This window comes from Mauremys mutica, unplaced genomic scaffold, assembly GCF_020497125.1.
Source record: "Mauremys mutica isolate MM-2020 ecotype Southern unplaced genomic scaffold, ASM2049712v1 Super-Scaffold_100095, whole genome shotgun sequence".
Taxonomy (NCBI): domain Eukaryota; kingdom Metazoa; phylum Chordata; order Testudines; family Geoemydidae; genus Mauremys; species Mauremys mutica.
In genome coordinates, this window is record NW_025423264.1 from 567,200 (window position 1) to 637,901 (window position 70,702).

General features: G+C 51.1%; 7 non-coding genes and 1 pseudogene across 7 annotated transcripts; 3 read left to right on the forward strand and 5 right to left on the reverse strand.

The window, feature by feature from the left end:
- Positions 1–21,983: 21,983 nt before the first annotated feature.
- TRNAK-UUU lies at positions 21,984–22,056 on the reverse strand. Its single transcript has one exon. It is a non-coding gene; the product is annotated as a tRNA-Lys (tRNA).
- A 1,220-nt stretch (positions 22,057–23,276) lies between these two features.
- On the reverse strand, positions 23,277–23,348 carry TRNAA-UGC. Its single transcript has one exon. It is a non-coding gene; the product is annotated as a tRNA-Ala (tRNA).
- Positions 23,349–24,910: 1,562 nt separating this feature from the next.
- TRNAM-CAU lies at positions 24,911–24,984 on the reverse strand. Its single transcript has one exon. It is a non-coding gene; the product is annotated as a tRNA-Met (tRNA).
- Positions 24,985–35,992: 11,008 nt separating this feature from the next.
- Positions 35,993–36,065, forward strand: TRNAM-CAU. The gene has a single exon. It is a non-coding gene; the product is annotated as a tRNA-Met (tRNA).
- A 1,238-nt stretch (positions 36,066–37,303) lies between these two features.
- On the forward strand, positions 37,304–37,376 carry TRNAK-UUU. The gene has a single exon. It is a non-coding gene; the product is annotated as a tRNA-Lys (tRNA).
- A 16,776-nt stretch (positions 37,377–54,152) lies between these two features.
- On the forward strand, positions 54,153–54,226 carry TRNAN-GUU. The gene has a single exon. It is a non-coding gene; the product is annotated as a tRNA-Asn (tRNA).
- Positions 54,227–54,999: 773 nt separating this feature from the next.
- Positions 55,000–55,071, reverse strand: TRNAM-CAU. The gene has a single exon. It is a non-coding gene; the product is annotated as a tRNA-Met (tRNA).
- A 12,667-nt stretch (positions 55,072–67,738) lies between these two features.
- Positions 67,739–67,853, reverse strand: LOC123358702 (annotated as a pseudogene).
- Between the last annotated feature and the right edge of the window lie 2,849 nt (positions 67,854–70,702).

Here is a 70,702-nt window from a genome sequence, read left to right on the forward strand (position 1 = left end):
ATGGTCTTACAAGGGTGGCTGTGGAGTCTCTGTCCCTGGAAGATTTTAAGACCAGTGTGACGAAGTGGGGCTCTTCTTAATGTATCCTCTGAATACTGTGTGGGTGCCTCAGTTTCCCCTAGGCATTTCTTAAGTCTCCAGTGTGCATAAATGGCCGACACTTTGTATCCTAGCAACAAATGGCTGGGGCCCTTCCCCCCGCAAGGGGATGGCTAAAGGTGAACAGAGAGATTAGGTGACCTCCTGGCCCGGCAAAGAGACAAAGCCCAGAGGAGGAGGGGCTGGAGGGGGTTTCAGTTTGGGAGCTGGCTGGGGACGAGGAGTGAGGGCAGACCTGGGGCCCAGCGAGCCAGACTCCCACAATGGATCCGGCTGAGGGGGTCCAGTTCTCTGTATCTACAAGCTCAGTTTTAGACCGTGTTCCTGTCATCGAATAAACCTCTGTTTTACTGGCTGGCTAAGAGTCACGTCTGACTACGAAGTGGTGGGGCAGGACCCTGTGGCTTCCCCAGGACCCCACCTGGGCGGGCTCGCTGTGGGAAGCGCACAGAGGGGCATATGTTGAATGCTCCAAGGAGAGACCCAGGAGGTGAAGCCGTGGGAACTTCTTACCCTGGAGACAGTCTGCTCCAAGGGAGAGGAGGCTCCCCAAAGTCCTGACTGCCTTCGTGAGGAGCAGTTCCAGAGCATCGCCCGGGGACTCCGTGACAAGCAGGTAGGACAAAGCTCTGTCAGAGAGAATCTACACAGACTTGGCCCTGCCCCCGCAGAGAGAGCTGGACTTGATGACATCTTGAGCTCCTGCCCAGCCCTACATGTCTATGATGCTATGAAATAGATACGTATAAAACACAAAGTACTGAGTAAAACCCACAACATGTCAGGCAATTCAGAAAAAAAAACCACAGCATACAATGACAATACAAAGGAAAAGAAAACAACACAATGCTCACTAATACACCCTAGGACCAAATTACACAATGAAAAGAGCTCAACTCAAACCAGCACGACACAGGCACCAAACACACTGAGGCAAAACAAATGCACCATAAAACTATGCAACACAACATGGTGCAGTCACAAATGGCACCATGCAAAACAGCTCAGCATAGAACAGGGCACAGCACAAAACAGAAATATTTCAGTGTAGGCCTGGAAGGGATCTTGAGAGGGCGTCTACTCCAGCCTCCTGTGCTGAGGCAGGACCAAGTATCCCTAGACATTCCCAGACTGGTGTATCTCTAACCTGGTCTTAGAAACCTCCATGAAGGAAATGCCACAGCCTCCCTTGGAAGCCAATGCAAGGCAGACACAGCCCAAAACAAGCTGTACACACACACTGGGCTTGGGGTTAAGGGGAGAGGCAAGAATTCAAACAATCTGGGTTCAGTTCCCAGTTTTGCCCCAAATTCTCCATGGAAACATTGTGACTCTAGGGATGAAACAGTCACTCTATCCGGGGTCGTACCGTTGATGTTATTAGTATTACGAAGTGCATTTATACCCATAACAGCAGGACCATTAGGACCCGGCGATCATTTATATTTTGAACTACCAAAATATAAAAACAATAATTGGGCCCTGTCACCCGGTAAGGCTCCTGACCCTTGGGATGGACCCTTTGCTAATGGGGCATGGGCCCTAAAAGGCCACTATTGGATTTGTGACTCCAGATGGACAGTGGGGCAAATGAGATCAGCAGTTCTCCCTATGAGGAGGGGCTCTCATTAGCTGCTCTCCCCAGAGAGCTAAAGGAGGGAAGCTGCTCAAACGCTCTGTCCCTCTCTGCCCGGGATATTGGGGTTCAGCTTCCTGGGTCAGACGCTGCAGCCTCCATTGTGATCTGGGAGACCAGGCATGTATTGCAGCATCCCTGGGCAGAACCACTTTCCAGTGATCAAGAAAAGGATCAGACAGAGGAAAAGCTGGTTCTTGACTCCATATTCCCCCTGCTGGGGTGTGACTGCAGGGGGGTCAGTGTCCGAGGGAATCCCCCACAGTGACTCCTTTGGTTCTGCTCTTTTCTAGCCTTGTGTTCAGAGACTTTGTTATCCGATTGGGGTAGGGAGAAGGAAGGTTTAAAATCTCTCTCTGGGCTTAGCCTTGCAGGAGGAGCCAGGTCTACACTGTAATACAGAGATTGAGCATTTTCCCAGGATGGCAGAATCTAGGATGTCTGTCTGCAGGGAAAGGGCCTGGGGGAATCGTCCTGTGACATTAACTAAAGCCTGTTCTGTAACCCCCACAACTGCCCTTCTCACCCTCCCAGGCTGCAGAATGACGTCCGTGTTTCACTCCAGCTCATCCCATCCTGCCATGGGACAGGGGCGAGAAATGGCTGCAGAGGAGGCTGTTCAGGTAGGGATTATCAGGGGGTTGCTGGTGGGTTCCTGCAGGAGGGAGAGGGACAGCAAATACACTGGAGATGGGAAGATTTGCACAGTCTGGTTTGGAGCCGGGCAGGAAATGCACAGGGTGGGGAAGGGAGGAGGACAGCTTGTGACATTCCTGCTGGGGGGAGTTTAATGAATGGCCCAGATTCTAGGAACAGACCCATGAGATTAGGAGGTGGAAATACCCCAATTTGTGAAACACAAAATAACCCTCCTACATCGGGCTAGGAAAACTGACCAGACTCCCAGTGCTGGAGCCTGACCTGACTGACCAGCCGCTGTGAGATATGAAGGGGGCACCCACAAGTGAGGTTTAGGGGAGATTCCCCTCCCTTCATATCCAGCTCCTCACAATGGGGAGGGTGTTGGGCTTCCTACGAGGGAGCTCTCCCTGGTCCCTGCTAGGGGCTCCATCTCCTTTATCCGTCTGTGGCTAGTAGGAGTGTGATGGATCTGCTGGGAGAGAAAAGGGACTCTCTATTCATCCCCTTAACCTGGTGTTTCCAGGATGCTCTGAGTGGGGTGGAGGTGGGACTCTGACTGTGATCCACCCAGAGCTTGCATTTGATTGGCTTCTCTCCCCCACAAATAGTGGGGCTGTGAGTGAGGCAGCAGGTACTGAGTGTTGGACTCTTGCTCTTTCAGGGGCTAGTGACCTTCAAGTAGGTGGCTGTGTATTTCACCAGGGAAGAGTGGGCTCTGCTGGACTCTGCTCAGAGAGCCCTCTACAGAGACGTCATGCAGGAGAACTATGAGAATGTGACCTCGCTGGGTAAGGGTTCCTGTCCCCTCAGTTCTTGGAAGGGGAAATGAAGAGATACGGTTCACGCCAGCCCCACAATGCCACCTCTGCTCTGTCCTGTCTCTGCATCACCCCAATATGCCAATGACCCCCACACTGCCACAGACCCTCCCCTGCTGCAGAACACAGGAACAATATTGCACAGTGTCAAATATCTCCTGTTTGCAGAAGTAAACTTCTTTGAGATGGGGCGACTACATCTGAACGCAGTGTTATGCTCCTACAAAGCACACGGGATCTTTATAGAGGAAGGTAAACACGCACGCACACACACACACACACACACCCTCTGCCAGAGCAGTTCATAGTTACCAGTCTGTTGTAGCTTGAGTCAATCTAATGGCCAATTACACTGAGCACGAGTGTGGGGCTGGGCTCTTGTCGGTCGCAATCCAATGCTCCGGGAGTGTGGCAAGATGAACCCAAAGTCCCATGGCCAAGCACCCTGGTTCTTATAGGGTTTTTTCCTTTGTTGAAGTCTATGGATTTTGCTGTATCAGTTTGTGATCGGTTACTTCTTAACTGGTGTAAACATTCCAGTGCACCTCCGAGAGGGTCAGCCTGTCCTTTTGTTCTCATTTAATCAATTGTCCTCAGGGGTGCCAGCCTTGACCTCAGGGTCATCAATCTGCCCCTCATTATGGATGCGCGTTGTTGATTCTTTGATGTCATTTAAGTCTCTTGACTCCTTCTTCCTTGACTCTGGCTATAACAATGGCCTTTACACCTTCTCTTTTCCTGATGCATACATCCTCATTCACACAAACCCACTGAGAATACAAACAGTAGTGTTTTATATCGAGCAAAAAGGCATTGCAAATGAAACCTTGCCTTCAATGTTTCTCTAATCTACTTAACATAGACACAATAGTGAATCCTGTCTCTTACTTACTAAACCTTAAAACAAAGACATGTAGATTTAACTAGAGTGCGTAATTTGTAATACATAGAGGAAACCATAGTAGACAGTGTAACTTATCCTAAAACAAAAGGTGACCATAATCAGTCAGAAGGATTGTTCTGGTCTGTCATTCCTTTCTGCTATTCAAACAGGGTGGCTGACAGGATTAAATCAAATCATACATTAAATTCTCACAGTACATTATAAAATCCAGCTCCTACAGCCGTATTCGAGATGTGGGCGTACCATAGATTTGTATACAGGCAATATGATATTTTCTGTCTTTTCTATCCCTTGCTTAATGATTCCCAGCATTCCGTTCGCTTTTTGACTGGTGCTGCACATTGAGTGGATGTTTTAAGAGAACTATCCGTGACTCCAAGATCTCTCTCTTGAGTTGAAACAGCTAATTTAGACCTCATCATTTTATATGTCTAGTTGGGATTATGTTTTCCAATGGGCTGCACTATGTGCTGTCCTGACATCTAGTACTGCTGAGATCCTGCATTCAGTGATATCCCTGCCCTTCCTGTTCCCTTTCTCCACTGAACCCCACCAGCCCATGCTTCCTGTTCCCAGCTTCCCCAGGACTCTCTCATTGTCCCTGGACCTCTCCGTCAGCAAGAAGCAGTGGCAGGGAGACTTGCCCTCTCTCTGGAGTCTTGGATTTCTGGGACGTGGATTTACTTTCTCTGTGTTTTGGGAGCCTCTTTGAAATTGAGTGTCTGTGACATTAACCACAGTGCAACCTGGAGTGTTGAACATCTGTGTCCCCTCAGTTCCCCAGGCTGGGGTGACTTTTACACTGTTTTACTGTGAGAGCAGCCACTCCTGGGCAGTTATCACACATTCTCCAGCATGTAACTCGCTCCCAGCTACACAGTATTTAGTGCTGCTAGTCAGCGACCCAGGAGTTACAGTGCAGCACAGGAAAACCCCAGAAAAGTCTCTGTTCCCAGACTTCCCCCAGAAATGTGCATCTTTCCCTGTCCAGCACACTACTGAACAAGGCAAGCTCATATGAAGTCTGTCATTTCATCTGTGGAAAATGACATGCACCAGCCTTGTTATCCCATGTAGATGAGTGGACTCATCCCTGCGGCACCCCCTGCTGGTGACTTCTGGGAATTAGCTCATTCCAGCTCCGGTGCACCCTCTGCAGGCCAGTGATCCGCCTGTCCTCTGGCCCCCCATGTCCCTCCCTGGACCTGGTGCCCCTTTTACCTGGGGTGCTGCCCTTTGGCAGTAACCCCTCAGTCTTAGGGTCTCCCCTCCCCAGGGAACTCCGACCCTCTATGTTTATGTATTGGACTGTAATATAAAATCCAATCAAACAGTTCCCCTTTTCCCTCTAGTTATTCAATAGCTGCCCAGCCCAGGTGATGACTTTCTGCAGCTGGTACTAGCCCCTTGGGGCAGCCCTGGGCCCCGTTAATACAAATTCTACCAGAGTCCAGGTAACTGAAAGTCCTCTGAGAAAGTGCTGGGGACTGGCCAGAAAGTGACTCTACACAAACAGCCTCTCCTCCCATTAGCAACTGCCAGGAGCAAATCCAGCCATGGGAGAGCAAAGCCCCCAGGAATGGGACTGTCCCAGCCAGAGGGGCAGGGAGAGAGGACAGGGGAAGGAGAGACTGAAAGGGGCAGTGGGAGAAATGGGGGGGGAAGAGATTTCCAGCTCTCTAGTCCACCCAGACACATGTATTGCAGCATCCCTGGGCAGAACCACTTTCCAGTGAACAAGCAAAGGATCAGACAGAGGAAAAGCCAGTTCCTGACTCTATATTCCCCCTGCTGGGGTGTGACTGCCCTGGGGTCAGTGTCTGAGGGAATCCCCCACAGTGACTCCTTTGGTTCTGCTCTTTTCTAGCCTTGTGTTCAGAGACTTTGTTATGCGATCGGGGGAGGGAGAAGGGAGGTTAAAAATCTCTCTGTGGGCTTAGCCTGGCGGGAGGGGCCAGCTCCACACTGTAATACAGAGATTGAGCATTTTCCCAGGATGGCAGAGTCTAGGATGTCTGTCTGCAGGGAAAGGGCCTCGGAGAATCGTCCTGTGAAATTAACTAAAGCCTGTTCTGTAACCCCCACAACTGCCCTTCTCATCCTCCCAGGCTGCAGAATGACGTCCGTGTTTCACTCCAGCTCATCCCATCCTGCCATGGGACAGGGGAGAGAAATGGCTGCAGAAGAGGCTGTTCAGGTAGGGATTGTCGGGGGGTTGCTGGTGGGTTCCTGCAGGAGGGAGAGGGACAGCAAATACACCGGAGATGGGAAGATTTGCACAGTCTGGTTTGGAGCCGGGCAGGAAATGCACAAGGTGGGGAAGGGAGGAGGACAGCTTGTGACATTCCTGCTGGGGGGAGTTTAATGAGTGGCCCAGATTCTAGGAACAGACCCATGAGATTAGGAGGTGGAAATACCCCAATTTGTGAAACAGAAAATAATCCTCCTACATGGGGCTAGGAAAACTGACCAGACTCCCAGTGCTGGAGCCTGACCTGACTGACCAGCGGCTGCTGTGAGATATGAAGGGGGCACCCACTAGTGAGGTTTAGGGGAGATTCCCCTCCCTTCATATCCAGCTCCTCACAATGGGGAGGGTGTTGGGCTTCCTACGAGGGAGCTCTCCCTGGTCCCTGCTAGGGGCTCCATCTCCTTTATCCGTCTGTGGCTAGTAGGAGTGTGATGGATCTGCTGGGAGAGAAAAGGGACTCTCTATTCGTCCCCTTAACCTGGTGTTTCCAGGATGCTCTGAGTGGGGTGGAGGTGGGACTCTGACTGTGATCCACCCAGAGCTTGCATTTGATTGGCTTCTCTCCCCCACAAATAGTGGGGCTGTGAGTGAGGCAGCAGGTACTGAGTGTTGGACCCTTGCTCTTTCAGAGGCCAGTGACCTTTGAGGAGGTGGCTGTGTATTTCTCCAGGGAAGAGTGGGCTCTGCTGGACCCTGCTCAGAGAGCCCTCTACAGAGACGTCATGCAGGAGAACTATGAGAATGTGACCTTGCTGGGTAAGGGTTCCTGTCCCCTCAGTTCTTGGAAGGGGAAATGAAGAGATACAGTTCATGCCAGCCCCACAATGCTACCTCTACACTGTCCTGTCTCTGCATCACCCCAATATGCCAGTGACCCACACACTGCCACAGACCCTCCCCTGCTGCAGAACACAGGAACAATATTGCACAGTGTCAAATATCTCCTGTTTGCACAAGTAAACTTCTTTGAGATGGGGCGACCACATCTGCATGCAGTGTTATGCTCCTACAAAGCACACGGGATCTTTATAGAGGAAGGTAAACACGCACACGCACGCACACACACACACCCTCTGCCAGAGCAGTTCATAGTTACCAGTCTGTTGTAGCTCGAGTCAATCTAATGGCCAATTACACTGAGGACGAGTGTGGGGCTGGGCTTTTGTCGGTCGCAATCCAATGCTCCGGGAGTGTGGCAAGATGAACCCAAAGTCCCATGGCCAAGCACCCTGGTTCTTATACGGTTTTTTCCTTTGTTGAAGTCTATGGATTTTGCTGTATCAGTTAGTGATCGGTTACTTCTTAACTGTTGTAAACATTCCAGTGCACCTCCGAGAGGGTCAGCCTGTCCTTTTGTTCTGATTTAATCAATTGTCCTCAGGGGTGCCAGCCTTGACCTCAGGGTCATCAATCTGCCCTTCGTTATGGATGCACGTTGTTGATTCTTTGATGTCCTTTAAGTCTCTTGACTCCTTCTTCCTTGACTCTGGCTATAACAATGGCCTTTACACCTTCTCTTTTCCTGATGCATACATCCTCATTCACACAAACCCACTGAGAATACAAACAGTAGTGTTTTATATCGAGCAAAAAGGCATTGCAAATGAAACCTTGCCTTCAATGTTTCTCTAATCTACTTAACGTAGACACAATAGAGAATCCTGTCTCTTACTTACTAAACCTTAAAACAAAGACATGTAGATTTAACTAGAGTGCCTAATTTGTAATACATAGAGGAAACCATAGTAGACAGTGTAACTTATCCTAAAACAAAAGGTGACCATAATCAGTCAGAAGGATTGTTCTGGTCTGTCATTCCTTTCTGCTATTCAAACAGGGTGGCTGACAGGATGAAATCAAATCATACATTAAATTCTCACAGTACATTATAAAATCCAGCTCTTACAGCCGTATTCGAGATGGGGACGTACCGTAGATTTATATACAGGCAATATGATATTTTCTGTCTTTTCTATCCCTTGCTCAATGATTCCCAATGTTCCGTTCGCTTTTTGACTGGTGCTGCACATTGAGTGGATGTTTTCAGAGAACTATCCATGACTCCAAGATCTCTCTCTTGAGTGGAAACAGCTAATTTAGACCTCATCATTTTATATGTCTAGTTGGGATTATGTTTTCCAATGCGCTGCACTATGTGCTGTCCTGACATCTAGTACTGCTGAGATTCTGCATTCAGTACTATCCCTGCCCTTCCTGTTCCCTTTCTCCACTGAAGCCCACCAGCCCATGCTTCCTGTTCCCAGCTTCTCCAGGACTCTCTCATTGTCTCTGGACCTCTCCGTCAGCAAGAAGCAGTGGCAGGGAGATTTGCCCTCTCTCTGGAGTCTTGGATTTCTGGGACATGGATTTACTTTCTCTGTGTTTTGGGAGCCTCTTTGAAATTGAGTGTCTGTGACATTAACTACAGTGCAATCTGGAGTGTTGAACAGCTGTGTCCCCTCAGTTTCCCAAGCTGGGGTGACTTTTACACTGTTTTACTGTGAGAGCAGCCACTCCTGGGCAGTTATCACACAGTCTCCAGCATGTAACTCGCTCCCAGCTACACATTATTTAGTGCTGCTAGTCAGCGACCCAGGAGTTACAGTGCAGCACAGGAAAACCCCAGAAAAGTCTCTGTTCCCAGACTTCCCCCAGAAATGTGCATCTTTCCCTGTCCAGCACACTACTGAACAAGGCAAGCTCATATGAAGTCTGTCATTTCATCAGCGGAAACTGACATGCACCAGCCTTGTTATCCCATGTAGATGAGTGGACTCATCCCTGCGGCACCCTCTGCTGGTGACTTCTGGGAATTAGCTCATTCCAGCTCGGGCGCACCCTTTGCAGGCCGGAGATCCGCCTGTCCTCTGGCCCCCCGTGCCCCTCCCTGGACCTGGTGCCCCTTTTACCTGGGGTGCTGCCCTCTGGCAGTAACCCCTCAGTCTTAGGGTCTCCCCTCCCCAGGGAACTCCCACCCTCTATTCCCACCTCGGCTCAGTATAAGGCCAGTCATCGTCTAGCCCCACACCCTGGAGCAGGCTGCAGGATCAGCCACTCATCACTGGCAAGGAGGGTTTGGACCTGCTGCCTTTGCCTACCTCTGGGCTGCCCTGTGCAACCCCCCAGTACCTATTGCCTTCTGCTAGGCCGCAGCCTGGGGCTTTCCAGGCTGGAGCTCCCCAGCTCCTCTGCCTTTCCCCAGCCCTGCTTCACTCAGGTACCCTGTGTCCAGCTCCCTGCAGCCAGGCCCATCTCCCTCTACAAACAGAGAGAGACTCTATCTGCCCCTGGCTTCTCTGCCTTTATAGGGCAGCTGAGTCTGTTTGGGGCGTGGCCCCGGCTGCAGCCACTTCCCCCAATCAGCCCAGCCTAAAAGCTGCTTTCTCCAGCCACAGCCCCCTCCCAGGGCTGTTTTTAACCCTTCAGAGCAGGAGCGGGGGTCCACCCGGCTACATCCCAAATGCAGTTTCCAACACACTTTAATCCAAACATGCTAGTTGGATAAAACAATAAAACAAGATTGTTAATTACCAAAAAAAAAAAGATTTTAAGTGACTACAGGTAACGAGGCAATAAAGTCAGAATTATTTACAAAAGAAATGCAAGATAAACCGCAAATAAATTTGTTAGTCTCTAAGGTGCCACAAGTACTCCTGTTCTTTTTACAAACTAACATGTAAGTCAGGGGTAGGTAAACTACAGCCCGCAGGCCACATCCGGCCCGCAGGCCCAGCTTGCTCGGCCCCTGAGCTCCCGGATGGGGAGGATCCCCTCTCCCTCCCCTCCCCTGCTGTTCCCTCGCCCCTGCTGTCCCACTGTAGACTCAACATGCCGTGCCACCAGCGCTCTGGCCCACCACTCCTGGGCAGTGTTGCAGCGGTGGGGCTGCGAGCTCCTACTGCTCTGAGTGGCATGGTAAGGGGGCCGGTCAGCGCTCTCCTGAGGGACCTCGTATCTAGCTCCGGCGAGCCGCGTGGCTGTGGTAAGGGGGCCAGGGGGTTGGATAAGGGGCAGAGAGTCCTGGGGGGCAGTCAGGGGACAGGGAGCAGGGGACGATTGGGCGGGCGGTCAGGGGATGGGGAACTGGGGGGTTGGATAGGCGTAGGAGTCCCGGGCTCTGTCAGGGGGCGAGGTGTGGATATGGGTTCATATCCAGGACCCCACCCCCTACCCAACCCCGCTGCTACCTGTCCCTTGATTGCTCTGACCTCTATCCACCCCCCTGCCCACTGACAGACCCTTGGGACTCCCACACCTATCCAGCCCGCGTCCTCCCAGAACCTCCGCCCCATCCAACTGTCCCCTGACTGCCCCCTGGGACTCCCTGCCCCTTATCTAACCCCCCGGCCCCCTTACCATGCCGCTCAGAGCAGCGCGTCTGGCAGCCACGTGGGCCACGCAGAGCCAGACACACTGCCCCGCAGGAGCGCACTGCCCGCGTGGTGGCGTGGCTGTGGGGGAGGGGCTAGCCTCCCCAGCCGGGAGCTCAGGGACCGGGCAGGACGGTCCTGTCGGCTGGATGTGGCCCGTGGGCCGTAATTTGCCCATCCCTGATCAAGGGCATAAACCTATTGAGTCAGCAAGACATGCAGGGGTATGTCTGTGTGCTGAGACCTCCGAGGCTGTTCCATGCCATGTGCTGTGAAGCTTGTGTTTGGGACACAGGAAGTACAAGCCACATGGCAAAGGCAATATAAAGGGCAGCTGCATCATCTCCATTTTGTCTTCAATCCCTCTTCCTACCTCTGGAGCAACTTCTCTACAAATTGAAGCCTGGAACAAAGGACTGAAAGACCCATCGAACTTGTGGATGTGTTCAGACGGACTTTCAAGCCAGCAGCTCAGCAATACTGCTAATAACCTGATATATAGATTTCTGAATGCATCTCACTGCTTTTCCATTTAACAACTTTTTTTGTGTCATGTCCTGTCTTGTCTTTCCATGCTAAAGGATTGGCTGGCAGTGTGGTCTTTTGGGTAAGATCCAAACCTATAGTGATCTTGTAATGTGGCTGACCCTTTGGGGTCAGAAAAACATTTTATATATGAGCAGAGTTTTTAAATAACCTCTCACTGTACTGGACCTAGGTGCTGATTGGGAGTCGGAGAACTGGAATGCAATAAAGGGGGCCATGTGATTTCTTTTTTCAGCTTCTCGATAACCCGTGTGTGGGATCAGAAGCACAGTTTGTGACTGGTCGTTGAGTTTAACTTCAGTGTTAACCACCAGTTTTGGGAGCATCTGCTCTCCCTTTTTCATCCTGCCCTGACCCTGGCATTTTCAGTGTGGACTGCCCCAGGCACACCCGTCACACTAAGCACTGAAGTTAAATTAATAGAATGTTTTTTATGACAAAGTTATGAAATCAAGTGACCTCCTTTGTTTTCTTTCATCTGAGCAGGGTTTCCAATTTCCCAACCTGATGTGATCTCCCAGCTGGAACAAGGGGAAGAGCCATGGGTCCCAGACCTCCAGGGTTCAGAGGAAAGAGAGATCCTGAGAGCTCCCTGCACAGGTGAGGAAATATTAAACCAACTCAGAATCTGTAAGTGCCTGAAGGAAACATCTGGGATGCCCTACAATGCCCTTGGAAGGTCTCTCAATTCAATATTGTCCCTAGCAGGGGTCGTATCCTTAGGGTAAATATAGCTCATGGCTTCCTGTAGATCCTAGCAGACACCAGGCAGTAGCTTCCTCCCTTCCCCTGTGAATTTGGATGGGATGTGATGAATTGATCCCCTCCTCTCTCCTGTTTGGGGAAGAACTTGGGGGAGTTCAGTTCCTGATTTTTATTTGACCTCTCTCCAGTACTTGTATTGGTTTGGCCTTCCCCTTTCCATCCCTGTTTGAGGTTTCTGTCTCTATCACAGCAGGTGACGCAAGGGTATGTGAGAAAGAGGAGCAGAATTCTCAGCAGGAAAATGTTGAGCAAGTGGATAAACACAGAGCATTATCACAAAGATCGAAAAGGAATGTGTCCTGGAGTCATAAGCAGGAAAAATCCCATGACATTCAGCACAGACCAGAAGGAGAGCAGGGAAACCAGCCAGGGGAGAAATTGGATAAATGTATTTCCTGTCAGGAAACTCAAAAGGACCTCAAGGAAACCACAACACAACAGGAAATCCTCAGCAGAAAGAGAAAAAATACATGCAGTGAGTTTGGGGAAAACGTATGTGATTACTCCAGCCTTATAAAGCATCACAGAATCCACACAGGGAAGAGGCCCTATGAATGCAGTGAGTGTGGAAAATGCTTCACTAGCAGCTCAGGCCTTTATCAACATCAGAGAATCCACACAGGGGAGAGGCCCTATGAATGCAGTGAGTGTGGGAAAAGCTTCACTAGCAGCTCAAACCTTCTTGCCCATCAGAGAATCCACACAGGGGAGAGGCCCTATGAATGCAGTGAGTGTGGAAAATGCTTCACTGACAGCTCAGCCCTTTCTCAACATCAGATAATCCACAGAGGGGAGAGGCCCTATGAATGCAGTGAATGTGGGGGAAAATTCAATCGCAGCTCAGACCTTATTAGACATCAGAGAATCCACACAGGGAAGAGGCCCTATGAATGCAGCGAGTGTGGGAAAACCTTCAATCGCAGCTCAAACCTTCTTACCCATCAGAGAATCCACACAGGGGAGAGGCCCTATGAATGCAGTGAGTGTGGAAAATGCTTCACTAGCAGCTCAGGCCTTTATCAACATCAGAGAATCCACACAGGGGAGAGGCCCTATGAATGCAGTGAGTGTGAAAAATGCTTCACTAGCAGCTCAGGCCTTTATCAACATCAGAGAATCCACACAGGGGAGAGGCCCTATGAATGCAGTGAGTGTGAAAAATGCTTCACTGACAGCTCAGCCCTTTCTCAACATCAGAGAATCCACACAGGGGAGAGGCCCTATGAATGCAGTGAATGTGGGGGAAAATTCAATCGCAGCTCAGACCTTTTTAGACATCAGAGAATCCACACAGGGAAGAGGCCCTATGAATGCAGCGAGTGTGGGAAAACCTTCAATCGCAGCTCAAACCTTCTTACCCATCAGAGAATCCACACAGGGGAGAGGCCCTATGAATGCAGTGAGTGTGGGAAAACCTTCAGTCGCAGTTCACATCTTATTAGGCATCAGAGAATCCACACAGGGAAGAGGCCCTATGAATGCAGTGAGTGTGAGAAAAACTTCACTAGCAGCTCAAGCCTTTCTAAACGTCAGAGAATCCACACCGGTGGGAGACCTTATAAATGCAGTGAGTGCAGGAAAACCTTCTGTGGGCACTTAGCCCATGTTAGTCATCAGAGAATCTGCAAGGGAGAGCAACAACATAAACACCTCTAGGGCTATCAATACTTTTTTTCTCTAATAATTTTCCTGATTCCCACATAGTAACTTTTACAGCTGTTTGAACTGTTTGCAGCATGGTTATCCCTCAGTTTGATCAAATGAGTGGCCATTTTTGCCGTTTGCCCTGTTTTGAAGTGGACCCATTTGTCCTTTCTATCAACTCCATTATCCCATGAGTAATTCAAGTGTGTCCTTCCTATCAGGAACCAGGGAGCATCACATTTATACTATTCCTCCTATTTCAAAATTATTGTTAGTCACTAGTGATACAGATTGTATCATTGCCTGTTGTTCTCACATTGCTCTGGGTTGTGCTGAAGAGCAGATATAATGGGAATTTTTCAAATTATAGTTAAATGAAGAGGAGCAGGGGCAGGAAAAAAAAAGTGTAATTTCAGCCTCTGTGACACTGGAAAGAGATGGGGAGACGCAGAGATTCCCTCCTTCCCCATCACTGCAGAACTGTTACCTTTTGTCTGAGCCATGCAGAGGTTATCATCATCACATTCTATCCATCCACTTCTCAAAGTGTCCTGTGAGGAACAGTTCTCAGCTGTCTGTGCTTCGAGATGATGCTTTGACTTCTTTAATCTTATATCAGAGTTGCTCTGAGATGAAAGTGTCAAAGACCTGGAAGGGGAATTCAAATGGATCCCAAACACAGTGTGATCATTGGGAGTTTAAATCCCAGGTTCCATCTATTGGTAAAGCCACTTCTGGCAAGGTGAGTGGTTTTGTCCCTAATTATAGCAATGCTCGGATACTAAAATTTTGTAAATAACATAACTGGCTATTGAGACAGTGCTGAGTGAAGTATGTTTGAATGGATCAGAGGAGAATGTGATAGGAGAATCTCTTGTCCTGATTCTGAATAATCAGATGTAACCTGCTCTGGAATTTCACTTCACACTTTCATTGCCATGTATTCTAGCTCTCTGTGATGTGGGTTTCTATCTTTCCTGAAGGCTGTTTGGTCACTCAGTTGGATAGTAGTTCAGTTTGATAGGATGTAGCTCAGATTTATTGGAGAATTTAAGACAAATGACTATTTGCTAAAGTCATCATTTCTCACTTCAGCTTTGCTTTTTCCCCATCCCAGCATGATGTCATGGAGAAGGTTGAAGTGCAGTTCTGTCTGCATTAGAGAACTCTCCAATTTACTGGACAGGCTAACAAAGAAACAGCAGTGATTTAAAATCTCCACTCAGAAATGGTGAATAACAGCGAAACCCCAACTAACTGAAGGAAGTGCATATGATCACAGTGTAGTTCAATTGTTTAAGTCAATATTGTCCCAGATGATCGGGGGAGAAAATTCCATGGTAAGTGATTTTTGAACTAGGCACAATGCCCAGGTATTTGGTTCCAAAGCCTTTGTAACCCAGGCCCTACAGAAGATCTTTCCTAGCTAATCTTATTGTATCGGAGATGCTGCCCTTCATGATGCAGATGTTGAGGAAATAGAAGCAGAGTTTTGTTGAATTTATCCTTTGTAGGTGCTAAAAATGTATATCGATCAAATCAGTTCTGGAAATCTAATAGCTGCAGAAAAATAGCGATTTTTTAATAGAAACTCCAACTCTGGTCACTAATGAAGATTGTGATCCAGCCCTGTATCCAGTCCCTTGCCTGGAACTGTGCCACCAAATTAAAGAAAAGCTGGGCATGTTTTGGTAAGCCTCACTAACACTACTGAGATTTGGAGAGGTTTTGTAAAGGATTCTACTTTGGAGAAGTGTAAATTTATCCTGGCCAAGGATTTGGAAAGAGCTGGGGCTGAAAGAGTCCACATCCAGTTCTTGGTTTCCACCCCAGTAAAGGAAGCTATGGTGACCAGTGACCCAAGGAAAATTGTTTGTACAACTCCATTTCCTAGTTCAGTGTCACTGATTACAGTTCCAAAGGATGCCAGGTTACATTGAGAACAATCATCCTTCACCATTTGGATCCAAAGAGAGAGTGCTTCAAAGGACATTCCTTCCCCGTGGATCCCAAACTGGCTGCCTGATTGGGTAACAAGGATTTCAAGGCTGTAGAAATGATGGTAACCAATGAGGCAATGAATGTATCAGGCTCCAATTTCAGACTTCTGGATACTCGCATGTTGAGTTCTGATTCTATGGTTTTGTGTCTGATGCTATGGCTACACAATAAAGCTGATGTTGGTGCAGCTGCACCAATGTAGCTGTGCTGCTGTAGCGCTGCTATTACAGACGCTTTCAGCCAATGGGAGAGATTTCTCTCATCGGACTTGATTAGTCCAACCCTCGCAAGCGGCAGTGGCTCTTTTGGCAGGAGAAGTTCTGCTGCTGATGTATCGCTATCTACACAGGGGGTTAGGGCTGTGTAACTACATTGCTCAGCGGTGTGGATTTTTCACACATCGGAGTAATATAGTTAACCGATAAATGTCTGGTCTACACTAAAGACAGTTCTCTCTTGTGTTTTATGCATTTACATCACTTCTCTATCTTCTCTCACTTTGAAAGATTAAAAGTGTGACACGAGAGGTATTTTTCCTCATGATGCAAAGATTCCCACATAGGAGACCCCTTCCACCAACACATACTGCAAAAGATCCTGAGATATATGAACTCACAGAAGTGGTTGGGACAAACCACATCTTGAGCCAAGGTTCAGTTGTTGGCAATGGGCATTAGAAGAAAACTAACATATATGATAAGAATTTGTGATCTTTGAATATGTTTTTATCATCTATTAAAATGAGAATATTGGTGAAGTTATTGGTTAAAGAAGAAGAGACTAAATGTGTGATAATCAAGTATTTTGGAAAACTGAAAGTTGTTTTGTTAGTCGTACAGGAAATGGTGGCTAATCTTGAAAAGTTAATTTGATTTAATTTACCCCCTGTAGTATAAAGAGTTCTGGTAGAAAACCTCACTCCAAAGGTTGGGGTGGGAGAATGTGTGTGAGAAAGTGTGTATAAGAGAATATTGGCCCAGTATAGATTTTAGTATTTTGTGTTTTCAAATAGAATTTATTTTGTTTAGTTTCAGAGTCAATTTCTATTCAAAGGAAAGCTACTCGAGGTGACAAGTTGTATAAATTTTTACCAGCTTAGACTGTAAGGGTCACTGTCTTCCCCACTTCTCTAATTTGCAAAGGAAAGGCCTGACATCTGTCACAGGATGTGTCCAGCAGGTAGGACAGCTGCACTCATCAACCATCAATATAAAGAACAAGACTGAAATCCATTGCCTTTCAGGTCAATAAGCCATCTAAAGGCTGGTCGATGTAGAAAAGCTCTGTTGGCAGAGCCACATCTCTCAGGGGTGTGAAAAGTCCTCTCCGCTGAGAGAAGTCGTTAATGTGACCTGAGCCCCAGTGTAGACAGTGTTAGGTTGTCAGAAGAATATTTCCAGTGTTTGAAGTGTAGACACAGCCTTAACATCAATTCCAATTTTGACCCATCTCCCTATGTGTGAGAAAGTTACTCGTATGGAGGGCTGAGCCAGCTGTCCGATCACCCGGTTCCTCAACTGTAGCTACAGCTCTGAGTGCCCATGAATGCAAAGACTGAGAGAAATGGAGAGTTCCAGCCATTGTCATTTTAGTATCTTATTGTTCCTCTCTCTGTTTTTTGTGCTGGCATTTCTGTTCTATCAGGGGGTGACTGTATAGCTCAGTGCATCTGTGACAAAAGCTCATTGGTGCCAATTGGTAAAGGGGTCACTATTATTCACAAGCAACTCCTGTCTCAGACCTGACAAACTCGCCACAGCTAATACACTGCTTTTATGATATTTATTCAGGAAGCATAGCAGTGAGAGCTCTACTGAAAGCTTGTAAATTATTGATACTCCTACTCACTGCGAGAGGTGTGCCCAAGTCATAGTTAAGGGGTAATGTAAGTATATGGAAAATTATGCCCATATGGTATTGTTGTGAAAGTGAGTCACCCCAATCATAGGTCTTGTTGGCAACGGCCCATTCAAGTGGGAGGGAATTGGCACCTGTTCCTTGCTAGCCAGTTATGTGATGTGTTGCTCCATTGTCAGCCTTTGCACCAACCCAGAAAAGCCAATAGAAAACCATCAAAGACAAATTATAGTCATCGAAACGCTGTGGAAGTGACAAGGACAATATGAGAATGAGGAGATCGTCCTTTCTGTGAATATAAAGACAAAAGACTGATTCAGTTCATAACAGGGTGGAGAAAAACACTCTGGGTCCATTCACCAAGGAGATTCCTAATGACCAGTGGCACTTCATGAAAGGCAGGGCTGTGGTGCCTAGGGACTAGCAATCAGTGAAATTGACTGAAGTGGGAGGTGAGACTCTACTTAGATAGGAAAGGTAACTATTAAAAAGTGTAGGTTGCATTTTCTGATTTTGTTTAGTTGGTAACAGTTGGTTTCCACCACTCACATTTGTTTGTTTAAATCTCTATCAGTTAAATAAACTTCTGCTTGTTTGATAACTATACTCAAGTGCTGTGTGAGATACAGTAACAGTGGTCCACAGTAAAACTAGTAACCTGGGATATACCATTGCTTTGGGCAGAGAGGATATGGGATTTCTCTGAGTATCTGGTGATCCAGGCTGGACCCCAGAGGGGGACACATTGAAGGAACTCGGGGGTTAGGGTGGCTGCTGTAGCTCAGAGGAGGGTCCTTGAGTGCCTGTCGGGCTGGGTGAGTTGGTCACTAACATCCAGCTGCCAAATGCAAAACTCCCTCTTCCTAGTGGAAGGTGGCAACAAGGAAACTCTCAGCCCTCAGCTCCCTGAGAAGGGTCACAATATGTCTCTATGTTGATCCACCTGTCAAATTCACACAGGGAAAGCTCCCTATAGCATAAAACTCTGCCATATGAAATCATGGAACATGTGCTCTTCACTCTGTGAAAGCATGTAAAGAATCCAAGCGCTGGAGGGTAGGGTTTGGGTCCAGAGTGACCTAGACTAATTGGAGGATTGGGCCAAAAGAAATCTGAGGAGGTTCAACAAGGAGAAGTGCAGAGTCCTGCACTTAAGAAGGAAGAATCTAACGCAGTGCTACAGCCTGGGGACCGACTGGGTGAGCAGCAGTTCTTCAGAAAAGGACCTGGGGTTTACAGTGGATGAGAAGCTGGATATGAGTCAATAGTCCCCTTGTTGCCAAGAAGGCTAACAGCAGATTGGGCTGCATTAGTAGAAGCATTGCCAGGAGATTGAGGGAAGTGTGTTCATTTCAAACCTGCAGCTTATCCATTTCATTTAGTGACCCCTCCTAGTTCTTGTGTTATGAGAAGGAGTAAATAATACTCCCTTCCTTGGTCCTTTAAAAGATATTATGTGATCTCCTCCTCCTTGTGTCTCATGTCTTGGGACCAACATGGATACAACACCACCGCAAACAACAAGGTTCAAAGTCAATGCAGATGGGAGAAGCATCTTGTGTTTCATTCCTTATGGCCTAGTCCCATCGTGTGGCCATGTCCTGTCAAAAGCTTTGGTGTTTTGCACAGAAACATTATTTCCCCAGGAGAGACTCAGGAGTGAGGGCTGCATTCCTGTACCAAACAGTCACTAGAAGGGGGCAGACAAAGGCCTTTAGGATGAGGTGTCCGTCACCGTCGAAAAATCATCTCCCTCCTGTGGTTCCGTGGGCAGCAGGAGCAACCGCAGCTCGGTGGCCCCTGGCAGCAGCACTCCTGGGGTGGCCGGAGCAGCAGCAGGCCCCCTGGGGCTCCCCCCGCCGGGGCAGCAGCTGGAGTGGCAGCAGGATGGCAGGGCTTCTCCCCTGGTAGCTGGTGCTCATTATCCATCAAGTAAATCAAAACACTTCCACCTGCAAGTGGATTTAGCCCAGGACCCTCAGAGTCAGCAGCTCTTACACCCCCCACTGCGCTCTCTGGTCAGGTGTCCTAGCGCCGGAAGCCTCCTGTTTAGATCCTAAAATAGCATTTTTGCACCGGGGGGGGGGGGGGAGCTGAAATTTTGGACCGGACATTGTAGCTCCACCATTATTTTATTGAATTGCTTCAAAACAGCAAGTGTAGAAAGTGCCAGGCTCTCTGCCATGGGAACAGCTGCCCCTGCTCTCCAGGAGTCTGTGCGTTCCACCCAGCAACGTACAAACCTGCTCTACACTGAAGGGGGGTCAGACAGTGAAGGTAACACAAATCTTCCGACTATTAACCCAAGTCCCTTCCTTCCTTTAACCCAGGATGTGCCAGTCACCTGTGAGCCATGGTGTTATCTTCATCTTAAAATACCACTCAGGACATTGAACGGAGGAAGTGAAACCCCCTCCCCCGAATGGCTCCCTGTTGAGGCGTTGTACCGTACCTGCCCCTGGAGACTGTCTGGTTTTATATCCTTAGAGCTTTTTCTCTTCAAACCCCTTATCCCAATTTCTGGGCCACCGCCACATTTCAGAATTTAGAATTTACTTTCATCACCCTCATATGGCACTTTCCATGTGAATTAGACAAAGTGAGTGGGGGAAGCTCCATGGCTAATGAAAACCGATGCTTTAGGTGAGGCCTGAACTCATAACCCCAGCAGTGCGCCTCCCTCACTAGCCAGGTGTGCCCCTGTAGGTGCTTCATAGACAAGCTTGGGAACTGTAGGGTAGTTACCTGTGTCTGTGATTAACCACTTTGGTGACCTAATTGAGAGGTTGATGGTTCAAAGACAGAGGTAGGTTTTTTTTTAGTGATGAGACTCCAGTACATTTTAACAGGCAGTAAAACGCCTCGATTCTGGTCTAGCCTCATTGGGCAAGTGTAAGTAGTACTTTTACCAGCTGCCTTGGTGGTATAGTGGTGAGCATAGCTGCCTCCCAAGCTGTTGATGTGGGTTTGATTCCTACCCAATACAGGGATGTGATGTTTTCTCTGCTGGGAATTGGTTTAATTTCAGTCACATTGTATCAGTTTAGCAATGGAATGAGAGAATCAATGTGTTGCAGATCATTAAACACCCAGTGGAGGAAGAAAGGGGCAGGACTATACAATGAGCAGGTGAAGTCATCCTGGTATTACAATGTTTGGTTTATTTTTTATTTTTTTTCCCTTTACTTCCCTCTCCCTTTTAGACTCAGAGGCTTTAAGGTCAGAAGGGACCAGTGTGATCATCTAGTCCGACCTGCTGCACCTTGCAGGCCAAAAGACCCCACCCACCCACTCCTGTAATAGACCCGGGAGGGGAGGCAGCTCTGTGCACTGCCCCTACCCCAGGCAGCACATGGAGGCCCTCTGCTCCCCTCCCCATGGGTGTGCAGAGATGTGCCAGCAGCACTGAGGTGGCTCCCTGCCCACTCTGCCTCCGTCCCTCCATGCCACTCCCAGAAATGGCCGGCATGTCCCAGCATCCCCTGGGGTGGGGGGAGTGTCTCCATTCATTTATCTGCAAAAAGAACGAGGAGTACTTGTGGCACCTTAGAAACTAACAAATTTATTTGAGCATAAGCTTTCCTGGGCTAAAACCAACTTCATTGGATGCATGCAGTGGAAAATACAGCAGGAAGATATATATTCACACACACACACACACACAGAGAACATGAAAAATTGGGTGTTGCCATACACACTATAACGAGAGTGATCAGTTAAGGTGAGCTATTATCAGCAGGAGAAAAAAAAACCTTTTGTAGTGGCTTTCATGGCCTTTGAGAAAGCAAGACAGAGCCTTGGAAGACCCAGCAGGGTTTGTGGCACAGGAATTGTTCTCAGATTCCACTGAGACTTCAACTCAGATTGGAGGATTCAAAGTCCTGAGTGCTGCCCTTACACCATGGGACCAGCAGAGCACCTGTTGATTACTGTAGCCTTCCAGCAGGGAGGACTCTGTGGGCAGGGGCGGCTGTAGGCATTTTGCCGCCCCAAGCACGGCAGGCAGGTTGCCTTCGGCGGCTTGCCTGCGGGGGGGTCCGCCAAAGTCGCAGGCATGCTGCCGAAGGCAGCCTGCCTGCCGCCCTCGCGGTGACCGGCAGAGCACCCCCCGCGGCTTGCTGTCCCAAGCATGTGCTTGGCATGCTGGGGCCTGGAGCCGCCCCTGTCTGTGGGGACAATTTTTTCTGGCAGGGAGGACTCAGTGGGAACATGCCTCTCTGGCCAGCCCTGCATTTGCTCAAAAAGTCAGCACACAGCACTTTGCTGCAGGCCCAGAGGCCTTTCTTCCTCTAGACTGTGAGATCAGTGGACAGGTGAGGCAGTAGCACCTTCAGTCCCAGGCAGTAAAGTGCCCTTCCTAGGAAAGGCCATGTCCTGAAAAGGAAAAACTAAAGTCAAGGAGAGTCCTTCTAAAAATCCTTGGGGATGTCACAGGGGGAAAGTGTTTCTTTACCTGACCAGGGACTTTAACCCTGGACCCTCAGATTAAAAGTCTGATGCTCTGCCAACTGAGCTAGCCAGGCTTCACATTTTAAAGAGGCAAATTTCATGCAGAAGAGAAACTAGTCAAAAAAAATGAGGGCAGGAAACAATACAGAAAACCTGCTACTCTCGCTCTCTTAGCAGTCCTAGCCCCAGCCTGCTCCTCCATCTGGTGCCTTGAGGCCTTATTCTTTTTTTCGTTAAATATCAAATCCAGGAGAAAACACAGTTCTACAAAGCAAAACGAAATCACAAACAGAAATGTCATTGGAAATACAGAAATAAAAAAGGAAAATGCAATTCCCATCACTTTATCGTGTCTGGGCAATTCCTGTATCAAGAGCACCCACTAAGGTCCTTGTGTGCTTACGAGAAATCTGGAGGAACTCATACCACAACCTGAACATGAAACTCAACTGCTCCCAGGTGCTGCAGTAAAAACCTTTCCCTGCTGTGACGTTGCAGTCCATAGGATTTTATGAAAATATGCTAATGAGTGTGAATATAAAGTGACTGGACTATGCTTCATGCAAAAGGTCTCTTGTGAGGTATCATTACAAAGCTTATAATCTACTGTGTGTGTTCATCCTATTTGTATGAACCGATCATTCCTGTATCTGAAACTAGAAATATGAACTATAACTCTGAGGTCCTGTTGTAATGATGCGAAGTGTGGGCCATTAACAGTGGTTTGGACTCTTGATGGCTCCCATTGACCAGGACAATTGACTGTAGATGGCTCTGTCCTGCACTATCCATGAGTCAGGCCAGGAAGAATGAAGGCTTGGGGGGTCTCACAGGACATGTGACCATGTCACCTGGTACAGGAATCCATCTTAAACCTGGGGCTCTTCCCCAGGAGAGAGACAAAAGATTCCTGCCTTGTACCAAAGCTGTATAAGGGGGTGGAACTGAACAAACATGGCTGCAGTCATGAGACATCCCCTAGCTACCACCTGAGCTGGAACAAGGACTATACCAGGTGAAAAGATTGGGCCCAGACAAGAAATAAGTCTAGTTTTTGCCGATGGGACCTTTCCCTCCAGTGCTGGAGGATTCGCCCTTCTCATCTACCATTGTCCCAAGCAGCACAGCTGGTGGGAATCTTACATGTACAGAGAAGACTTAGGAGCAGAAACTCCACCCTGACCTTCCATGCAATTGGCACTTGCCCCTCACTGAGCAGGATTAAAATTCCTGCAGGGAGACTGGTGGGCCCCATCCCCTCTGGGGATGAGCAAAGCAGCAGGGTGAAAAGAATTGGAGATGCTGGGGAGTGAACCCAGGGCCTCATACATGCAATGCATGTGCTCTACCACTGAGCTACATCCCCAGATGGGCCATGGGTGCTATAGGTTACACTCAGAGCCCTCCTGTTTCCAAAGCACCTAGTGACCTAAAAGCAGCATGAGGGACACATTCCCTGCTCTGAGGTCAAAATAATACACTGATGATAATAAGAAGTATATAGAAAGATTTTGCAGTCACTATGGGCATAACTATGATGATTGTTTCGTGTTTCACTCTTAATATCTGGCACCACCACTGCCTTTCCCTTTAGTCTTGCAGTTAACAAAGGGTAAAACTAAACATCACTTCAGATACAAGGGAGTGTTTGTGTTCATTCCTGTTAGCTACACAGGGGTTTGATGTAGCTGCTTTCAATCCTCTGGCTCTGCTGGGATAAGTAACATTTCAGGGTGTCACTGAACTGAAGGAGGGAGATCACTTTTTGACAGGTTACGCCTCCTCTTAAGGGTGTTTGTCTGGCTGGCAGCCCTGGTGCCCAGGTCTCTCCTGAGGGAAGAAAGTTTCTGTGCAAAATACTAAAACTTTTAACAGAGAGGAGGGAAAGGCGATGGACACATGATGGGGCCAGTATGTACCACAACATGGTTCTTCTATGTGGGATGACTCTGAACACTGACTGATCTCCACTCCCTTGGATTTGAAGAGATGTTTAGTTGTGCACTTGGGAACCTATAAGGCTGAAGCAATTTTATGGATGGTGACACTATGATTGAAGGGTTATTTAATGTTGTAAAAATTGTTAAAAACAATTAGCTTAAACTGGAACTGCCTGTTAGTAAAGGCTGATTTCCCCACGTCAGTTCCATAAGCTCTGCTAGAAATGCCCTGGCTTCTCTCCTGCCTCGGTGGGAACTGCAGGGAATCGTCCCCTGCTGCCCTTGGCTCCAGGCTGGTTTTTCTGGGGAGAGGACGTGGAATTGGTTTGTTTGCTGTTGAGAAGGGAGCCAGGCCAGTTCTCAGGGAACGAGAACTCCCAGCATCTTCCCAGCCCAACCCAGGCTGCTGCCCTGTCCCAGCCTCTGTTCCCCTGGGGGCCCTGCGTGTTTGACTCTAGAGCAGGCCGGGAGCAGCAGCTGAGGCAGAGGACAGCCTGGGCCGGGCAGATAAGAAGGAGTTTAGCAAGCAAAAAAGGTGAAATGGCAGTGGAGTATCACCTTGGACTCAACGGCATTTCTCCATTGGTCTGTCTGCTTTGGGGCAGGGACAATAACACGTCCTGCTGCTTTCGTTATTTCAAAGGGCAGTTTAGGATTTTCATTCTCACACACGGTGCACAAAGCAGGACTCAACCTTTGCTGTAAACTAAACGAGCTGCTCACAGATTCTGGCAGCCACAATGACCATTAGGGTGAGAGCTCAGACCTGCCCCTGTCCCAGAGGGAGACAGGGGTCATCTGTGTGGGGACTGGACCACTGACCTATCAGCTCTTAACTCCCAAACGTTCAGTAACTCTATTATCAGTGTCCGTGAATGTAATTTAAACCATAAGGAAAACCACACAGGGTCAGACCAAAGGCCCATCTAGCTCTGAAACTTGTCTTCCGACAGTAGCCAGTACCAGGTGCCCCAACAACCAGTCAACAAGGCACCACTGGGACTTGAATCCAGGATCTCCTGTTTATGAAACAGAGGCTTTAGCCAGCTAAGCCATGGTGCCTGTGGGTAACTAAAACACACTGTCTGCCCACACCTGACTTCCTGCCAGCGCCACCGGGGCCTGATAAGCTTTGCTTGTGTTTGGATTCTGCAAAGCAGAGGAGCAGGTGACGTTTCCCTTACAAGTTGTGTGTGAGTGAATCTTTGGCAAGGTCTGCACTACAAAGTTGTTTCAGCAGAATTATATTGCTCAGGTGTGTGAAAAACACACAACGCTCCCTCGTGGAGGCTCTTACTTTCTAAACAGGGACGGCTGTTTTCTAGTAAAATCACTAAAAGGGAAGGAGAAACTCGAAAGAGGTTCTTCCTGGTGCTCACGTACATGAACCCAAATACTCTCTCAGTCCTCAAAGAGAGACCTGGAGAAGGAGACTTGCTGAAGCAAAGCCACAGGGATCTCTGAGGTTTCCTTGGCCTCTCGCCCCTGTCCTGCCTGATGTCACCACCTCTCTGTGAGGTCACCACCTTCCCACCACCTTTGACCAATAGTCTGAGGTCCTGCAAAAGGCCTTTGTGATGTCACTGCCACACCCCTCCCTTGCTGTGCTAATGTCCTGCCCCTGGCCAGGCACTTTGGAGGTTTGAGCTACTCCCTGGGGATCACCCCACTCAAGGAGCATTCGTTCTAGGCAGCATCCCGGCTAGACAGGAAAACATCAGACGCTGCTCCCAATGCTACACTCAGTTTTTCAGAAATTAGTCGACTTTATGGCCAGAAGAGACCATTAGAGCATCTAATCTGACCCCCTGCATATCAGAGGCCTCCTGTATGACACAATAGTGACACTCTGCCACTTCAAGTTTGCTGGAAAAAGCTCTAGGCTTCTCATCGAAATGGTTTTATTTTGTCACCAAAACAGGGCAGTTTTGTCACCAGACGTGGCATTGCAGTGTGTGCACCAGCCACAAGCTGCCGATCGAGGGAGTGTTGTGTGTTTTTCACACACCTGAGCAATATAATTCTGCTGAAATAACTTTGTAGTGCAGACCTGGCCAAAGATTCACACACACACACAGCTTGCAAGGAAAATGTCACCTGCTCCTCTGCTTTGCAGAATCCAAACACAAGAAAAGCTTGTCAGGCCCAGGTGGAGATGCAGGGAGTCAGGTGTGCGCAGACACTGCACCTTAGTCACAGGCAGGCACCATGGTTTAGGTGGTTACAGTACCTGTTTTGTAAACAGGAGATGCTGGGTTCAACTCCCAGGGGTGCCTTGTTGATTATCTTTTAGAGCACCTGGTATTGGCTACTGTCAGAAGACAAAATACAGAGCTAGATGGACCTTTCGTCTAGCCCAGTGTGGTTTTTCTTATGGTTTAAATTACACTCACTGGCACTGATAACAGAGTTACTGAAAGTTTGGGAGTTAAGAGCTGATAGGTCAGTGGTCCAAGCCCCTCGTGGATGACCCCCTCCCTCTGGGACAGGGACAGGGCTGGGCTCTCGCACCAAATGCTCATTGTGGCTGCCAGAATCTGTGGGCAGCTCGTTTAGTTTACACCCAGGGTTGAGTCCTTGATTCACACAACAAGGATAACAACCCTTTATTTCTCCTGCCCCAATAACAAGGAGACTGGGAATCCAACACCAGCCACAAGTGATCATTTCGGCAAGCAACCCAACCTATTTCCAACATACTGTAAAATCCACATGCAGACTCATACACGAAACCTTGCAAGAAAATCTTCCTAAGGGGGTCTGAAGCACCTGCTGCTGAAGGGAAGGAGGGAGCCGTGGGTTGGGATTGAGGAGCAGTGTGAGGCAGGGGGCCTGTCGGTTGGGATTGAGGGGCACTGGGAATAGGAGGGGGTTGTGGGTTGGGACTGAGGGGCACTGGGAATAGGAGGGGCCTGTGGGTTAGGACAGAGGAGAAGGGTGAAGAGGAGCAGGCTCTGGTTGGGAGTGAGGAGCAGTGAGCACAGGAGGGACTGAGGGTTGGGATTGAGGGGCACTGGGAAAAGAGGGGACATGGGTTTAGGCTGAAGAGCATCTTCATTTGGGGATCCAGCAGGACAGGGGAAGGCAGCAGGTGATTCTAATTCCTTAGGGGTGGGTGGGTGGGTGTGTGCGTGCGTGCATGCGCAGGAAAGGAACATGCTCTATGCCCAGAGCAGGGCCGGCTCTAGGTTTTTTGCCGCCCCAAGCAAAAATTTCTTTTGGCTGCCCGCCCCCAGACATGCGCTCCCCCTGCTGCCCACCAGTGCCCCCTCACTCACACCCCCTGTTGCCCCAGCACTGGTCTCCCCCCCAAACGTGGGATCCGCTACCAGCACACTGCAGCCGAGCCCTGGCCCAGCTGCGACTCTGTCCCCATGCGGGTGGAGCTGCTGGGCGGCACGGAGCGGGAGTACTTCCAGGTGGCAGTGCGGCTGCGGGGCGGTGCGGAGAACACAGCCCCCTCCCTGGGCTTCGCAGCACTGCTGGTGGCCAAGGTGGATCAGTTCGCGCTCACCGCCCTCACCCCCGACATGCTGGTGGCCGAGGACCTGGAGAGCCCCCTGGACCTGCTGCTCTTCAGCCTCACGGTGCCCTGGCCCAGCCCCGGCGGGCGGGAAGGCGAGGATCTCCGGCTGCAGGGCTACCTGCTCAGCACTGACGAGCCCAGTCGGCCGCTCACCTCCTCACACACTCCTGGAGCCCCTCTCGCCGCCATCGCAGCCCAGGCTCAGCTCCAGGGGACCCCGTTTCCCTCCCTCCCCGGCTCCTCACACGCACTGGGAGCCCCTTTCACCACAGCCCGGGCTCGGCTCCAGGGGAGCCCGCTTCCCTCTCTCCCCAGCTCCTCACACACTCTGGGAGCCCCTCTCACCGCAGCCCGGGCTCGGCTCCAGGGGAGCCCGCTTCCCTCTCTCCCCAGCTCCTCACACGCACTGGGCAGGGCTGCCCAGAGGATTCAGGGGCCTGGGGCAAAGCAATTTCGGGGGCCCCTTCCATAAAAAAAAAGTTGCAATACTATAGTAACATGTATTTGGAAATGTAAAAAATAACTAGTGAAATACATTCAACAATTAATTTGTAATAATTTGAAAATACACCAAATACATGATTTAAAAACATTAAATGCTTTACTGGTCTGTCTACATTTGAAATTACATAATAGGCTGTTGCTGGGTGATGGTGATGGTTGGTGCCAATGGGCTGTCACTGCCTGGAGGTGGTGCTGCTGTTGCCCAGGGCTGGGTGGGGAGCTGGGCTCTGGGTTGGGGGGAGATGGGGTCAGGGGGGTGTCCGGCTCAGAGGGCTGGGCTTGGAGATGAGGGTCAGGGCTGGGGGGGATGGGGTCGGGGGTGCCCAGCTCAGAGGGGCTGGGCTCGGAGCTGGGGGTCGGGGCTGTGGGGGATGGGGTCGGGGGGGTGCCCGGCTCAGAGGGGATGGGCTCGGAGCTGGCGGTCAGGGCTGGGTGGGGAGGATGGGTTTGGGGGGGTGCCCATCTCAGAGGGGATGGACTCGCAGCTGGGGGTCAGGGCTGGGGGGGATGGGGTCGGTGGGTGCCCAGCTCAGAGGGGCTGAGCTCAGAGCTGGAGGTCGGGGCTGTGGGGGATGGGGTCGGGGGGGTGCCCAGGTCAGAGGGGCTGGGCTTGGAGCTGGGGGTCAGGGCTGGGTGGGGAGGATGGGTTTGGGGGAGTACCCAGCTCTGAGGGGCTGGGCTCAGAGCTGAGGGTCAGGGCTGTGGGGGGATGGGGTTGCGAGGTTCCTGGCTCCGGCCCAGCCCCTTACCATGCCACTTACCCCCTCTCCCTGACAGCGCTGCAGCGGCCTGGTGTCTCCAGCGGGGCCTGAGTTCCCGCCCCTCGGCTGCAGCTCGCAGTCCCGCCCCCTTACCAGCTGAGACACCGGAGGCTGGGGGAGCCTCCGACATACCCTGCGGGCCCCGGAGCCTGGGGAAAATTGCCCCACTTGCCCCACCCCCACTAGGGCGTCCCTGACTCTGGGAGCCCCTCTCGCTGCCGCCGCAGTCCAGGCTGGGCTCCAGGACACCCCGCCTCCCTCCCTGGCTCCTCACACACTCTGGGAGCCCCTCTCGCCGCCGCTGCAGCCCGGGCTTGGCTGTGTGAGGAGCTCTTGGAGCGTGTGAGGAGCCGGGGACAGAGGGAGGAGGGGTCCTGCTGCCGCTGCCACTCCCGGCGGCGCCGCGTTTCCTAGTGGGCTCTCCAGGGCGCCCGCCGGGCTGGGCAGTGGGCGTGGATCCCGGCTGGGGCGAGTGGCTGTGCCAGGGCCGGCTCCCGGCAATGAGGCTCCACGCAAAAAAATAAAAATAAAAATAAAAAAAGGAGCGGGCGAAGTGCCACTCCTTAGAAAGTGCCGCCCCAAGCACATGCTTGGAGGGCTGGTGCCTAGAGCCGGCCCTGGCCCAGAGGACTTCATTCCTCCAGACTGCAAGGACAGAGGGTATGTCAAGGAGTTGCTCCTTCAATCCCCCCCACACAAAGGCCCTTCTTAGGAAAGGCAAAATCCTGAAGAGAAAGAGTAACACCAAAGAAGACTCCAAAAAACCAGATTCTTACAATCACAGTGAGAAATTTATCACCTGACCAGGGACTTGAACCCTGGACCCTCAGATTAAAAGTCTGATGCTCTGCCAACTGAAATAGCCAGGCTCACACAGTAAAAATGCAAGTTGGTGCAGAGGTGAAGCTAGTCAAGAAAAAGCAAGACAGACAATAGGGGAAACCTGCTGCTCTCTCTCTCTTCCCAGCCCTGGCCTGGCCAGGTATTAGTGCTGGTTAAAAAGACGGGAAAATATCGGCATCTACCAGCCTTTCATAGCTGTACAAGACTCAGGCACAGTAGAGAGGTGCCCATCTGCAAGTGCCTAATGGTTGGATTGGCTAATGCAACCTGTAGACGTCCAGGGCACACTGGGATATAGAGCCAAGTGTCCATCACCATCATCATTTCAAAGGGATAATGATAATGATGGGAGGGTTCACAATTGACTCAGTAGTTGCATACAAAGGTGCACATTTTCTGGCTCCTTTTCTCAGGCTCAGGTTGGCCTCCCCGGTCTAGATGTAGAAGTTACAACATTTAAACTTGAAAGAGGGTCCAATTTCCCCATCATTTCACACCTTTACATCCAAACACGATGACTTTCTGAATGAACCCTCCTCGTTCAGCCAAAAGATCTTGGGTGGGTATAGGAGTCACTGGGTAAAATTGTCTGGACTCTGTTCTGAATCAGGTCAGAGCAGAGGTACCTAGTGATCTAGTCTGGCTGTAAAATCTATATATCAACACCAAATATGGTGTGAAATTAATCCTCAGAAACGGCTGTTCCCCACCCAGATCCCAGCAAAGGGCTCTCCAGGGAAGGGGGCTATTGAGGAAGGAAAGAAGAAAGATGTCCTTCTCTCCCTGGAGGAACTGGGCTCTGCGCTTTGGACAGAAAGGAGGGGAAGGAAATGGCCACACGATGGCAGCAGAACCTGAGAAATGAAACACAACAGGCTTCTGAGCATGTTGCTTCTGAACAGTGAACGAACCTGACTCCCGTATCATGAAAAGCCAAAAAGCCGTTTCTTTCTATGCCTGGGATAAAAGAGTTCCAATCATTCCTGCCCGTTTACTTTTGAATTATTTTACATTATAAAGAAAATTGTAAATAAATTAGTCTGAACTTGAGCTGCCTGTTATTAAAAGCTGGTTTCCAATTCAGTTCCAACTGCTCTGCTAGAAACACTCCCAGGTCCCTGCTCACCCCAGGAAGAGGAAAAAGAGAAACCCCCCCTGGGCACTGCCCTTGCCTCCAGGCTGCTGTCCCGGGGTGCGGGTGGGGACTGATTGTTTCCTGCTGAGGAGGGAGCCAGTAGAGGCCTCTGGTGCTCTGCTCCTAGCATCTGCCCGGCCCAGGCTGTCCTCTGCCTCAGCTGCTGCTCCCGGCCTGCTCTAGAGTCAAACACACAGGGCACCCAGGGGAACAGAGGCTGGGACAGAGCATCTTTGAGCTGGGAAGATGCTGGGAGTTCTCATTCCCTGAGAACTGGCCCGGCTCCCTTCTCAACAGCAAACAAATCAATTCCACGTCCCCTCCCCAGAAAAACCAACTTGGAGCCAAGGGCAGCAGGGGACGATTCCCTCCAGTTCCCACCGAGGCAGGAGAGAACCCAGGGTGTTTCTAGCAGAGCTTATGGAACTGACGTGGGGAAACCAGCCTTTAATAACAGGCAGTTCCAGTTGAAGCTAAGTGTTTTTAACAATTTTTACAACATTAAATAACCCTTCAATCGTAGTGTCACCATCCATAAAATTGCTTCAGCCTTACAGGTTCCCAAGTGCAAAACTAAACATCTCTTCAAATCCAAGGGAGTGGAGATCAGTCAGTGTTGAGAGTCATCCCACATAAAAGAACCATGTTGTGGTACATACTGGCCCCATCATGTGGCCATCGCCTTTCCCTCCTCTCTGTTAAAACTTTTAGTATTTTGCACAGAAACCTTCTTCCCTCAGGAGAGACTTGGGAACCAGGGCTGCCAGCCAGACAAAAACTTTTAAGAGGCGGCATAATCTATCAAAAAATGATCTCCCCTCTTCAGTTCAGTGACAGCCTGAAATGTTACTTGTCCCGGCAGAGCTGGAGGATTGAAAGCAGCTACATCAAACCCCTGTGTAGCTAGCAGGAATGAACATAAATACTCCCTGGTATCTGAAGAGATATTTAGTTTTACCCTTGGTAAACTACAAGACTAAAGGGAAAGGCAGTGGTGCCAAATATATAGAGTGAAACACAGAACAATCGTCATGGTTATGCCCATAGTGACTGCAAAATCTTTCTATATACTTATTATTATTTTCTCTGGTGTCTAGACATTGCCCAAGAAATTTGGCTCTTGATAAAATAATCAACTACCCCCGATTAATGCAATGGACTAGAAATTGACTGGGGTCTCTCCACACAGGTTCAAATCCTGCCAGCTACAGATGCATTAGTATATTGTAATTACTGTTGTCTTAGTGCCTGAGCATCCACAGAGCCAAATCTGGTCTTGCTCTGAGGCTGTCTACACTTAAAATGCTGCTGTAGCACTGTGGAGAAGACAGTTGCTACAGTGAGGGGAGGGGTTTTCCATTCCTGTAATAGCTACATTCACAGAACAATCTTTCCTTTCATTTAGCACTATCTAACCATGGCTTAGGTCAGCTTAATTATACTGGTTCTGGGGTTTTTCACACCCTGAAAGACGTTCTTGTTAGAGGGTTTATCCCATCACCCTCTCATTCCCTGGTCCTTCTCGCGTGACCAGAGAGCAGCAATGCATGGAGCTCAAAGGTGCAAACAATTCAGTGTTTATTGGGGTAAACTTCCAGCAAGCAATGATTCCAATTTCCTTCCTCAGTGTCCCCCTTCCATGCTCTGACACCACAGAGCCTTGCCTGTGTTCCTATTCCCCCCCCTTAGCAAAACATAATTCTAATTCCTCTACCCCCATTCCCCCCCTTACTTCCTGATTGACTGCAGACTATATAGTAAAAGTGGAGTTCTGCTTAGCTATACCCTAACCAATCATTTTACTGAAATGTAACTTACCAATCCTAACATATTATAAAATGATTATCTCACCAATTATACCCTACCACCTTAATTGGTTTACACTCAACAAATTAATTATACAGCAGACAGAAAGAATCACAGCACCAGACAGAGATTATACAGACAAGCAATAGGAAAGTGGGGACTACAGTGATAGAACAACAAAGAAATGAGGATATCACACCCCAGTTGTTGGTGAGTTGTTCCCAGACAGGATGCTATCATGGTAGAGGTTGTGGGTGCTGGTTGCTTAACTGTCTGGCCCACAGGGCAGGATTTTGAGGTTCACCGTTACTGTCTCAGAATGCCAGCACCCATCTTTTGTTCACTTAAAATGCGAGCAGGGAGATTCCAACACCACAGAACTCATGGAGCTCCAGGAAACGTGTAACTTTAGGTCCGGGTGAGTGTGTCTAAAAATCAGCTGTGCTGTAGAAGGTCTCTAGGAGTTGAAAGAGATGTGCCATCTCGACCTCCCTAAAGAGTTCATCAATTATTAATGAAAACTAGGGTTGATAAGTCATGTTTTTTAGCAGCAGGATGGTGGACTGGTCTAAAGTGCCAGTTTTAAGACTCTTTTTTCCCTATCTCTTGGGTGTTCTGGTCTCTGCATAGAGACGTAGTTTCAAATCCCACTCCTGACATGACCATCTGGAGAAAATGGCCTCACTTCAATCTCCTGTGCAACAATAGAACCCCATTTGCTTAGCTTTGCTATTCCAGTAGTTGTGAGAGAAGCTCCAAACCAGGGGGAAACAGGGCCTGTTCTCTCGACCGATCAATTTTTGTCTTCCTTCATTCCAAGCCCTTTCCTCAGATACATCCGTATTTCCCACACTATTTTGTTTAATGTTCTTTGCTTTTATGAAACTTTAGAGTCATCATTTAATTGCCACACAACTGTACTTATGAAGTGAAGTGAAACACAATATTTTTTGGATATTCTTGCAGAAGAGTTTTGTTTTCTGACCTGGAATTGAACAGGTGCTACCCGAGGGGAACAATGCTACTCCCTTTTCTTGGCTCATCCAAAAAACATAAGTTTGTGGTGCCCTTTGTTTCCCTGTTCTTCAAACACCTGTCGGGGTGGCCTAGGGATACTTGGCCCTGACTCTCGGCTAGCCAACTACAAAAGCAATTTCTCCTCCCTTAATGCTCACACCTCAACTGCTAGAAGAGGGCCTTATCCTCCCTGATTGAACTAACCTCGTTATCTCTAGACTGATTCTTGCCTGCATATTTATACCTGCCCCTGCAAATTTCTGCCACATGCGTCTGATGAAGTGGGTATTCACCCATGAAAGCTCATGCTCCAATACATCTGTTACTCTGTAAGGTGCCACAGGACTCTCTGTCTTTTTGAGGCGAGTGCAGCTGGCTTCGGATGGTGCTGACGATGGATAGAAAAAAGGCTGGAGTCAATGACTGACGAGACCACAGAAGGGGAAGGGGAATGGCAGCCCCACAGAAGGTCCTGGGTGCTCCGATGCCCCAGTTATTGCACCCTGGCCTGTCGTAGAGAGAGAAAAGACACAGAGGGACCCAGCCCCCTACAGTGATCCCATGGACAAGAACCTGGCTGGGAGTGGGGTGAAAGCTCCCTGTGGGCAAAGGGGAGCTGAAATCCCTCAATGTCCTGGAATGTAAGTAATAGAAGCTTCAAACCCTGCAGGGGTGTGGGCTGAGGTGCATCAGCAGAAGGTTGGACTGGACATGGGAGGCAGGTTTGTATAATTTTTGGTGATGCTCAGAATGGGACCAAGTCCTGCCCCACACCCCACACACACCTGCCTAAGGCTCTGGGGGGGAGTTTGGGTGAGGGAGGGAGAGGGGCTGGGCTCTGGGAGAGAGTTTGGGTGCAGGGTCTGGGCTCAGTCAGGGGGTTGGGGTGCAGGAGGGTGTGTGGGGAGCAGGGTCTTGGAAGGAGTTTTGGTGTGGGGTCTGGGTTGGGGCAGGGGGTTGGGGGTGCAGGAGATGGTGAGGGGTGCAGCATTTACCTCGGGCATCTCCCAAAAGCAACCCACACCCCACCCCACCACGGCAGCAGCCCGTAAGCGGGAGGGCTGGGGGTGTCTCTGCGCACCGCTGCCCGCAGACTCCACCCCTGCAGCTCCCATTGCCACAGTTGGCACTCGAGGAGGGAGCAGCGCGTAGAGACCCCTCCCACCACAGGGCCGCAGGGACGTGCCAGCCGTCTCCGGGAGTGACGTGCCACACAGAGCGAGGGCGGGCAGGAAAGTGCCTTAGTCCCCTTGTGCTGCTGGCGGTGGTGGCAGGGGTCCCCAGGCCCTTTTAAATTGCCCAGGGGCGGCAGGCAGGACCAGGGAGGGGGACACTCCCAAGGGCATAACATTGCTTTGCACAAGGATAAATCTTGGAACAGGACAAAAATGAAATGGCGGCAGAACCTAAGGAATTAAAAGCCTCCAGATTCTTGTGTGTGCACTGACTCCAAACGGAAACTGTAATTTGACTCGCTTTGTGTCTGCAGCTGGTAAAATATCAAGGCAAAGCCATTCCAGTGATTGTGACCCTGGGTTTGAGGCTTTGGTCTTATTAAAATGTAACTAGCATGTTACACTTGTGTTTTTAAAGGTGGCTTCCCCATGCAATCCCAAGTTGTTCTTCCCACAGCTGGCTGATGGGGGTTAACAGGGGATCTCCCCAATCTGGGGGAATCTCTCTGGACCCCACTGTTAGTTCTCCATCCTTTCTCCCCCTAATCACAGACACCCCTCCCCTCCCCATTATCAGTGTTTTGGAGCGACCCCTCCCTCCCTTTATGGGATACAGACTCTCGGTGACAGAGACTGACTGGGGCTCCTCTCTGCACGGCCCCAATGGGGAAGGAAAGAGACTGGGGGACGAGGGGAGAAGACGGGCAGGAGTCAAATGGGGCTAGACCAGAAAGGAGGAGATTTTCTTCCTGTTAAAATGTCCTGGAGTCTCATGGCTGAAAAGCTGCATCTTGAGTTAGGTTTGATGCATCAGCCTTACGATTGCCAGGCAAAGGTGTGAACCACAGAGACTGGGAACTACCTGCTTCCCGAATGCATCTAAAAAGCATCTGCAGTGGTGCAACTGGTTAGTACAGCAGGGCAAGGTGTTGGGATTATAAATTGAAGCCTTATGTGGAGCACTAGATTCTGTTCCCCATGTACCTTCCCCAACTTGTTTCTCTTACCTGTGTAGTTTGCTTTGCCTAATTTCCATGGAAAGTGCCATGCTAGAAAAAAGAGAGTAAGTTCTAACATGAAGAGGTAGGTGCACAGCTTGGAAACATCCCCCCTGTGCGGCCATTAGTTCCAGTAGATTGTTCACTGGCAGCGTGAATTGATTTCTTTGCTGCTGAGAAAGCTGCCTGGACAGGTCTGTGGGCAGCAGAGCTCCCTGCTTCTTCCAGCAAACCCCTGGCTCCTTCCCTGCCCCAGTCACTGCTGTAGAAGGGTCCTATATACACTGAGACTAAAGCTTTTCAAAACCTTCTTAGCACAGCTGGCAGCGTATCAGTCTCATAATCTGAAAGTCCTGAGTTCAAGCCTCAGAGAAGGCAATGGCTTCTGCTTCCTGCTTCAGATTTTCTACATGAAATCAGAGAAAAGAAACTAGAGGAGAGTGGTTTCTAGACACCCTCCCACCCATCTAACACACACAGAGAGACTTCTCTATGGCATTAACTTTTCCTTCTCTGTGGAGCTTGTATTCTTCATAGAGCAAAATAAAACAAAAACATGCAAGTCCAAGCCTAATACAGTATGAAACTCAATACAGATCAAATCTCACCCTCAGAGATCTTCCAATAAGCTTCTTTCGCAGACTAGACTTATTTCTTGCCTGGACCCAATCTTTTCGCCTGGTACAGTCCTTGTTCCAGCTCAGGTGGTAGCTAGGGGATTTCTCATGACTGCAGACACCTTCCTTCTGTTCCACCCCTTTATACAGCTTTGGTACAAGGCAGGAATCTTTTGTCTCTCTCCTGGGGAAGAGCCCCAGGTTTAAGATGGATTCCTGTACCAGGTGACATGGTCACATGTCCTGTGAGACCCCCAAGCCTTCATTCTTCCTGGCCTAACTCACGGATGGTGCAGGACAGAGCCATCTCCAGTCAATTGGCCTGGTTAATGGGAGCCATCAAGAGTCCAAACCACTATTAATGGCCCACACTTTGCATCATTACAACAGGACCTCAGAGTTATAGTTCATATTTCTAGTTTCAGATACAGGAATGATCGGTTCATACAAATAGGATGAACACACACAGTAGATTATAAGCTGTGTAATGAAACCTTACAAGAGACCTTTTGCATGAAGCATGTTCCAGTTACATTATATTCACACTTATTAGCATCTTTTCATAAAATCACATGGAGTGCAACGTCACAGCAGGGAAAGGGTTTTACTGCAGCACCTGGGAGCAGTTGAGTTTCATGTTCAGGCTGTGGTATGAGTTCCTCCAGGTTTCTCATAAGCACACAGGGACCTTCGCGGGTGCTCTCGATACAGGAATGGCCTAGAAACAATAAAGTGATGGGGATTGCATTTTCCTTTTTTATTTCTGTATTTCCAATGACATTTCTGTTTGTGATTTCGTTTTGCTTTGTAGAACTGTGTTTTCTCCTGGATTTGATATTTAACTAAAAAAAGAATAAGGCCTCAGGGCGCTGGATGGAGGAGCAGGCTGGGGCTAGGACTGCTAAGAGAGCACGAGTAGCAGGTTTTCTGTATTGTTTCCTGCCCTCATTTTCATGACGAGTTTCTCTTCTGCATGAAATTTGCTTTTTTTATATGTGAGCCTGGCTAGCTCAGTTGGTAGAGCATCAGACTTTTAATCTGAGGGTCCAGGGTTCAAGTCCCTGGTCAGGTGAAGCAGGAACCATTCCCCTCAAAATGGAAGAAGGCATCTCTCTCTGGGGTTATTTGAACTTTTTTTCCCCAGGACTTGGCATTTCACTAGGAAGGGCCATGTACTGCCTGGGACTGAAGGGGCAACTTCCTCACATGCCCACTGGCCTCTCAGGCTGGATTAAGAAAGGCCTCTGGGAGCTGCAGCAAACTGCTGCATGACAACTTGGTGAGCAAATGCAGGGGTGCCCCCACAGGGTCATCCACACCAGAGCTCAGCAGAGGTCTGGGGGTTCCCTGCTGGTCCCATGGTGTAAGGGCAGCACTCGGGACTGTGAATCCTGCAATCTGAGCTGAAGTCTCGGTAGGATCTGAGAGCAATTCCTGTGCCACAAACCCTGCTGGGTCTTCCAAGGCTCGATGTTGCTCTCTCCAATGCCATGAAAGCCTGTCTTTTACCCGCTAGCTGTTGTGACTTGAGCACAAGAGGGGATGTTTGATCAAGAAGCCTGGCCGTGCCTGGAGTCCTGTAGGTAGGGATGCGAGCTCCATTTCCTCTCAGTCCTGAAGCTGGGCTGCAGCCTGGCCTAGGAGGCAGCCCTATTGGTTGACCTACTGGCCCAAAGTCAGTTGGGCGACGTTGGTGTTCCCCAGGGATGCTGAAGGGCCTAAGGGAGGGAGGCTCAATACTCCCCCCTATCAGTCAGGGCGGAAGAGGAGGGCTGCACGCAGGGCCAGCTTTAGGTCGATTTGCCCGATTCCCCCGAATTGGGCCCCGCGCCTGAGAGGGCCCCACAATGGCAGCGTCTGTCCCGGAAGCAGCAGCTGTTGTTGCTAGGCAACGAGAGACCCTGGCCGGCTGAGGCAGAGGCAGCCGCCTGGGTGTTGCAGGTCAGGAGGGGGAAGGGGGGAGAAGGTACATGTGCTTTGCAGCCTTCCTTCCCCTCCCCCACCCCCAGCACTCACCTGGAGGAGACGCCGAGGGGGCTTCTGGCCCGGTGGGAGACAGGAATCTCTGCAGTGCAGCTCACTCACCTGAGCAGCTGCTGGGGCTTCCAGCGGTGAGTGTTTGCCCCTGTGATTCCCCGCAGGTTTGTAATATTGGGCTGGTTTTGTGGTTTACGTGGTGTTGCTGTTTGAGGGTGAGTTGGTGCCTGCCTGTGTCTGGTTCAAAACTAAAGTCGGGATCACGTAACCCAGGAAAAAAGCCCCGAGCCGGTACTTAGGGTATGGCTACACTGGCGATTTGCAGCACTGGAAAGCCTCCACCAGCGCTGCAATTAGTAAGTGGCCACACCTGCAAGGCACTTCCAGCGCTGCAACTCCCTGGCTGCAGCGCTGGCCGTACACCTCACTCGGCATGGGGAATAAGGATTCCAGCGCTGGTGCTGCAGCACTGGTCATCAAGTGTGGCCACACACCAGCGCTGTGATTGGCCTCCAGGGTATAAGGATGTATCCCAGAATGCCTGTTCAGCCACTCTGCTCATCAGGTCAGACTCTACTTCCCTGGCCTCAGGTGACCCTCCCTTTAAATGCCCCGGGAATTTTAAAAATCCCCTTCCTGTTTGCTCAGGCAGGTATGGAATGCAATCAGTGAATCTTTACAGGTGACCATGCCTCCACGTGGCAAACGAGCCCCAGCATGGAGCAATGGCGAGCTGATGGACCTCATCAGTGTTTGGGGGGAGGAATCTGTGCAGGCACAGCTGCGCTCTAGCCATAAGAATTATGATACCTTTGCCCAGGTACCGAGAGCCATGCTGGAAAGGGGCCATGAGCGTGACGCGCTGCAGTGCAGGGTAAAAGTAAAGGAACTGTGGAGTGCCTATTGCAAAGCACGTGAGGGGAACCGCAGATCCGGCAGTGCCCCCACGCCCTGCCGGTTTTACAAGGAGCTGGATGCGATTTATGGGGGTGACCCCTCTGTAAATCCAAGGACCGCAATGGACAGTTCAGAGCCGGTAGAGGAGGGGGAGGGGGAGGCAGACAGTGAGGCTACTGTGGTGGGGGAAGACACCCCGGAGTCCCAGGAGGCATGCAGTCAGGAGCTCTTCTCAAGCCAGGAGGAAGCTAGCCAGTCGCAGCCCCTGGAACTTGGTGCAGAAGAATCAGTGCCCCCACGCCCTGCCGGTTTTACAAGGAGCTGGATGCGATTTATGGGGGTGACCCCTCTGTAAATCCAAGGACCACAATGGACAGTTCAGAGCCGGTAGAGGAGGGGGAGGGGGAGGCAGACAGTGAGGCTACTGTGGTGGGGGAAGACACCCCGGAGTCCCAGGAGGCATGCAGTCAGGAGCTCTTCTCAAGCCAGGAGGAAGCTAGCCAGTCGCAGCCCCTGGAACTTGGTGCAGAAGAATCACAGGAGCAGGTCCCAGGTAAGCAGCTTTTATTGCAATGCAATGTTTTTGGGAGAGGAGAGGGGATGGTATGGCTGCATGCCTGCATGCCTAGACATGGAATATCCCATTGATGTGGTCTATCACGTCGCAGTAATCTGCCTCTGTAATCTCTTCAAAAGTTTCTGCAAGAGCATAGGCAATTCGCGTGACCAAGTTTAAAGGGAGAGCCATTGTGGTCCCTGTCCCATTCAGGCTAACGCGTCCGCGCCACTGTTCCAGGAGGGGTGGGGGAACCATGCTTGCACAGAGGCAAGCTGCATAAGGGCCAGGGCGGAATCCGCATTGTTGTAGGAGACCCTCCCTTGCTTCTTTGGTAACCCGCAGAAGGGAGATATCTTCAAGTATTAACTCCTGTGGGAAATGGAGGGAGTGTTTCAGTGCTGGTTTCCCCAACTGCATAGCGCGGCAGGCAGGAACCCCAGGAACCCCAGGGTTAACAAAGCCCAAAAACAGGCAGTCTAGCCATGAAGCAAGAAGCACCCTGCTCGAGCAGACCGCGGCAGGAACCCCAGGGTTAATTCCTGAGGGACATGGCAGTGCTGTGTTTAACAAAGCCCAAAAACAGGCAGTCTAGCCATGAAGCAAGAAGCACCCTGCTCGAGCAGACCGCGGCAGGAACCCCAGGGTTAATTCCTGGGGACATGGCAGTGCTGCGTTTAACAAAGCCCAAAAACAGGCAGTCTAGCCATGAAGCAAGAAGCACCCTGCTCGTGCAGACCGCGGAAGGAAACCCAGGGTTAATTACCATTACCATTTCTGGGAGGCTGTGAATTCTCTAGCAGTTGCTGAAATGTGTGAGGAATGCTTGTGAGACTTTAAAATAACTTCAGATTATACACAATGCAAGCTCTCTTAAAATGTATCATTTGCTGTATTTTTACAGTGACCTTGAGTAGTCCTGGGCCGGTCTTATCAGTGACTGAAAGAAAGCTTCAAAACCTGAGGAGGAAAACTAACAAAAGCAAAGAAGATTTGGGGAAGGCAGTTATGAACCAGTGTTCAACAGAGAATAAAAATGCGCATGACTGTAGAGAAAAGATGCAGCACTGGAGGGAAACAGAAAGCAGGAGAAAGGCGTTGACGCTGAAGAAAACCACGAGGCAGCTTATAAACCTCATTGCGCGCCAAACAGACTGTATGCAGTCACTGGTAGCAATGCAGGCAGAGCACTACTGTTCCAAACCCCCACCCTCCCAAACCTCTTTCCCCTATGCACCAATGTCAGCTCCAAGTCCCGTTCCCCAGCATCCAGGTTCTTACCTACACCATCACCAGCTGCCCCCGACACCTGTACGGTCACCTATGAGCCCAGAGAACTACGACCCTTACCATCTGCACTCAACCTCCATCACAATGCAACAGTACAATCCTGAGGTGCACAGCACTCCTGGCAGTACATATGCAAAACTATGAATGTACAGTTCAACAACCAACCCCCCTGCCCGTGTACTTCCTTTTTTTTAAATAAATGATTTCTTTGATTATGAAACAGTTTTTATTATTGCATAAAGTGAAAGATAACAAACCCCAATGAAAACACAGGTAACAAACATCAAGGAAAACACAGGCACTTAAAAGCACTGTAACCAGTGCACGTCACTCCTGGTCAAGGCAAAAAAACATTACTGTTGGCTTTCAGCCTCAAATTCCTCCCTCAAGGCATCCCTAATCCTTGTTGCCCTGTGGTGGGCGTCTCTAGTAGCCCTGCTGTCTGGCTGTGCAAATTCAGCCTCCAGGACTTGCACCTCGTTGGTCCATGCCTGGCTGAATGTTTCACCCTTCCCTTCACAAATATTATGGAGGGTACAGCACGCGGATACAACCGCAGGGATGCTGCTTTCCCCCAAGTCTAGCTTCCCATAAAGCGCCCACCAGCGCCCCTTTAAACGGCCAAAAGCACACTCCACAGTCATTCGGCATCGGCTCAGCCTGTAGTTGAAACGGTCCTGGCTCCTGTTCAGCTTCCCTGTATAGGGTTTCATGAGCCAAGGCATTAATGGGTAAGCGGGGTCCCCAAGGATCACAATGGGCATTTCAACGTCCCTTACTGTGATCTCTCGGTCTGGGAAAAATGTACCTTCCTGCATCTTCCTGAACTGGCCACTGTTCCGAAAGATGCGTGCATCATGCACTTTTCCAGGCCAGCCTGTGTAAATATCAATGAAACGCCCACGGTGATCCACAAGCCCCTGGAGAACCATAGAGAAATACCCCTTGCGATTAATGTACTCGTAGGCTAGGTGGGGTGGTGCCAGAATAGGAATATGCGTCCCATCTATTGCCCCTCCACAGTTAGGGAAACCCATTTGTGCAAAGCCATCCACAATGTCCTGCACGTTCCCCACAGTCACGGTTCTCCTTAGCAGGATGCGATTAATGGCCCTGCAAACTTGCATCAACACGATTCCAACGGTCGACTTTCCCACCCCAAACTGGTTCCCGACCGACCGGTAGCTGTCTGGAGTTGCCAGCTTCCAGATTGCAATAGCCACCCGCTTTTCCACCATCAGGGCAGCTCTCAATCTTGTGTCCTTGCGCCACAGGGTGGGGGCGAGCTCAGCACACAGTCCCATGAAAGTGGCTTTTCTCATACGAAAGTTCTGCAGCCACTGCTCGTTATCCCAGACTTCAATGACAATGTGATCCCACCACTCACTGCTTGTCTCACGATCCCAAAAGCGGCGTTCCACGGTGCTGAGCATTTCCGTTACCGCCACAAGCAATTTCATGTCACCTGCTTTAGGCAAATCCATATCATCATCGGACTCCTCACTGTCACTTTGGAGCTGAAGGAGGAATAGCTCAACTGCCAAACGTGATGTGCTGGCGACAGTCAGCAGCAAATTCCTCAGCAGCTCAGGGTCCATTTCACAGCGTGCTGAACTCACAATGGCAAGAAACGTGGACGGCGAAAATGACTGCTGGGAAGTGAAGCGATGCACCACGGGGCGTTGGAACAGGAAGCGGAATGACCCACACACTTCCTTCCCCTTCCCACAATACTCAGCGCCAAAACGGCGCCAAAACGGGATGAGGTGCTCTGTGGGATAGCTGCCCACAATGCACCTCTCAGTACAGCGCTGGAAATGCTGCCAATGTGGCCACACTGCAGCGCTGGTAGCTGTCAGTGTGGCCACACTGCAGCGCTGGCCCTGCACAGCTGGACGACCAGCGCTGCAAACTACCAGCGCTGCAACTCGCCAGTGTAGCCATACCCTTAGTGCTGTGAACTCCAGGTGAGAGAGAGAGGGAGGTTTGGAGGAGGAAACCAAATACATCAAGAGGGGAGAATGCGAAAGGTCTGCAACACGGCAGGCTGAGACTTATCTCTCCTCCCCCACTTCCCGGCAAGAAGGGAAACTGAGGCACGGAGTGATCTGATTCCCCTCTCCAAATTATTTTGCAAAGAAAGAGGACGGGGGCTCCTATCCAGACCAGTTCCCTTCCCATCAACTCTGCTTTCCCTGCTGCAAGATCTGTAGGGGCTGAATATTTCCATTAAACTATGGCTCCTTCATTTGCCCTACAACAATAAATTAGACCAGCTTTCGGGGGGGGGGGGCTATTCCCTTCCCCCAAAGCTGTGGGGATATTAAGGTTTTTTTGAGGGGGGGCATGATAATATTCCAGATCAATCAAATGCCCAGCTCAGCTTTCTAGCCATCCAGCAGCTCTAGGGCAGGGAAGGAAGGTGCTCTTGGTGCAGAGTGGTTGCAAAACAGGGGTGAATTTAGCGGGGGGAGTCCGGTTGAAATCCCGCCTCATGCAGCCATACAGAATCTCTGGCAGTGCTGGGAGAGGCCAGGAGTGGAAGGTGGCCTGGGGGTGGGGGGACATTTGCCCTCAGTCCTGGGCTCTGGGATGGACTAGGCTGGGTGGTGGGTTCAGTCTAGTCTTCCAGCCTGTTGCTCTCACTGAGGTTTGTGGTTTTCATCTGGCTCCACCGAAAAGAGCAAACAAGCCCAGTAGAAAAGCGGGGTGAGAGAGGCGGAAAAGGGTGTGTAATGGGTTAAAGTGACCCATCAACAAAAGAGTAAAACCAGAGTTTGACTGGGTTTCCCCCCAGCCACCACTCCTGCAAACACTGGGCAAGGGTGTCACGGAGTGTGGGGGAGTCCGGCCCTGCACCCCTCTTCCTGAACTCACAGTGACTCTCAGCCAGCCAGTAAAACAGAAGGTTTATTGAACAACAGGAACACAGGATACAGCCCAGCTTGTGTTCAGAGCCAGGACCCCTCAATCTGGCCTTTCTGGGGGGGTTCAGGGTGCTTGGATCCCAGCCTAGGATCCCCTGAAAACCCACCCCCCAGCTCCCAAACCGAAGACTGACTCCACTCCACCCTTCCCTTTGTCTAGCCCCCGCCAGAGGTGACGACCTCCCCTCCCCCAGGCCAGGCTCATGTTACAGCTGAATACCTGGCTCTCACCTCAACAGGAACACAAACAGTCCCTACTCCATCACACCTCTCCCCGCTCCGAGACTGAACTGAGCGGGCTCACTTTGCCCAGTGACCTGGGGAAGTTCATGGCCTCCTATCCGGGACAGCGCATCCGCTATCAGGTTGGCACTTCCCTTCACGTGGACCACGTCCATGTCATAGTCCTGCAGGAGCAGGCTCCACCTCAGGAGCTTGGCGTTGGCTCCTTTCATCTGGTGCAGCCAGGTGAGGGGAGAGTGGTCGGTGTACACGGTGAAGTGGCGCCCAAAGAGATATGGCTCCAGTTTCTTCAGGGCCCACACCATGGCCAGGCATTCCTTCTCGATGGCCGCGTAGTTCTGCTCCCGGGTAGCAACTTCTTGCTCAGGTACACGATGGGGTGTCTCTCCCCCTTTTCATCCTCCTGCATCAACACCGCCCCCAGGCCCGTGTCTGAGGCGTCGGTAAACACCATAAAGGGCTTGTCAAAGTTTGGGTTTGCCAGAACTGGGCCTTTGAGCAGAGCCTCCTTCAGTGCCTGGAGAGCCTCCTGGCACTGCTCGGTCCAGACCACCTTGTCTGGCTTCCCCTTCTTGCACAGCTCAGTGATGGGGGCGGCTATGGCACTAAAGTGGGGCACGAACCTCTGATAGTACCCCGCCATCCCAATAAAGGCCTGGACCTGCTTTTTGGTCTGGGGAGTGGGCCAGTCTCTGATCACCTCCACCTTGGCTGGTTCCGGCTTTAGGCAGCCGCTCCCCACCCGATGGCCCAGGTAAGATACTTCAGCCATCCCCACCTTGCACTTCTCAGCCTTTACGGTTAACCCCGCCTCCCGGAGTCGGTCCAGCACTTGTCCAACCTGGAACACGTGGTCCTCCCAGGTCTGGCTGAAGACGCAGATGTCATCAATATACGCCACAGCAAAACTCTCCATCCCCCTCAGTAGCTGATCCACCAGGCGCTGGAAGGTGGCCAGCGCTCCCTTGAGGCCGAAGGGCAGGGTCAGAAACTCATAGAGCTCCAGGGGGGTGATGAAGGCCGATTTCAGCCTGGCCTCTGCGTCCAGCGGCACTTGCCAGTAGCCCTTTGTAAGATCCATGGTGGTGAGGTACCGAGCGCCTCCCAGCTTGTCTAGGAGCTCATCAGGCCTTGGCATGGGGTAGGCATCAGATACGGTGATGGCATTGAGCTTTCGATAGTCCACGCAGAACCGGATCGACCCGTCCTTCTTGGGGACCAGCACCACTGGGGAGGCCCAGGGGCTGGCGGACGGCTGGATCACCCCTAAAGCCAGCATGTCCCTGACCTCCCTTTCCAGGTCCTGGGCAATCTTCCCGGTAACCTGAAAAGGGGAGCATCGTATTGGGGTGTGTGCCCCAGTCTCCACCCGGTGGACAGTCAAATTAGTGCGCCCAGGCTGGTTGGAAAACAACTATCGGTACAGTTGCAGCACCCCTCTGATCTCAGCATGCTGGGCCGGGGTCAGCTGATCAGAGAGGGGAATCGCCTCCAGGGGGGAACCAGCCTTTGTCCCTGGGAATAGATCCACTAGAGGGTCATCCCCCGGCTCCTCCTAGTGCCCACACACGGCCAACACCATATTCCCCCGGTCATAATATGGCTTCATCATATTCACATGGTACACCCGGCGGTGATGAGCCCGGTTCGACAGCTCCACCACATATTTTACCTCATTTAGTTGCTTGATGACCTTGAAGGGCCCTTCCCAGGCAGCCTGGAGTTTGTTTTTCCTCACGGGGATGAGAACCATCACTTGGTCCCCGGTGGCGAAGGCGCGGGCCCGCGCCGTGCGGTCGTACCAGACCTTCTGCTTCCTCTGGGCTCGGGCCAGATTCTCCCTGGCCAGGCCCATGAGCTCGGTAAGTCTTTCCCGGAAGGTCAGGACATACTCCACCACCGACTCTCCATCGGGAGCGGCCTTCCCCTCCCATTCATCTCTCATCAGGTCCAGGGGCCCCCTTACCCACCTTCCATATAACAGTTCGAAAGGCGAAAACCCAGTAGACTCCTGGGGTACCTCCCTGTATGCAAACAGCAGGTGAGGTAAGTACTTGTCCCAGTCCTGTGGGTGCTGGTGCATGAATGTTTTTAGCATCATCTTTAGCGTCCCGTTGAACTTCTCCACCAGCCCGTTGGTCTGGGGGTGGTACGCTGAGGCCCAGCTGGGTCGGACCCCACATTTCTCCCACAGGGACTGGAGCAACTTCGACGTGAAGTTGGACCCCTGGTCCGTTAAGACTTCCTGGGGGAACCCCACCTGGCTGAAAATGGTCAGCAGCGCATCCGCCACGATGTCTGCTTCGGTAGAGGACAAGGCCACCGCCTCGGGGTATCGAGTGGCGAAATCTACCACCACCAAGATGTATTTCTTCCCTGACCGGGTCGCCTTGCTGAGAGGTCCCACCATGTCCATGGCCACCTTCTGGAAAGGCTCTTCTATGATGGGCAAAGGCCTCAGAGCTGCTTTCCCCTTGTCCCGGGCCTTCCCCACCCGCTGGCAGGGGTCACAGGATTGGCCGTACTGTCGGACATGGGTAAAGACCCCAGGCCAGTAAAAGTTCTGAAGCAGCCTCTGCCTGGTGCCCGGCGAGGGGGATGTCATGGGCCAGATACAGGAGCTTGTGGCGAAACTTCTGGGGAACCACCAGCTGCCTCCTAATCCCCCATGACTCCACTTCCCTGGGGGGAGCCCATTCTCGGTACAGGAACCCCTTCTCCCACAGGAACCTCTCCTTGCAACCTCTCCTCATGGTCTGTGCTGCATTGAGGTCAGCCCGGTCCCGGGGCTTCTGCAAGGAGGGATCTTTCTGCACCTCGGCCTGGAACTCAGCAGCTGGGACAGGGATGGGGACCTGCTCCCTCTCACCGGCTGGGTCTGAGGCCGCAGCCTCTCTGGGTCGTGTCTCTGGGCGTTCCCTCCCCACCAGGTTAGGGCCTTGCGCCTCGGGCAGAGTACTTTCCCCGTTGTCAGGGTGCAGTGCCCTGCGCCGACTCTGACTACGGGTCACGATCAGGGTACCCCGGGCATTGCCTGGCCAGGCCTCGAGGTCCCCCCCCATTAGCACCTCTGTGGGCAAATGGGGGTGTACCCCCACATCCTTGGGGCCCTCCTTGACCCCCCACTTCAGGTGCACCCTCGCCACAGGCACCTTGAATGGGGTCCCACTCACGCCCATCAGGGTCAGGTAGGTATCAGGCACCATCCGATTTGGGCCCACCACCTCAGGCCGGGCCAGCGTCACCTCTGCGCCTGTGTCCCAGTACCCAGTGACCTTCCTCCCATCCACCTCCAGGGAAACCAGGCACTGTTTCCGGAGGGCAGCCCCGTGGCCACCCTGTAGCAGAACCTTGTGTCCGGAGCATCCAGCCCCCCAGAGGCGCTGACCTGGGGCCCTCCTCCCTCCTTCCCAGGTGGGACGCTGCCAGCCCCCCTCTCTTGGGCATGTTGCCCCTCCTCCGATTGGGTCTTTACCCAGTCAACCCTCTGCAGGTTGGGTCTGCTCGGTCTGTCTCTGAACTTGGGGCACTGGGCCCGTATGTGGCCTTGTTGGCCACAGTGAAAGCAGCCCATGTCTCGTGGGTCCCCTCGAGTGGGTCGGGTGGACCTGAGGCTGGATGTTCCCCTTTTGTGGGGGTTCTCCATAGGGCCCCGCTGGGAGATCCCACGGTGACTCTCTCTCTGCGTTAAGGCAGGCCTGTTCCCTCGAGACTCCTCCCTGCCATCCCCTGCCCGACTGTCCACATATTGGTCGGCCAGCCGGCCTGTGTGCTGCGGGTTCTCCGGCTTCTGGTCCATCAACCACCGCCTCAGGTCAAGCAGGTCCTCTTTAGTTTGGGCCCCAGCTGTCCACTTGCGGGTGTACCCCTGCACCCGGTTGACCAGTTGTAGGTATGTGACCTCCCGGCTCTTATGTTGACTCCGGAACCTCTTCCGGTACATCTCCGGGGTCAGCCCAAACTCGCAGAGCAGGGCCTCTTTGAACAGGTTGTAGTCCCCTGCCTCCGCCCCTTTCATTCGGCTGTACACCTCCACGGCGGTGGAGTCCAGTAAGGGGGTAAGGAACTGGATCCTGTCTGCAGGGTCAACCTTGTGCAGCTCGCAGGCATTCTCAAAGGCCGTCAGGAAGGTGTCTATGTCCTCCCCTTCCTTACGCCGGGCCAGGAAGTTCTTATCAAAGCTCTTTGTAGGCTTGGGCCCCCCCTCACTCACCGCAGCCGGGGCCTTACTGTTGCTCAGCTGGGCCAGGGCCAGCTCATGTCTGCGCTGCTGCTCCTTCTCCCTCTCCTCGTATTCGCGTTGCTTCTGCTTCTCCTCCAGCTCACGCTGGCTTTGTCTCTCCTCACGTTCCCTCTGTCTCTCCTCATATTCCCTCTGTTCCTTACGCTCCTCCAACTCTCTCAGTTTTATCTCTCTCTCCAAGTCCAGCCGCCTGCGCTCCATGGAGGCCGAGCGTCACCGGGACGATCCCCGGCTGGTGGGGGAGCTTCGCCGGGCCGATCCCCTGCTGGCCGGGGGGATCACGGTGCCCTCGGTAGCTGGGCTCCTCCTCCCCCTAGGCCTAGGGGTGGGAGGTCTCGGGGAGCCCTCAGCGGCCGGCTGACCACTCCCAGCGGGGACAGACACTGGTGCCTGCGCTGCATCTGCCCGGCTGCTTCCCTCGGAGACAGGGACCGGTTCATTCCTGTGATCTCTCTCCTCCAGCCGGGCAATCAGCTGGGCCTTGGTGAGCTTCCCACAGTGCAGCCCCCTCTGCTTGCACTGCTCCACCAGGTCGCACTTGCGCTGCTTGGCATACATCTTCCTGTTGGCTGCTCACAGGCCGGGGTGCTCGCCGCTCCCCACGGGTTCCAGGGGGACCCCTAGTGTGCCAGTCCTTGAGGTCACCACCTCTTTGCCAGGGTCGAGCTGCAGACTCCTCCGCCCCTGGAATCGCTCGCTGTGATCCCCCGGGGGACCCTGTTACTGCAAAGTCCTTCTCGCTGGTCACACTCTCCCAGGGGTTAATCGCCCCTTCGTTTTACTGCTCCCCAGTCACTTACTGCAGGAAGCGCCGTCCACGGGGTGCAGTCGATCCCACCGCCACCACCAGTTGTCACGGAGTGTGGGGGAGTCCGGCCCTGCACCCCTCTTCCTGAACTCACAGTGACTCTCAGCCAGCCAGTAAAACAGAAGGTTTATTGAACAACAGGAACACAGGATACAGCCCAGCTTGTGTTCAGAGCCAGGACCCCTCAATCTGGCCTTTCTGGGGGGGTTCAGGGTGCTTGGATCCCAGCCTAGGATCCCCTGAAAACCCACCCCCCAGCTCCCAAACCGAAGACTGACTCCACTCCACCCTTCCCTTTGTCTAGCCCCCGCCAGAGGTGACGACCTCCCCTCCCCCAGGCCAGGCTCATGTTACAGCTGAATACCTGGCTCTCACCTCAACAGGAACACAAACAGTCCCTACTCCATCACAAAGGGGCAGCCCCATTCCCCACCGAGGCTATGGTGAGAGGCAGCAGAGGAGGAAGGAAGCCACATGTGATGGCAGTCCCCTCCCCTCCCCCCCCAAGCACCCAGCACCCCATCTCCGGCCCCCAAACTCTGTCCCAGAGCCTGCACCCAGCCCTCCGCACTCCCTCCCAGAGCCTGCACCCCTCCACCCTTCCTGCACCCCACCTGTGCCCCAGCCCAGAGCCTGCACCCAGCACCCAAACTCCGTCCCACACAGCCTGGGCAAAGCTCTCCTCCATCTGGCTCCCAGCCCCTCTCCAAGGGTTGCAGGTGTCTGGAGGTGCTGCCTTCCATACCTTCCTAATTCACACCTCATCCATTCAACAGGGCAACTGATTACAAAGTGGGGGGAAGATCTTATTCTACTCCAAGCAAAAAGACATTTTTCTTTTACCTTAATTACACTACCTTTAGGGCCTGCTATAACATATTACCAAGGTTCAATACAAAGTCATATAAAAGTTATACAAAAATGCATAAAGCAGAGATTTATCTACAACTGCATTGATTGACTGCTGTGTGCAGTAATATAGTGACCCCTGGGGCTTTGAATGAGGCTTTATACTTGGGGGGAAGGGTGAGGGGGTAAGTGGCGAGTGGGCAAAGAGGCGAGTAGTGAGCCAGCAGGAGATCTAGGGGCGGGCATGGAGGTTTCTGGCAGGGGAGGGAGAAGGTGAAAGGAGGCAAGTGGTGGGGGGGGACTGACTAGGAGGGATGCAGCAAGCCAGCAGGGGGCTAGGGGGTGAAGAGGGGTGTGATGGTGGGGCTGAGCAGGGAGGGGGGCAGGTCCTATTTTACTGCTGTGATCTGGTCACCCCATGTGTGCCGTTTCTTCCTGCCCCCGCCCCTGAACCTTGCTTCGATGGGGCGGAGCTGGGGAAGGAGGGTTTGTTTCCACGGGGCCGGGCGGCACTGGGGGGGGGGAAAGGATGGGGGCAATTTTATATTAACAAGGAAATATTTTATAAATTTTAATAAAATAGTGAAGAAAATCAGTTGTACAACTATCAAAACAAATTATTTTCCTAATATGAAAGTGCAAATCAGCTGATTAATATATGATGCAATGTATGTAATAGATAATTTTGTTATTATTTATATAGTCATGGAAAGTAAATAATACATGGAAGAAATGAAAGGGTTTTTTTTAAGTGTTTTTTTGTTTTAGTCATCCCTGCCGGGGCCCCGTCGAAACTGTTCGAATTGGGCCCCGCACTTCCTGAAGCCGACCCTGACAATGAGGCTAATCATCTAGTGGAACAAGCTCCGGAAGGGGCGTGGTTAATTCCCCATCACTGCCCTGTGTAAATCAAGACCGCAGCTCTTGCTGCAAGACACCTGGTGTGTGGGTGTCCCTGTTCCCCCTTCAGAACCTCTGGTACATGGTGCTTCCCTCCTCCCAGTTCAAGATCCCCATTGTGTGGGTGCTGCCATCCAGGATCTCTGGTGGGTGTCTCTGTCCCCCACCCCATGAACTAGCTCCCGTGTGTGGTTTCCCCTGCTTCCCCCATCCCGGATCTGTGGGTGTCTCTGTTCCCGTTTTCAAGATCCGTGTTGCTTGGTTGCGTCCCTCCCCCCCAAGTCAGAATCCCCAGTGTGTGGGTGCTCCCATCCCCCCTCCCAGGCTCTACGGGGGGGTGTCTGTATAAAAAGAGACCGTGTCTCACTGTCTTGCCCAGGCTACGCTGCAGGGGCTATTCACAGGCACAATCCCACTACTGATCAGCACAGGAGTTTTGACCTGCTCCGTGTCTGACCTGGGCCGGTTCACCCCTCCTTAGGCAACCTGGGGACCCCAAGCTTCCCCGGGATCACCATATAGATGCCGCGCTTAGTGCAGACACCCGATCGGCACAGCCCCCTGAAGTCCAGAGCTCCTGAGCTCAAGCGATCCGCTGGCCTCAGCCTCCCCCGGCGCTGGGATCACAGGCACCAGCCACGGAGCTCGGCTTGCTTTGTGGCCTGGCAGCTCGAGCTTTAAACTCTGCTTGTGAGCTCTGTGCCTTGGCCAGACGGGGACAGTCTCATGTCGAGCTGCAGGCTCCTCTGTCCTCTCAGGTAAGATCCCGGATGTTTCGGTGCCCCCCATCCCCTGTCCAGGAGCTAGGAAAGCACTGACGTCACCAAGTAAAGTAAGAGCCAGAGCACTGTGTGCAGGCGCAAGGAGAAACCAGGGAAATGTTTTCATGGCGTTTAAGGGCAGAAGGGGCCATTAGCTCAGCTAGTCTGACCCCCGAATAACACAGAATTACACCATGACACGTATTGATCCCACAGACCTTAGATAGATCAAAGCGTTTCAGCCCTCAGGAAGGAGGCTAAACTGGGTACCAGAGGCAGCGAACAAGGGGCCCCCAAGGCAATGGCAGGGAGCTGATGAGGTGAAATATGCCCAGATGATCCCAGCAGGCGACCCACCCCCATGCTGCAGAGGTGGGAGTCCCTGATCCTCCTGCCCTTAAGAATCTCTGGTGGTGAGTGGGTCCCCCCAGTTCCCCAGATAAGAATCCTCCATGTGGTTTCCCTGGCTTCACCTCCAGATAAGAGCATTGTGTGGAGGGGGTGGGAGGAAGGTTGTCTGGGATAGATGTAAAGGGGGACTGTGTCTCCCTGTCTGGCCCAGGCTCCTGGGAGGAAGTGATCTCAGTGTGTCTGGCTGTCTCCATTCCTCCCACCCATAAGAATCCCTGGTGTGTGGGTGCAGCCTAGACCATTAAGGATCTCTGGTGGGTAGGTGTCTCTCTCCCCCTAGTCAGGATCTCTGGGGCGTGCCTGTATAAAAAGAGACTTTGACTCACCCAGGCTGGGCTGCCATCATCGAACAGACCAGGTCCTTCTGTGGAGGGTTTGCGTTCCTCCAAGGACTTGATCTCAGTGTGTGTGGGTGTCCCTGTCCCTTCAACCCTTAACAATCCCTGGTGCGTGGGTGCGCTGGGCCCCATTACAATCCCCTCTGTCTTACCCCCCATGAGGGATCCGGTGGATGTGGGTGTTCTCCACGCTACTGGGAGTGTCTGGTGCCCCTGTCCCTCCGGGTTAACAGTGGAGTGTGTGGGTGTCCCCCCGCCCGTTAAGGATCCGTGTTGTGTGGATGCCCCCATTCTTCTCATTAAGAATGGTGCAATGGAGCATGTGGGTGTGTCCCCCACCCCATGAACTAGCTCCCGTGTGTGGTTCCCGCTGCCCCAATCCAGGCTTTGTGGTGTGTGGGTATCACTGTTCCTCTTTTCAAGATCCGTGTTGCAGGGGGGGCGTCCCTCCCCCCAAGTCAGAATCCCCATCTTGTCTGTGCTCCCATCCCCCGCTCTGCAGGGGGATGGGTGTCTGTATAAAAAGAGGCCATGTCTCACTGTCTTGCCCAGGCTACGCTGCAGGGGCTATTCACAGGTGCGATCCCACTACTGATCAGCACAGGAGTTTTGACCTGCTCCGCTTCCAACCTGGGCAGGTTCACCCCTCCTTAGGCACACTGAGTTAGGAGGGTATGTTGTCCATGTGAGAGCTACGTTCAGGAGTAGAGTATAAAGAGCGGATACGACGATGAGGATGAATTGACGGGCGTTTGGTGAGTTTTAATGGTCAGTGTTTTTGAATCTTTGCCACAATCTAGTTGAAGCAGGGTCAGTATGAAGTCTGCCCTGCCATCTGTTGGTGATGTGTTGTCAAGGCCTTTTGGGGTGATGTCATTTGCATGGTCACACCCACCCCGGATTGCATGATGGGAGAGCTTGTCCAAACGGTCATTTCAGCTGCTGCGGGATCCCCAGTCTCTTTGTTATTGGGGCAGGAGTAATCCAGTGTATTTTCCCATTTATTTTGGACCAAGGACAGAGTAACTGTACCTGGCATTTGAGGCCTGAGAGCGTCACCTGCTCTAGAAAGTCCTCACCATAAGGGGTATGGGTTCCAAACGCCAAAATTTTGGGGGTAGGTAGAAATGGGTGTTGTTGCCTGCTTGCTGGCCTGTTGATGATGGGTTTTTGTTGTTGTTCCTGGTGGTTAATACTGCAGTTACTTGTCCTAAGTTTATGCTGTTGGATCTCTTTCATGGTCTCTTTTGGTCCTCAGAGATAGCAGGCTGCTCTGTGTGTGGGTTTATGGAATGAGGGAGAAAAGGCTGGTTGTGGAGGTACGGCATGTGCCACAAATGTCATGACTCCCCGCCGCATCTTCCCCAGCCCAGATCCGCTCCCAGAGCCCAGTATTTCAAAGAACCCCCTCACTGACCTGTGACTAACAATCTCGCTCTGCTAACTCTTCCAGCAAAACAGGCCAAAGAAAGTGTATGCGAGCGCTGTACCACAGCCCCGGTGCTCTTTTCGGTTCCTTCCCACAGAACTTTCCTTCCATAGCAGTCCAGTTCCTTGCTGTTGCTTGGCTAACCACTGCATGCATGTGCTATACCGTACCCTGAGCTGATTCCTGGCTTTTGTGCTCAATACAGCCTTGCCCTTCCATGTCTCTGTGGCGCAATGGGTCAGCGCGTTTGGCTGTTAACCGAAAGGATGGTGGTTCGAGCCCACCCAGGGATGACGCTACGCCCGTGCTACTTCCTTGCTTCCCAGAGGCCTGTGGGGGGAGCCTCAAAGGTCCCATTTTGCTGCCTCTTGGCCTCAGTGCTTTCAGCTGGTGGTCCAAAGAGCAGGCTGGATGCCATTCAGAAACCCATCTGCCAGCAGCCGTGCCGGAGGCTCAGGCTTAATCCTCAAAGCCGAGCACAAAAACTTTCAGCCGGGAACATTTCGCTCCCTTCCCGCCTCCGCCCAAGCGGCAAGGGAGAAGCGGAGGAGACAGGCCGGCTCAAAGACACCTCCCTCCCACTTCCCTGTACGCTGTGCAAAGCTCTTGGCCTGCCTCATGCCTCGTCAGGAAAGCGCGGCCATGCGGCCCAAGCCTGAGTCACGTCCGCGGCCTGGCCCGCCCCGCCCCGGCTGACAGCGCGCAGAGCCACGCGAGTCAATGGCAGGTCGAGTCGGGAGCCTCGGCTCTTTCCCCTGACAGCCACACACACAGCGCTGCCTAGCGCCCCCAGAGCCTCCCTTGTGTTCTCCCGCAGCAGCCGCCTGCCGGTGTGGGTGGGAAAAGGGGACCAGGAAGCACTGCAGCCTCATTCCTGGACAGGAGGCCCTTGCCACGCCCAGGCCTGCCTCTTGCCTTCAGCCCAGGCAGCCAGAGGTGCCGGGGAGCTCCCTGGCAGGCCGCCGCTTCGCCTCAGCCACCTCTTGCCTCATGGCCTAGGATCTTGGAGCTCTGCTGGTCACTGGCTCGCTTGAAGGCCCAGAGGGAAAAGAAACAAGCGCACGCGTAGCGGAGGATGGTTTCGATCCATCGACCTCTGGGTTATGGGCCCAGCACGCTCCCGCTGCGCCACTCTGCTGCTTCTTCACACTCTCCCCCTGCCACCTAGCTGCCACTATCCGGATTAGTGCCTTACACACCCTCGCTCTGGCAGGCAGATGCACAGGCTGCTAGGCAGCTGCCCTGGTCACAGGATTTTACAGCTAGCTTCTACAGGGTAAAAGGGATCTATTTGGGGTTTGGACCCCATTGGGAGCTGGGTAGCTGAGTGCCGGAGACGGGAGCACTTCTTAAACTGTTTTCAGTTACGCTTGTGGGGGACGAGGTTCAGCCTTGGATCCGTGTCTGCAGCAGGCAAGCACCTCTGGCTCAATCGCCCCCCGCCGTATTAGCAGACTAAAACGCGGAGCGAACGCACATGCCTTGCAAAGGAAGAGGAGCCGGGATCTCGAACAAAAGTCAGCATTTTATTAAGATGAGGTTCAAAGAAAAAAAAAGTGTACGGTACAGAGTTTCGGCATAGAAGTTTCTGGTGCTCAGGGAACAACGTACAGCTTACCCAAGGGGTGCAAAGTTCGGTTTAAAATGGGGTGGCGTAAGGAATACATAATCTGCAAAAGCCCTGACTGGGGGTAAAAGGTTAACGTACAGACACTGAGTTAGGAGGGTATGTTGTCCATATGAGGGCTACGTTCGGGTGTGGAGTATAACGAGCGGTTACGACGATGAGGATGGATTGACCCGCGTTAGGTGAGTTTTAACGTTCGGTGTTTTGGAATCTTTGCCACAATCTAGTTGAAGCAGGGTCAGTATGAAGTCTACCCTGCCATCTGTTGGTGATCTGTCGTCAAGGCCTTTTGGGGCTGATGTCATTTGCATGGTTACACCCACCCCGGATTGCATGATGGGAGTGCTTGTCCAAACGGTCATTTCAGCTGCTGCGGGATCCCCAGTCTCTTTGTTATTGGGGCAGGAGTAATCCAGTGTATTTTCCTGTTGATTTTGGATCAAGGACAGAGTAACTGTACCTGGCATTTGAGGCCTGAGAGCGTCACCCTCGCCTGAAAAGTACTCACCATTAAGGGGTATGGATTCCTAACGGCAGCGCGTGGAGGGAGGTAGAAATGGATGTTTGTTGGTCTCTTGAAGGTGCTGCTGATGTCCTTTTTGCTGTACCTGGTGTGGAAAGACAGAGGCAGAGGCGGTTTTGAATCTTTTCAAATTGTTGTGAGTGCTGCAGTTGCTCATCCTAAGCTTATGCCGTTAGATCTCTTTCACGGTGTATTTTGGTCCTGAGAGGTAAAAGGCGTGTTGTTAAGGAGTGAGGTAGCAAACGTTAGTTGCAGAGGTGGTGCATGTGCCACAGAAGTCGTGTGCCCCCCCCCAGCTCCCGCTCCTGTCCAAGAGTCCAGTATTTGCATAAACCCACCCACTGACCTGTGACTAACAATCTCGCTCTGTTAACTCTTCCAGCAAAACTTTTCTGCCAGGTTCTCATTCCGAACTATATTCCTACGAACTTAGGCTTTTAAGTAGCGTCAGAGTCCACCTCCTTCCGTATAACTCAATTTTTTACTTATTTGTCTAAGTTTTTAAGTGTATGCTTAACACATTATTTGTAATGGGATAATAATTAATTCTATTTTTCCACTAAAGAGAGAAGAAAACCATAAAATGTGCATTTAGGGAGTTTGGAAGAATCTCATGATGTTAAACACATATAGCTATTTTCAATCTCTCTTAAATGGCTATTCTTTGGAACCCATGTCCCTTGTCTAACGATTTTTATGTAGGTTCTGGTGAGTCCCGAAATCATGAATTGCTAAGTACCGTTCTACTGTTTTTGATTCATATGACCAGGATTACTACACTTTATTACTCCTGCCCTATTAAGAAAGAGTTTGGGGATCCCACATCAGCCAAAATCACCATTTGGACAAGCACCCCCATCATGCAATCTGGGGTGGGTGTGACCATGCACATCAGCAACTAAATGCCACAGGACTTTTTGCTGCTTCTACAGAACCAGACTAACACGGCTACCCCTCTGATACTAAATGCCTTTGCATCACATCACCAACAGATGGCAGGGTAGAGTTCATTCTGACCCTGCTGACATCCTCCCCCCAGCCAAGAACTGGTGATCCTGATAAATCACACTCCCTATTATACCAGCTCACTGGTATTGAATGCTGATGTTATTGCTAGCAAAAGTAGCCACCCATCTCTGCCCTGTAGCATCCAGCTTAGCCCTTGTTAACACAGAAGTCAGTGGATTGTTCTCTGTCCATAGCTGAAACTGAGCACCGGACAAGTAGTCTGGAAATTTCTCAGTGATGGCCCATTTCAAGGCCAAGAACTGCAGCTGGTGGATGGGATAGCGAGTTTCGCTATCAGACAGTCCTCAGCTGGCAAAGGCTACAGATTTACATTTACCTTTCACTTCCTGGTAGGAGACTGCTCCCAGACCCTCCAAACTGGCATCAGCATGCAGGATAAACGGTTTGTTTGGGTCAGCAAGGACTAGGACTGGCACATGAATCAGGCAAATAATGATTTCCCGTAAAGCCCTGTCACATCTCTCATCCCGCCATGTCCCCAATGGAGAGGAGAGGAGCCCCTCCCCTGTCCCAGGCCAGGCACACCAGATCTTTGGGGGGAGGTGTCCATGGCCCAGCCCAGGCATGCTGGAGCTGCTGGGGAGAGAAGTTCCTTCCTCAGCCCGAGCCCACCAGAGTTGATGTTTCAGTGGGGGAGAGGTATCTCTCACTTGGTTTTTAGATGCTCTGATGAGAGGGAGCAGGAGGAAGATTTTTTTTTTCTTCTCCTTGCATTTCAAACTATCCACCCCACCCCCAACCATTTTCTGCTCTAGCCTGATCTCTCTCTCACGTCTCCCGGGCCGTCCTTAGCCATAGGCAGTCGCCTAGGGCACCACTAGGTCTGGGGGCACTGCTCTGCTGGGAGTCTGGACAGATGGGAAGCAGTGGAGCATGTAAGAGCAGGGCTGCTGGATCCTAGAGAGAGCCGAATGCAGCACAGTCCGAGGGAGGGGATTGGCTGCTGGGGTCTCTGGGAAGGGGAGGGGGTAGGGTTTGGGGAAGGAGCTCACCTGTGAGTGTGACTCTTTCCCCCCGGCTGAGGTGAGGTGAGGCAGGCTCTGCGGCTCTGGAACCAGTATCCTCTGTTGTCCCCCATAACATCCATTCTTCTCCCCCCCTGCCCCATGGAGCACCCCCTCCTTTCTCCCTCCTCCCCAGGAGCATCCCTCTCTCTCCCCTCCCTCCCCTCCGTCAGGGCTGGGTTGGGTGAGGAGCTGGGGGGTAGGTGGGGGGAGGAGGCTGACTGGCTGCCTGCTGAGGAATGAAAGTGAAAGTAACTCACTTCCTCGGCAGTGAGCCAGGATTGGAATGTCACACGTGGCTGGGCTGGGGTTAGCCAGATGTGTGAAAAATCAGGACAGGGGGTGGGGGTAGGGTGAGCAGATATCCCTATTTTATAGGGCCAGGCCCAATTTTGGGGTCTTTTTCTTATATAGGCTCCTTTTACCCCCCCACCCCCTGTCCTGATTTTTCACACTTGCTGTCTGGTCACTCTAGGTGGGGGTAATTGATGCCTATATAAGACAAAGCCCCAAATATCGGGACTGGTCCTATAAAATCAGGACATCTGGATCTGGTCACCCTAGCTGGGGAGCGCCTCTCCCCCGGGCTGGCAGCTGCCAGCGATCCATCTCATCCGGGGGGAGCTGCACAGGGCAGGATGACCTGCTGTGGCTCCATGGGTGACCTGTCCCTGAGATCAGATGCTGTGCTCACTTCACCATGGTCCGTAAGGCTGGTGGTGGTGCCCATTGGCGTGTGATTGGACCTGAGGGTTTGCTGCTGCTGTTGCCACTCTGCATCCCAAGAGGTGGATTTTGAGGTCTACTGCAGCTGTTGGACCAGCAGGCTGGGGGGTGAGCCAAGCATGAAATCAGTACTGTGTTGCCATTTAGATTGTCATTTAACAACTTTGTTTGCCAAAAATTCTTGCTAACAATCCTGAATCCAATTTCAATATTTTTTTTAAATCAATATCTTAGGCAAAAACAGAAAATTAAGTTGTTGACAATTATTAGTGACAGGTTTGGTTGGAGGCAGGGAGTGGGCCAGTTTTCATCAGAGAAACAAAAAATGTCGACTGACTTTCCTATAGCCTGTTACTCCTGATAAGAGCCCTCCAACAACTGTAATATGCTCATCTCCTTACTAGTGTATAGAGGAGGGGTCGGCAACCTATGGCACACACGCCAAAGGTGGCAGGTGAGCTGATTTTTGATGGTACGCAGCGGCAGGCTGAGCGGCTCAGCCCATCACTGCTCTGGGGTTCCGGCTGCTGCCCTATTGCCAGCTGGGATAGCGGCCACCGGCCCCACTCAGCACCTGCTGCTGGCCTGGGGACCCCCAAGGAACCCCAGGCTGGCAGCGGGCTGAGCAGGCCGGCTGAACCACTCAACCTGCTGTCAGCCTGGGGTTCCATTCATTCAGCCGGCAGCGGGCTGAGTGGGCTGGTGGCGGGCTGAGTGGGGCCGGTGAAGGGTTGAGTGGCTCAGTCTGCTGCCAGTCTGGGGTGCCGGCAGCACTCAGCCTACTGCTACTCCGGGGTTCCAGCTGCCGGCCTCTTGCCAGTCAGGAGCCCAGCCACCGGCCCCACTCTGCCTCCTGCCAGCCTGGGTGAGCAGAACCCCAGACCAGCAGCGGGCTGAGCAGGGCCTGGGATCCTTGTTTAGGGGTCCAGCCACCAGTCCAGCTCAGCCCGCACCCGGTCTGGGGTTTCATTTACTCAGCTGGCAGTGGCCTGAGCAGGACCTCAGATAATAATAATAGTTTATTTATATAATATAGACATAGAGAGAGACCTTCTACAAATGTTAAAATGTATTACTGGCATGAGAAACCTTAAATTACAGTGAACTTGGCACACCACTTCTGAAAGGTTGCCGATCCCTGGTATAGACTGACCATATATTGTACTAAGATTCTCCTGCTTTTTTTTTTTCCTGTGAGTCAGTATAGCTTTTGCCAGCCCAGAAGTTGGGCAGCCAATGTTTTACGTTTTCACAATGTTTTCTCCAACTTTCATAAAGTAAATACATAGTTAATATGAGTTAAAAAGGCCAGGGACACTTCCTTGTGAAGAATCTGTACAGCAGATCATGCTAGAGCTGTGAAAATGTCAGTTTTTGATGGAACTTTAGAGGCAGTGATTTATCATGTGAATGTGCTGCTATTGCTAATGTCTTTCCAAACAAAAATAAGGCACAATAGGACTTCTGTAACATTTCTGTGCTACCTTAATCTAGATGAGATGATTCTGTGCTGACTTCATGTTGGTCACTTTGTGCTGTACCTAGCAGTAAAACTAGGGTTATATTTTCCCACTGTTTGGAAACCCAGCTTATTAAACTGATTTTGCAGCCAAAAAAGCCAGAAAGATTGCTTTTAATTAAAAACAAATCTTTGTTTCAATACCTCTTCATATACATTTCCAATAAAATTTTGACAAATTAAAAAAATTATATTATTTGCATCATTCTGTCAAATCAGATTTTTTTCTATAGTGCTACTTCTTTAGTGCTAGTGCATCAGCATTACAGTGTGCTTAATTAAGTTAAACTGGTTTTAATAACGTGAATGTGGCAAGTTTTCCAATACTGTATGCTTATATTTGTGTTGCTAAGAGCAGATCAGGCACAGGGGCACCAGTTTAATAATCTCGCCTAGGGCACCATAAATCCTAAGGGCGGCCCTGCATGCCTCAATTCTCTTTTTCCTGGCCTTGTTCCAGAGCCCTCACAGCCCAATTCTCTGGCCTAACATTGAGCCCTCTACTGCATCCTGAACCTCTCATTCCAACCCCACCCCAAAGCCTGCACCCCCTAGCCAGTGCTCTCATCCCCCTGCACTCCAACTCTCTGTCCCATGCAGCCTGATTTAGGGTGTACTAATAATATTAATTTGGAAAAGATGATGAAAATTTAATTTATTAGCTTACATTTTATTTAATTTAATTGAGTTATAAAGTTACAGTTGCATTACTGCTATTCAAAAGATACATATGGCATTATATGCAACAAAGGATTGGTTAATATAGAATCATAGAATCATAGAATTCAAGATCAGAAGGGACCATTATGATCATCTAGTCTGACCTCCTGCAAGATGCAGGCCACATAAGCCGATCTACCCACTCCTTTAGCAAGCGACCCCTGCCCCATGCTTCGGAGGAAGGCGAAAAACCTCCAGGACCACTGCCAATCTGCCCTGGAGGAAAATTCCTTCCCGACCCCAAATATGGCGGTCAGCTGAACCCCGAGCATGCGGGCAAGACTCTCCAGCCATACCCTCTGGAAAAAGGTTAAGAATATCATATCATTGACCCATTGTACTATTTACCAGTTTGGCACTTAATTGACCTATTGACTAAGCCCGTTATCCTATTATACCATCTCCTCCATAAACTTATCTAGCTTAATCTTAAAGTCATGGAGGTCCTTCGCCCCTACTGTTTCCCTCGGTAGGCTGTTCCAGTATTGCACTCCCCTGATGGTTAGAAACCTTCGTCTAATTTCAAGCCTAAATTTCCTGACTGACAATTTATATCCGTTTGTCCTCGTGTCTACATTAGCACTGAGCTGAAATAATTCCTCTCCTTCCCTGGTATTTATCCCTCTGATATATTTAAAGAGTGCAATCATATCTCCCCTTATCCTTCTTTTGGTTAAGGGAAACAAACCGAGCTCCTCAAGTCTCCTTTCATACGACAGGCCTTCCATTCCTCGGATCATTCTAGTTGCCCTTCTTTGTACCCGTTACAGTTTTAACTCATCCTTCTTAAACATGGGAGACCAAAACTGCACACAATACTCCAAATGAGGTCTCACCAACGCCTTATATAACGGGACTAGCACTTCCTTATCCCTACTAGAAATACCTCGCCTAATGCATCCCAAGACTGCATTAGCTTTTTTAACGGCCACATCACATTGCCTACTCATAGTCATCCTACGATCAACCAGGACTCCCAGGTCCTTCTCCTCCTCTGTTACTTCCAACTGGTGCGTCCCTAGCTTATAACTAAAATTCTTGTTAGTCATCCCTAAATGCATAACCTTACACTTCTCACTATTGAATTTCATCCTGTTACTAATACTCCAGTTTACAAGGTCATCCAAATCTCCCTGGAGGATATCCCGATCCTTCTCCGAATTGGCAATACCTCCCAACTTGGTGTCATCCGCAAACTTTATCAGCCCACTCCTACTCTTGGTTCCCAGGTCAGCAATAAATAAATTGAATAAAATAGGACCCAAAACCAAACCTTGAGGAACTCCACTGGTAACCCCCCTCCAACCCGACAGTTCCCCTTTCAGTACTACCCTCTGCAGTCTCCCCTTTAACCAGCTCCTTTCCACCTCTGGATTTTCATTTCGATCCCCATCTTTTCCAATTTAACCAATAATTCCTCATGCGGTACCGTATCAAACGCCTTACTGAAATCCAGATATATTAGATCCACCGCATTTCCCTTGTCTAAAAAATCTGTTACTTTCTCAAAGAAGGAGATCAGATTGGTTTGGCACGATCTACCTTTCGTAAATCCATGCTGTAATCTATCCCAGTTGCCATCGGCCTCCTGCTCCGTAACCACTCTCTCTTTTAAAATTTTTTCCATTACTTTGCATACTACAGATGTTAAACTAACAGGCCTGTAGTTACCCGGGTCACTTTTTTTCCCCTTCTTGAATATAGGAACTACATTAGCTAATCTCCAGTCAAACGGTACAATCCCCGAATTTAGAGATTTATTAAAAATCATCGCTAACGGGCTAGCAATATCACTCGCCAATTCCCTTAATATTCTAGGATGAAGATTATCCGGGCCCCCTGATTTACTTCCGTTAAGCTGTTCAAGTTTGGCCTCCACCTCAGATACCGTAATGTCTACCCCCATATCTTCATTCCCATCGGTCCCTCTATCACTGTTCCTTAGCCCTTCATTAGCCTCATTAAAGACCGAGGCAAAATATTCATTCAGATATTGTGCCATTCCAAGATTATCCCTAATCTCCACTCCGTTTAAAGTTTTAAGCGGTCCCACTTCTTCCTTCTTGGTTTTCTTCCTATTTATATGGCTAAAAAACCTTTTGCTATTGGTTTTAATCCCCTTCGCTAGGTCCATCTCCACCCGTCGCTTTGCCTTTCTCACTGCATCCCTACACCCTCTGACCTCAATAAGGTAGGTTTCTTTGCTGATCCCTCCCATTTTCCACTCCTGGTATGCTTTCTGTTTTTTCTTAATGACCCCTCTAAGACGCTTGGTCATCCAGCTCAGTCTAAAACTGCTACCTACGAGCCGTTTTCCCTTTCTCGGGATACATGCCTCTGACAACTCCTGCAATTTCAACCTGAAGTAACCCCAGGCGTCATCTGCCTTTAGATTCCTAAATATGTTGGTCCAGTCCACTTCCCTAACTAGTTGCCTTAATTTATTAAAGTTAGCCCTTTTGAAATCGTAAACCCTAGTCTCAGATGCAATATTGATTATCCTCTCATTAATTTTGAAACGAATTAGCTCATGATCACTCGAGCCAAGGTTGTCCCCTACAACTATTTCCTCAACAAGGTCCTCATTACTCACCAAAATCAGATCTAAAATGGCATCCCCCCTCGTCGGTTCAGCAACTACTTGATGGAGGAATTCATCAGCTATTACGTCTAGGAAAAGCTGAGCCCTATTGTTATTACTAGCATTTGTTTCCCAATCTATATCTGGGAAGTTAAAGTCTCCCATGATCAAGCAGTTCCTATTAGTGTTTACCTCCTTAAAAACATTAAAAAGCTCTCTATCCGTCTCCAAGCTAGATCCCGGCGGTCTATAGCACACCCCAATCACTATCCCTGGTGAGGCTCTGGTAGTTTTCTTCCCCAATGTGACCATTGCCCACACAGACTCCGTATTATCCATTGCATTGCTAGTTATTTCATTACATTTCACCTCATTATTGATATACAATGCTACTCCCCCACCTTTACCTTTGCATTGGTCTTTTCTAAACAGCACATACCCTTCCATACCTGTACTCCAGTCATGGCTATCGTTCCACCATGTTTCGGTTATTCCTACGATATCCGGTTTCAATTCTCGGACCAGGAGCTCCAGTTCCTCCATTTTATTACCTAAGCTTCTCGCATTGGTGAACAAACATCCTAACTTTTGCTGTTGGGCTCCTCTCACTCTTTTCACCCCGCTCGGTAGGGACACAGTACTACCAGTATGACCTGTCGATCTAGTATCTGTCCCCCCCCTCTTCCTTACACCTAACCGTCCCCCTCTGGCTATATCTGTTGTTATCTTCTTGTTCTCACTCCCAATGTATAAATTTGGCGTGGAGAGCACCAGGACCTCTCCCAACCGTCTCCCCCCAGTGTCTAGTTTAAAGCTCTTTTAATCAGATGAGCCAGCCTCCCTCCAAGAAGTCTACTTCCTTCCCTACTTAGGTGGAGCCCATCCCGTGAGAACAGTTGTCTGTCCCCAAAAGCCTCCCAGTGCCCATACATCCCAAAGCCCTCCTTGTAACACCACTCTCTCAGCCAACTATTAATCGTCAGGATTCTCTCACCCCTTTGGCGCCCTTCCCTAGGGACAGGTAGGATCCCACTGAAGATCACCTGAGCCTCAATTTCCTTAAGCGTCTTACCCAACCTGGCATAGTCTCCCTTGATCCTGTCTAGCGAGAATCTAGCAGTGTCATTCGTTCCCACATGAAAGATGACCAAAGGGTTCTTACCTGCTCCTCTTAGGATCCTTTTCAACCTCAGGTCCACATCCCGTATTTTAGCGCCTGGTAGACAGCACACCCTTCTGTTCTCCGGATCGGCCCTGGTCACAGGCCTGTCCAACCTTCTCAGTATGGAATCCCCAATCACGTAGACCTGCCTTTGCCTGGGGACAGTGCGGTCCTCTAACCTATCCCCCGTTCCCCCTGGTTGCAAGCTCCTTTCATTCCTATCTTCCCTTGTGGTTCCCCTTAAGCCATCCTGTAACCTCCCCTGGCCCAAACTTGGTGTTGCCTCCATAGACTCCTCCCCTCTATCTATGGGACTGGCCGCTCGTCTCTTTTTCCTTGGCTTCCCACCATCAGCTACCATCTGCTTTACCCCTTCCTCATTCTCCAAACCTTCAAACCTGTTCCTTAGCTCTATTTCCCCCTCACTAGCTCTCCTTTTCCTTGGCCTGCTTCTCACAGTCACATGCTTCCACCGCCCATCTTCCTCGTCTGGTGGTCCCCCCTCACTGGCCTTAGGCCCTGCTCCCACCAGTGCCCCTGAGCGTTCCCCTTCGGTTACTGCCTGCCATTGCTCCATCAGCTGCTCGAACCCCCTTCTATTCTCTATCAGGGTTTCTACCTGCAGCTCTAGGCCCTGGATCTTTTCCTCCAGCAGCTCTATTAGGCGACACTTCATACATACATAGTACTGCTCTGGGTCCCCTGCTAGAACCAGGTACATACCGCAGCTGCTGCATGCTATCATCCTCGGTGTGTCCTCTGCTGCTTGGCTCATGGCTGCTGCTGTCTCGGCCTCGCTCGGTGCTTGTACCTGCTCCTCCAATGGGAACTCCCACTCAAACTCCGCTGTTAGCAGCCCTGTTTGCTGCCTCCTGTGCCGCTGCTCGCAGCTGTGCCGCTGCCTGGCTGGGCGGCCGCTTTTATAGGCCCCTCCTAGCCTGGCTCCACCCCCTAATCAGGGCTCAGCCAATCCAGGCTCAGCTGCCCCTTCAGCAGTCTGCCCCTCCGGGCCTCTGCTCCTCCAATGGGAACTCCCACTCAAACTCCCCTGTTAGCAGCCCTGTTTGCTGCCTCCTGTGCCGCTGCTCGCAGCTGTGCCGCTGCCTGGCTGGGCGGCCGCTTTTATAGGCCCCTCCTAGCCTGGCTCCACCCCCTAATCAGGGCTCAGCCAATCCAGGCTCGGCTGCCCCTTCAGCAGTCTGCCCCTCCGGGCCTCTACTGAGAGAGACAAACACTGCTCCTCCAATGGGAACTCCCACTCAAACTCCCCTGTTAGCAGCCCTGTTTGCTGCCTCCTGTGACGCTGCTCGCACCCTTCCTTGATAATCTGGTGGTAAGAGACACAGGACTAGCCTTGCAGTTCAGGTTTCTCAATTCTTGAGTGAAAGATGCAGTGCTTAGAAAAAGCTAATGTTACTTTGGGTTTACTTGACTAAGTTAAACTTAAAATCAAAACCTAATAAACAAAGAATAAAAACTTAGGGAAACCGAGCTTAGCCGAGTTACTTTGAAACTTTAAGTTTAAGAACAAATACAGCCTATTGAAAGTAGAGAGAGAGAGAGAGTGGAGGAAGTAAGTCAGAATGATAGAGCGACGTGCTCTAGCGAGGTGGGTTACCTCTTTTATAGGGCACAAGCACCGGAAATCCTTCCTCCTATGCCCAAATTTCATTCCTTACCCACAAAACATTAGGGTACACTTACTTCATAGGCTAGTATGTTTGTGCGTGTTGATGACATGTACATATGCACAAGTTCCCTTGTGGTGTACCTGTTAAGTCTGTGGGTACAACACTGAAAAAAACTCCTATGCCATTGTCCATTGTTGATAGGTCTAGGTAAAGGTCTTAGACAGGTGTGGGTATTTCTCTATTTAAGTAACAAGATAAAGGTCAATTTTCCTTTCTGAGTAAAAGGTCACACTATAGAGATGCTCACTTTGCCTTAGCTTAACATACAGGATATGGCCTGTAGGTCCTCGTAAGTCATGTGCCCCAGCCAGGGCCGCCCAGAGGGGGGGCAAGTGGGGCAATTTACCCCAGGCCCCGGGCCAGGCAGGGGCCCCCACGAGAGTTTTTCAGGGCCCCTGGAGCGAGGTCCTTCACTCGCTCCGGGGGCCCCAGAAAACTCTCGTGGAGCCCGGGCCCCCGGAGCTTCTTCACTCCCGGTCTTCGCTGGCGGGGGGTCCTTCCTCTCCGGGATAGAAGGACTCCTCCCGCCGCCGAATTACCGCCGAAGCGGGACCCGCCTCCAGAGTGCAGCCGGGTCTTTAGTGGTAATACGGCAGTGGGGGGGTCCTTCCGTTCCGGGACCCGCCGCCGAAGTGCTCCAAAGACCTGCGGTGGGGGCTGCACTTCAGCGGCGGGTCCTGCTTCAGCGGTAATTCGGCGGAGGGGGGTCCCCACCATGGGTCTTTGGGGGCACTTTGGTGGCGGGTCCCGGAATGGAAGGACCCCCCGCCACTGACTTACCGCCGAAGCGGGGCCCCCTGCCACCAAAGACCCCGGGCCCCCAGAATCCTCTGGGCGGCCCTGGCCCCAGCCCCCTAATCATTTTTATTGCCCTCTGCGGAACTCTCTCCAGTTTGTCCACATCCCTTCTCATGTGGGTCCCAACCCCAAAAGTATTCACATTTCACCCCAATGGCTCCAAAATGTACATAGGGTGCTGCCATGGTCAAGTCACTCTTGAGCCTGCTGGTGGAGAACAAGGTGAAAATTAGCCAGGATGTTACTCAGTCAATTCCCTCTGCTCCCAGCAGGTGGTATCGGAAAGCTCCAAGATGGCTCACTTCCCTTTCTCTCATCAGCTTTAGGCCCCAGGGTTACAAATGCACAAACCAGTTGGGATTCTCCCCTGGGCTCAGGGTGTGGGGCTGCTCTGAGGGGATGGACTTGCACACTTGGGATATTAGTGCGAAGATACAATTTCAATTTCTCATAAAGAAATCTGAGGGAAAAGTTTTCAACTAGCAATAATCACACCTCAGATTAACTTCATTGGTTATGATACTGCCACTTTTTTTGGGTAAAAATCTTATTTAGTGAAAGGAAAGCTGCAGTGACAGCCTGGTTACTGGGGTGCAAAACATTTTTCCCCTGGGAGAAATAAGAAATTAGAATTAGAAATTTACATCATTTGTTCCAATGTTGGCACAGGTTTAATTTTGCTTCTGTGTAGGTTTGTTTCAGGTTGTGACTGTTTGGGTTGTTTTGTTTTTTTAAATTGGAATGGAGCTTTTAATTGACATTTGCTGGATTTGAATGGCTGACCTACAACACCAGTTTTGACATTGTTCTGCATATTTTATACAGATTTGGCCAGTATTCAAGGATTCGATTCCTTTATAGGAGATTTTAGTGGTCAGGCTTATTTATTTTATGTTATTTTATCATCCTGCTGTAGCACACCTTTTCTATAAAATGTTGAAATTATTAATTTATGGTATTTGTTAGTTTTTATTTTTAAAAACAAAGTTTTTCTTAGTGTTTGGGTTTTAAATTAAGCATTGTTTTTTGTTTCAATTTTTTATTTTGGCTTTGGTTATTGATGGGATCTTTAAGAACTTTGGATTTAATACTAAAATTTGGACAGCTTTAGATTATTTAAAGTAAACCCTGTTTACTATTTTATTTTAATAAAGGTTGTATTGCTCTAACCCTTGGCCTTTAAGTGGGAAGGAGCAGAGGCATGGGCGGCATGGCCCCCGTGAAAGGTGGGGCCAGGTGATGGGGGGCACAACCCCCCCAATTTTTTTTGTCTAGCCCACCTCAGTCCCCCACCAAATGAGAAGAATCTGATGTCACCCCTGCTGGTCACTGGGTGTCACTGCTGCTCCATGGGAAACATGCTCTGTGCATTACCCAGATTGGCGGGAAACACACTCTCTGCATTACCGTGACTGGTCAGTGGTGGGTCACTGCTCCTAGAAGGCAGACACACGCTGTGCATTACGCCACCTGGCCACTGGGTGTCACTGCTGCGCCAAGGAAAACACCTTCTGTGCATTACTCTGACTGCCCACTGGGTGTCACTGCTGCGCCCAGGGAGACATAAGAATGGCCAGGCTGGTTCAGATGCAAAGTCCATCTCACCCAGTATCCTTCTGTCTTCTGACAGCGGCCAGTGCCAGGTGCCCCAGAGGGAATGACCAGAGCAGGGAATCATCAAGTGATCCATCCCCTGTCGCCCATTCCCAGCTTCTGGCAAACAGAGGCTACAGGCACCATCCCTGCCCACCCTGGCTAATAGCCACTGATGGACCTGTCCTCTGTTCATTTATCTAGTTCTTTTTTGAACCCTGTTATAGTCTTGGCCTTCACAACATCTTCTGGTGAGGAGTTCCACAGGTTAACTATGCAACTGCCCTGACTTTACCCCCCCCACCCCGGGTTGTATATGGAAAGGAGGATGAGGATGAGGAGAGCCATGATGTGTCTGTCACTGGCTGGTGCCTCAGTTTCCTCTAGGCAGCAGTGCTGCAGGCTCCTTTGATCAGTTCCCATGCAACTGTGTCCGGGAAAGGGGGAGTAGAGGCTCATGCCTCCCAGCCCCACACCCCTCCTCCAGCAGCTGGGGAATCCAGGCCAAATGTAACCCTGGTAGCTGGGCCGGGATTAGCCTGGGCCGGGGTAGGGCTGGGGAGGAATTGCGGGGGAGACAGATGCACCCGCTGTGAGGGGAGATCCTCCCATTCCCTGCCAGCCCCCCTCACTTCTTGCAGCACGGCGCCCCCTAGCACTTCTTACTCTGTCGTGGGGGTGTCTGCTGCCTGCTTCTCCCTTAGCATCATCTCTCCCCCAAGGCACTGGTGTTACCCATCCTGTGCAAACAGGCAGCCCCTGGTGTGCCCCGTGGCGCTGCCCTCCAATTGGGGGGACAGCTGGTGGATGGAATATGGGGGTGGGCAAGGCTGGGGACAAGGACTCCTGGGTTCTCCCCCCAAATCTGGGAGGGGAGGGGGGTTAGTGCGTAGAGTGAGGGAGGGGCAAGGCTGGGATCCAGGGCTCTTGCTTTTTCTGGTTTTCTCCACCTCCTGACGCTGCCTCGGTCCTTTCAGTGCATTTCCTGTTCCAAATTCGTTTGCTGACTTGTGCAACCCACCCCAGAGGTGCCTGCATCTCAGTGTTGGGTGAGGCACCCTTGGCTGCATCACCTCCTAACTGTTTCTCTCTCTCCCTGTAGGTGACCCTGCAGCACTTGGCAAACATCCGCAAGATCGTGGGGGGCGCTTTGAGCATTGAGGAGGCAGGGGCCAGGAGCCCAGCCGCCCCCCCCCCCGAATGGGACCCAGCACCCCTCCCTACTTTTTACAGGGATTAAAGAGGGGCAAAGGGGGGCAAATCAGAGGAGGGGGGTGGCCAGGGTCTGAGCAGGGGGTGGAAATTGACTGGTCGGGGGGTGAAGCAGCTGGAGGCAGCGTTAGGAGAGGGGCTGAAGGGCAAAGTCAGGGAGGGGGGAAGGAGCCGGAGTTCATCCCAGGGGGAGGTGCTGCCAGAGGGTTAAACCCCGGCACAGGCAGGGGCAGAGGGGTAACAGTTACCCCGGGGGGCTGAGACTCCAGTGTTTGCAAAAACAGGGTGGGGGGAGCGGAGGGGCTTTTCTATTTCCCCTCCCACAGGCAGCACCTCTCAGCATGGGCTTCCCAGGGCTGGGCTCTTAAAGGCACAGGCATCCCACACACCTTGCAAAGGAACAGGAGCCGGGATCTCAAACAAAAGTCAACATTTTATTAAGATGAGGTTCAAAGAAAAAAAAAAGTGTACGGTATAGAGTTTCGGCGTAGAAGTTTCTGGTGCTCAGGGAACAACATACAGCTTACCCAAGGGGTGCGAAATTCGGTTTAAAATGGGGGTGGCGTAAGAAATACATAATCTGC